The sequence below is a fragment of the Agelaius tricolor genome, unplaced genomic scaffold (assembly GCF_023055355.1).
Source record: "Agelaius tricolor isolate 1412-34295 unplaced genomic scaffold, bAgeTri1.0.p SCAF_53, whole genome shotgun sequence".
In the NCBI taxonomy this organism is placed as follows: domain Eukaryota; kingdom Metazoa; phylum Chordata; class Aves; order Passeriformes; family Icteridae; genus Agelaius; species Agelaius tricolor.
The window spans coordinates 2,632,469-2,702,943 of record NW_027269313.1 but is presented as its reverse complement, the minus strand read 5'-3'; the positions used below and the strand labels follow the sequence as shown (position 1 = coordinate 2,702,943).

Sequence of the window (70,475 nt, the reverse complement as noted above, 5' to 3'; positions counted from 1 at the left end):
TTTTCAGAGTCAATGAAACTGACAAGGAGTGTCTGGAAATTAGGGATGCCAACCCAGATTTTATCTCCATTACTTTAAGAACACCTTAATAAGGCACTTTAGGAACTGAACACTAACATTCTCACTCTGCTCTATTTACTTTACATTTGAATACAGGCTGGTAGAAGGAGAGATCTGGCTTTAATTTCTCCCCAAGTTACCTGTTGCACTTTCAGGTTAGGAGTAGATGTAAAATTCAGCTAATCACTCTCTCTATCCATGAATATTCCACTAGTGAACTGACATGTAGAAACATCCTTTTTCTCTTGGTACCTTCCTAAGTGGTGCCCTAATGAACAGGAGACTTGCATAAATCTCACAGAAAATCACCCAAATTGATGAAATTAACACTCGATTCCATGATAAAAGCTTCTGAGAAAAGGCTTGAGAGGATCACTGAACAAAGTGAAACTTAGGAGAGAAACATGCATTTTAGCACTGATCAAGGGGAAAGGAAAAGAAATGCTGTAAAAATTCCAAGTGGAAGATAAGGAGAAAGACAGGCAGCACAGGAAGAACAAGGCCCTGTCAGATGACCTGTGGAAGGTAACTTTGTGCCCCAGCACTGTTAGAGGACATTCCCTGTCATTGGTGCAAGCAGCTGGAGACATAAATACTGATTGATTTGGGGGCCGCCATCTTGGTAAGTGCAGAGGTGGTTCAATAACGTGACATGAGGGAGTTCCCTCAGAGCAACTGGGATGCCTGAAGGAAGTGAACAGCTCACCACAGCCTGGTCCGCTTGGCTGCTTTTCCTTCTGACCCTCCTGGGGAGGCTCTGAGATTTCCTCTTCCCTGATGGAAGTGCAGCTGCTGCCAAGGGAAACGTCCCCAGACTGACTCAGTGTTCCCTTTGCTTGCCAGATGTCCCATCTGCTGTCGCTGTCCAGGAGAGCTGCTCTGCCCGGGAGGAGGAGACCGAGGGAGAGCCTGGGAACATCAGCAGCTGCAATCCCTCCTGATCTAGTGCTGTTTATGCATGTGTAGAGTTAGACTTGGACAGTTACAAGTATAGGGATATTTACATACACTGACTGATATTTGTATAGGGATATTATGAATGCGTATCTAGTTACATTTTTGGATGTATGTTATGTGTACATATATATATATGTGTGTGTGTGTAAATATATACAAAAACATAGATATATATGCAGTTATTTATATGTGTACCTATGTATCTAGTTATATTTATATGTCTGTGTTCACTTTACATCCCTGCTTTCTTACATTCACATATGTGTACAGTTGTACAGCTGTATAGTTCTACTGTTAAAGTTAGATGGATTTTTATATTGGTACAATGATATTTGTATTTATAGATAGGATTCCTATGTATTTATTTATATGGGTCTTGTTATATGTAATATGTAACACTTAATATATATTTATACTGTACATTGTTGTGGTTGTGTATTTACCTCTATTATATTGAACTGCGTATAGATTTGTATAGTTCTGAAATTGTATTCCTTTAATTCTAGGCCTAGGGTTATTTAGAGAGGGATATTGATATTTCTGTGTTTGTATATGGGTGTACAGTTGTAGTAGTACGTAATAAATTTGTTAAACTTCAATTGATATTTGCTTATAGTGTTTGTAGATGGTTTCAGTACATTAGTTTTTTAACTGCATTTGACATTTGTAAATATTTGCATTGCATGATAGTAACAATAAATTTCTTTTGTAACCTTAAATTGATATTTTTATGTTGGCAGCACAGGTGTAGCAATTTATAAAAAGTTTCATTTTTTAAACTTCCGTTGATTTTTGTGTATTTGTTCACTGTTGCAGCATTGCAGGGTGGTAGAAATGCTGCAGCCTTCTTTGAGGCATTTCCTTCAGGAGCTGCTAAGAGGAAGGCCACGAGAACAGCCATTTCCAGTCCATGTGTGCATGGACTCATGGACTCACAGATAGCTCAGCAGAGGAAAGACAGGAAGGGTTTTTGCATGAGATATTCCAGCGAGGGTTTTATTGCATCCCTCACGCCAGAGGGACGAGACAAAAGGACAAACCACGTCCTCTGCACAGCTTAAGTGTGGGGTCAGTGACCAATGACCTGAGGGCACAGGGGCGGGCAAAGGGCAGGGCCAAGGGCAACAACAACCTGTAAGGGGGATGAGGGATGAATAATTGGGGTGGGCAGTGTCAACTGGCCAGTGGGGGAGGCAATCTGATGTAGATTGGCAGTAGTGCTGCAGAGCGTCATGGGTTAAGTCTTCTCCATCAGCCTAGGTGGGGAAAACTCTATGATACAGAGTTTGAGGGGGGGGGAGTCAGAGGATTCCACAACTCCCCTGTTTTTCTTTACTATGAAGACTTCCCCAGTGGACCTCTGCAGAAACTTAACTAAACAGGGAAACAGGAGTAAAAACAATGATTACAACCCCAAGAGTTCCTCTAAGAAACGATGAAACCTATACTGTCAACCGCCATTGTCCAAAAAGTTCATTGATGTCATCTGAGTTCTTCTCAACTTTTAAGTTCTTTACTTGCTCCTTCAGCTCTGGATGTTTACGTGGATAGATGTTGAGTGCGAAGAAAAGTTGAAGCAGAACATCCTTTGAAAGTTGTGGCAGCTGTGTCCACGGGCAAGCAGTGAAAAATCTATTGCTGCTGGTTTTATAGTGTTACATGCTTGGTGCTATTAGCATTTGTTAGCAGCTCACTCAGTGCTTATGACATAGCATTGGTTTGCTTACTGAGCTAGCACTTTCAATTCTCTTAGCATTTTTTTTTTAAAGTTTTTTGCAGCAGTAACCCCAGGGACCAATACTGAGGCTGCTATTTTCTTTTTTCTACCTCAAAAATCAATTTTGTTTCTGCAGCCAGATTTAAATTGATGGACAAATCTGTTGAGCTTAATGTTTTTGGTCATGAATTATGGTAATGTTAGGTGCTAGCAGAGCAGGCTTCCCCAAGTCATGTGGGTCACTTCAGCCATGGGACCATTTATTTGCTGGTGGGGAGTAAGGTTTCCAAGAGGCTGCATGGGCGAGCAGGGCTCCCTCAGAGATAATTTCTTGGAAAACAACCTGTAAATAGAATACATCTGCAAGAAAAAATTAAATTGTAATAGGCTGCAAGATTTAGTAAAGACTGAGTATTTGCAAATTTCATGGATTTGTTACATCTAGAATACATAGAGAGACAAAATTCTATTTAGTTACACATCCTTTTCGTAAGGCTGTTAGAGGGTTTTAGCTCTCTGCTTCTCAATGGCTTTAAAGACTCCTTATTCTTAAGACAAATTCACTTGGATCTTCTAACTACCATTATAAAAAGGAGACAGTTGTGCAGTTAGAATATAACAGAATTTTGGAAACGGAAAGCATTCTTAAAAGCTCACAAGAAATAGCTATAAAAGAAGCTATGCCTTTTTTTAATTTTTTTTTTTTTATTTCATCAGATGACTTGCGTGTGTTTGAGCAGTTGAACATTGGTATATATCTTTGCATGAAATTCACACATATAGAACAAAGAGTCTTATTCATGTGCAGAACGGGGGGCGGCCGGTGGCGGGAGCGGCTCCACGCCATGGAGTGTGATGCGGAGGTGCAGGAGGGGCTGCGGCCCAGCAACGCCCGCTTCGTGGCCTCCATGAGCCGCATCCTGCAGGAGTATAATCATCCCTTTGAAGGTGACATTCTGGTTCCCCTGGATACTCTCACTTATGATACACCAGACAGACCAAAGTGATCGGAGCAAGTGTCAAGGAAGGATGTTCGAAAATGGAAGAAGAAAACATTTAAGCATGATAGATGAAGTCAAAGAAATACAGACATATCAAAGCAACAGAGCAGTGATTTCTTTTTTTAATCAGATGACTTGCATGTGTTTGAGCAATTGAACATTGGTATATGACTTTGCATGACATTCCCACATATAGAACAAAGAGTCTTCGACACTTCTGAAGTTGCTGCAGGTGACGTTTGGGTTCACCTAGAGGGTGGACAGGGGTGGTGAGCACTGCAAGATCCAGCTGCAGTCCCCATCCATGTTCCTTTCAGTGGTGGCTTTAGGGTGTCTGCAGCCTGGATCCAGAGCACCCTGGGGGGCTCCTGTGGCTCTCAGGGTGAGGATGCCCAGGAGCTGCAGTGGGGTCAGCAGTGGGGACCAAGGCTGGGGCTTGTGGCCTGGCAGGTGTGGCTCTAGGGGCTGTGACATGCCAGGGCACGGGTCACAGTGGGAGCTGTGAGCAGGGGTGTTGAGAGTTTTTGCAGGACAATGGACATATGCAACATATGCACAATCCAGCCTTCATAGAAACTGGGTAAGGTCACAATGCCCTTGAAAGACATGAAAGGAGAAGAACACACTCAGAAGCAGACAGTGCAGGATGCAAAGGCAGACAAGAAAACTGCAGTGAGACGCACGAAGAAGGAGGAGTAACCAAAATTAACTGAAATATTAAAATGCATGTGTAAAAAGGATTTAACCAATCATGTATTAGCTTGAGGTGTGAACAACAGAGAACAGTATAAATATAGTTTGCTTTTTGTAATAAATCAGCTTCAACTGATCATATTGATCATGGCATGATGTCCTGTTACTGATCCTCCGCACAGGGGCATGGCCAGCTTGGCAGCTGAGTGACATGGTTCTGCTGGCTGTGACATCACAGAGGACAGGTCACGCTGGCACCTGTGTCCAGGGGCAGCACCGGGCAGTTGCATTCTGGCAGCCAGTGAGTGCACACACAGGGGGACAGCTGAGCTGGATGGGGGCTGGGAAAGGTGCCCTGGGGGTTTAAAGCCAGAGGGAGAGTGGGGACCCTCAGGGCAGGGCACTGTCCCCAGGGCTGGGAGAAGTGGGGCTTGAGGCTCTCAGCATGGCAGGTGCCCAGAGAGGCTCTGGGGACATTCCAGGTGTTGGCAGCCCCTTGCTCCCTCCCAGCCAGACGTGCTGAGCTCCCTTTCTCCCACCAGGCCATGTCTCCAACACTGGCCTTCATCCTGGCCCTGTTATGCACCCCCAGTGGGTTGAAAGCGGACATGAAAATTGATAAGGATGTGGTCAGGCGGATGCGGGAGCGGGAGGAATTTCTGCATCAGGAGATGACTCGGCTCCTGCAGGAGGTGGATGACAACAACTCCATCATGGAAAGCCTGTTCCTTTCTGCATGGCAGCTGCTGTGGCTGCCTTGGCTCGCCAACGCTGGGCAGAAGGTGAATCCAGAAACTGAAAAGAGTGAAGCTGAATGGATGCAGGAGCGCGAGGAGTATCTGCTTCAGGAAATGACTCGGCTCCTGCAGGAGATTGATGGCAACAATTCCATCATGGAAAGCCTGTTCCTTTCTGCACAGCAGCTGCTGTGGCTGCCTTTGCTCACCGAGGCTGTTTTGCTCTCTCTGGCCTTCTGGCTGGTCAGGAGATGGAAGTGCAGCTCTGCTAGACACAGCGCGCAGGAGGGATCCAGCAGCAAGTGGAATATTGTCAGGGGGAAGTTCAGCAGCAAGGAGAAGGTCAGTGAGCATGAGAAGGACAAGGGTGAAGACTGGAGTGGCAGCATTTTGGCTGTGCCCAGCCCATCACCAATGGGCACATCCAGGATAGGGCTGGAGCGGGCTGTCAGCAACCTGTTCCCATTGGGAATGTCCCAGCTCATTGCTATGGGGTTACACTGGATGGTCCATAAAGATCACCCCTGAGCCCAGCTGTTCTGTGATTCTGAAGCAGGGCCTGCCCAGCACGAAGGTGCTGCAGGAGCTGGTGGACGAGCTCCTCGGTGTCTGCCGAGTGCTCTCCCGGAGGAGCTTCATGCCGGAGCTGCACCCAGCTGCTGGGACGGACACCAGCCCTGCAGCCTGCAGTGCCCAGGAGAACAGCAGCACCTACCGCCCGCTGGTCATCCTGCGGCCACCCCCCGGCCACTCCTTCAGCCTGGAGAGCACGAAGTGGCCGCCAGCCAGGCGCATCCGTGTGGCGCTGGAGTGCCTGTGCTCCGGGGAGCAGCTGCTGGGGCACACGTGCTTCCTGCACGCCTCTGGTGGCCAGCTGCCCACGGATCAGGAGTGGTACCTGATGGACACCCTCTGCACGGGCTCCTACTTGGATGCCAAGAAAGTCACCCGCTGGGTGCAAACGTTGGTGCTGTCGGCCTGGCTGCTCCTGCCGCAATCGCGCCACTGCCAGCTCACGGCGCTGCCCTGCGGCAAGTCCTGCAGCTTCCGGCTGAGCGGCGCCTCTGGCCTGCACTGCAGCATCGAGATGGCTCTGGCCGTGCAGCGAGGCAGCTCAGGTGCCTGCCTGGGCCTGGAGTAGGCAGCAGCCAGCTCTGCCAGCAGCACCGTGTGCGCCAGAGAGCTGCCACCTCTCAGACTCACTGCCACGATGGCACTGCTGCTGAGGTGACAGCATTGCCACCGAAAATGACTTGAGGAAGGTGAAGAGAACCATTCCTCATGGGACATTTTTTTGTTTTCTGTTAGGGTTCTTTAGTTCCTTATTATAAAATCTGAAAAATGTAGCCTGACTGTAATAATTGTAAAACCTCCCAAGGCAGAGCTGGGAAGGTTAACATGATTTCAAATACATAGAAATAGAAGTTTATGTTGAGAAAAATTATACATCCAAAGGAGTTTTCCTACACCACTTTTTTTCATTAAAAAAATAAAATGAAGTTCTTTTAACTCATATTTGGTCTCCCAACATGTCACTTGTGATGAGAATACAGACAAGTCATAAATTAGTAAATTGTCAATAGAAGCAACTATGGTGGCAATTCAAAATTTCATTGGCTCAGCCACAGCTCCATCTCAACTCTAGGAAGGTTTCTTTAAAAAAGAAAAGAGAAAATTTGGCCCACTACATACCCATTATTAAAAGGAAGGAAAAGCCCCTTGTATCTATGCCAAAGATGACAGGGCCTAAGTGAAAAATGATCATCACATCTCAATTTAAAACTGCTGGCAGCTGCCCCGCACCCAGACTGGTCTTCTGATCTTTAGCAGGGAGCTGGAGCCGTTCCTAGGAAAAGAAAACAATACAAACTTCCTGGGCAAAACCAAGCTGTGTAACTGCATCAACTTGGGATCTTTTGGGCTGGGTTCTAACTTGTATTGCATGAAGTGCTCGCTGCACTGCTCTTATTGCTTCCCCCAACTTAATAACTACTATGACACTACTTGCAAGCATAACTTAGCACCAACACCAAACCTCCTCTTTGTCTTCCTTCTGGATTAGAACAAAATAAATTTGAAGAGTAATAGTGCCTGAAAATTTGTTCCTCTACAGCTCCAAGTTGATCCATAACATTTCTAACTATGAGACAGCAAGAGACTATCAACTCTTCCAGAAGCTCTTGCGTGGTCATGGCTGAGGGAGCTTTTCCTGCAGCCCTGGAAATGGCTCCAGGGGCCCTTGGCCGAGGACGGGGATCAGGGCTCAGGGAAAAGAACCAATGGGCTCAAGGCAAAGGCTGAGAGGGCAGAGCTGCCACAGTGTGGCACAGAAAGAGCCTCATTTTTTTCCTTTTATTTTTTGCTGTGAGGGAATGGAACCAAAGAAATTGGTCTCAGCATGCCTTCTGGGACTGCAGAGATCCCCACACATCAAACCCCAGGTGAACCTTTACCCTTACTAATTAGACCAATCTTGCATTTCTCCCTCACTTACAAACTGTATGCAAACTCTGAGGCAAAGGCTTAGGGATGCCAGATGTGAGTAACGGCCTCCTTCTAGTGACTGCATCTCTGTGCACTTTGCAAACTCGCAGAATTATTCAAGAGAACTTAAAGAATGAAACAGAATTTGTTTCTCCTATCTCCTCCTGCAAAATCCCTGGTGTTTCTGGTCATTCAATGTCTTTTCTTTATGGTAAGTGCTGCTGGCCGAGGGTCTATATACAAATCACAAATGGGATGGGACCTGCTGTGGAACATGCCTTGAGCTGTTTTATTTTTCAGCATCAGTCTCATTCCATGGTTATGACAATGGGAAGATGCCAGCAGCTCACATCCCAGGCAGCAGACCAAGAATTTAATGTTACAACTTACGTTATAAGTTTTTTGACCAATCACACAAAGTAAAAGCATATTGACAGTAGTTCTATCCAACCACTACAAGCACACGTATCTTTGGTTAAAACAATGCCTGCTTATTCCGAATACAATACCTGCTTGTAAGCCTTAAAACACAATGCACAGAGCTCCATTATTAAGCTTCAAACTTCCGAATATCTTGCTAGATATACTTTTCTGAAGCTTAGGGACTTATTCTAGACAAGCATTAATACACACACCATTGTTCTATTTCTTCTTTCTTTTCTACTTATATAATTTTTCTGCTGACAAAACTGATGGCTACTGCTCAGCTTTAATCAAAGTTTTGCTGTTTCTGAGGCCTGCCTTTTGCAGCTTTCCCAAAACCCTCTGTTTTGAGGATTCCCACAGAGAGATACTCTGTTTTCCGACTGTTTCTGTTGCCTTGTTTTGTTTTTGTCGCCCTGAGTTTCCTGAGAGGAAGAAACCCCAGGGACAGAAAGCACCATTTCTAGAGCACTGGCAGGGCAAAAATCCCAGCAAGATGAAGCAACCAGAATAAATGGATGAGTGGGTTTCTGGGCCAGGTTTGCCTGTGATGGCAAGGTCGTGCACATGAAGATGCAGGTGCAGATTGTCCTGTGGCTCCTTATTCTGCATCTTTCTAGGAACTAGAGGAATCCTGATGGAGCCTGTGAAGCACTTGAGCTCTGAAAGTCATGCTTCACTGTTCTTTACTGTTTTGAGTTTTATTTGTGAGCAGCATCCATTTGTAACATCAGCCAAGCCTGCTTCATTCCTGGTGCCGCTCATCATTTCAGTGAAGAGGAGGAAGGAGACGTTAACACTGTGATAATGACATAAGGACCATTTACTCCATAACTAGCTTAGAGTAGGACTGTGGAGTAGGATTATAGAGTAGGATTGTAAATCAGTGAAGTTTCAGAAACTTCAACTCATCTGCAAGATTCCATTCTTTCTCACCCTGTGAATAAGCTCAGCATTTCCTTCTGAGTTGTCAGTGGTCTCTTAAAGGTGCAAAGTGACATTTATGGCTTCTTTGGTGTGCCTTGAAAGTGGGGAAGGATCTTCTTCATTCATACTCTCCAGACCACACTGCCTTTGGAATACAACCCACTGGCTGGTTTTGGCACATCTGTGATATGTCTAGTTAAGGCAGAAAGGGCAATGGCATTTGCAGGAAAAACAAAAGGAAGAATGGAGCAGCCCAAACATCCTGTGCGGATTCAGGCATTGAGATGTGATTCAAGAGCATTTGGGTTGCTGCCACTTGGATTTGTGTCCCTAAGTGCAATCTCTTTGGCAGAAGGAGAGCCTTGCTCAAGTGAGAAAGCAGAAAGATCAGAGAGGGTGCTCGGCAAGGTCTCCTGAGGTGCAGAGCTATCAGCGCCTGTGAGGTGAGAGCGGCCCCGGCCTTGGCCAGGCTGGAGCCCCAGCAGAGCCCAGGCAGAGGCGGGAGCAGGCTGAGCCCCGGCAGAGGCAGGCTGGAAGGAGGCCCTTGGAGCTGCAAGAGGCAGCAGCCGGGCCCTGGGTGCCTGTTCCTGGGAGCGGGCGAATCCTGCGCTCTCAGAGCCCAGGTGGCAGCTGGCTGCTGCCGAGGGGAAGCGCAGCCGTGCTGGGCACAGCCCGGCCTGGAGGCATTGGCCGTCTGGAGTGTGCCCAGGAGCAGAGAAAGGCCAAGGGCAGCCGAGGGCCGCTGGGCTGGCTGAGGATTCCTCCTCTTCTGCCGGCCGCCCTGCAACTCCTGGCCAAGGTCAGCAGTGTGTGCAGCACTCTGGGCACCGGGGCAGGGAGCCGGGCTGCTCGGCAGGCTGGAGCACAGGGCAGCCTCCTTCAGGCCCGGCACTTCTGCCAGGGCAAGCGAGGCCAGCGTGAGGCAGGGACAGCTTGGCAGGGCACGTCTGCAGGAGCCAGCGCCTCACGCAGCTCTGGGAGGAAGCACCTGCAATCCTGCAGTTCTGCACTGAGCCAGAGCAAAGGTGTGAGATGCAGAGTGTTTGGCAGAAATATTCAGGCCCATCAGGCCAGCCTGCTTTGTGCTGTCTGGCACACAGCAAGCTCTGTGCAATGCAGCTCTGAGCTGCTGGGAGAGAGGCAGTCGGGGATGTTCCTGAGGGTTTTGCTTGACTAGTGAACTAATTAGGAAGGGGGCAGAATGGTTGCAGTAGGCTATTTGAGTTTTCTTAATTAATTTCTGAAGGAAGGATGCAATGTGTCTTCACTCATCAAAAGCACTTGCAGGACTTCTTGGCAAAATGCTAGTGTTTGAATCCCAGAGTAGGAAGGAGAGGCGTTGGGAAAATGTTAAGGCGTAACAAATGGGGCTTAATCTTGTGAATTCCTTGAGCTTTAGCAGGCCGTGCTGAACCCCGTATTCCCCCATTGCAGTGCTTAATGTGTGCAAGTGGCTATCTTAACCTTGAGAATAATGCGAATGGTCCTTCTAAGAAGGTAGCTGGAATGCATTCAAGGGAAGAAAGTGTTTTTAGGATGCTCTTGACTAGTAAAGGAGAATTTGAGGAATGGATTTGAGGAATTTCTCAAACAACTGTGTCCAAGACCCTGCTGTTTTTGATCCATGTTTGAGCAGGTTGACAAGGAAATGAAGAAAATATCTTGTTCAATGTGTTGGAACTTGACCCTTTGTCCTGGCTGAGGGTAAATTTGGGAGTGAACCCCCGAAGGGGTTCCTCTAGAAAGCACATTCAATTGGCCCCTCTCGCAACCAGTTTGGGAGAAAATAGCTCCTTGGAGAAGAGTGGAAAAAACCTGTTTATGAAGCAATAAAACCTAAATATTATTAAACAATAAAACCTCTTGCCGCTCCAAAGGAGAGACAAACTCACAAAGTTCCATCCGAGGGCGTTGGCTCAGCTCACTCAGTCTCTTATCAGTCCCTGTGGTGCTGGAAATGCCGCAGCCCAGGCCCAGCACGGTGGGTCACAGGTGTGAGCTGCCAGTGCTCTTCTGGTGTTCAGTCTGGAGAAGGTCTAAACAGGTCCAAAGAAAAGGGGAAAGAAAACCCCACAGTCCAGAGAACTTGTTTGCCTCAGCTAGCTAAAACGAACTAAAAGCAAAGGAGAGCTCTGTCTTGCCGTCTCTCTATCCGCAGACATCACAGTCCAGGAGCAGGAATGTGGAGCAGTGAGTGCAGTTTCTGAAAAGAAACTCCGTGCTTCTTCTCTCCCCCCTTCAGTCTTGGAACAAGTCTGCAAAACTTATTATTCAGCAAAACCAGAACAGATGACTGGGGATACAAGCATGATATAGTCAAGCCAGGACACCCTTGAAAGAGAAACAATGTATTGGTCAATCAGTGGGCAGTCAAGCTTTGAAAGGGGAATAGTGTGTAATGGAGCCCTTGCTGTCAGGGAGTTGGTATCCTGAGCCATCATGGCCTCATCTCACATGCTGGCCATGTGTGGGCCGATGCTGTAACTGGGAAAATTCTACTCCTGAGCAGGAGATAGATATAGGGCCTGCTTCTGGGGTGGAGGGGTGAGAAGGATGAGATCCACAGCATTTTGATCCAGGGGATGTCCTGGAAGTGCACTGCCTACCTGCCCCTGGCACCGAGCACCATGCTCCACCTCCTTCTCCTGCTCAGCAGATTTTTGGGAATCCAGGGGTTGGTATGTATTATTTGCTTTGCAGTCCCTGTTGTGTCTTAGGTTCTTTTGTGCATGGGTCTCCTCCTGGACCTGTGACAATGACCACCAGGGACCTACAGGACACTCCTACTCTGATGTCAATAAATTCTGAGAAGTGATTGAAATGGGTCAGATAAAATTGGGGTAATGTTTAGCCTGTGAGTTTCCACAAAGTATTGAATGTGTCTTGATTCCATGGATGCAAAGTAGTAAGTGAGATTGCTGGGTGTGCATATGTAAGAGAAGTGATTCCCTATGCACTGAGTACTAAAATACAGTAATGCCTCCTTTCTAACCCTGAGCTGGCAGCAGGGATCGGGCCCTGCTTGGTCACTTTCATTTTGGCAACTTCTGTCAGCAGATAAGAAAGGTCAAAATGAAACATTTTCAGCTGTTTTACTCTCATTTGCCTTTTTGGGAGCTAAGGGTGGCCTGGGTATATGCAGAGCAGTGCAGCCCCAGAAACCCTTTGGTTTGCCCACAAGTTGTCATGCCTTGTTCCCAGGTGCGCCCAGATGTGGCAGGAGAAGGAGCCCACAGCGCAGTGGGCACCGTGCTCTGCCCAGCCGGGGCTCTCTGGCACAGAGCAGCAGCAGCAGCAGCAGCAGCGTTCAACCCGCTCCTGCCTTGGCTTCCCCTGGGACACAGAAGCCTCTGGAAATCAGCACCGCCAGTCGTGTTCCCAGCCTGGAGCAGCTCCTGCGGGCGGGCAGATGCTGCCAGTTGGACTGCTTCCAAAGGGGAATAAAGGCAGAGATGTACATGCACCAGAGCCCTGGGCATGTCCAATAAATGTGCAAATAGGTGGGGAGATTTTTTAGGAATGATTTCAGCTGTTATGCCAACAGTGGCTTCTCTCCTGGTTCTGTGCAATGCTGTGGGCCATTTTCTTGGTCTGGTTTCCTTTGCTTGGGTCCCATCTGAGTGCTTATTTGGGGTCCAGGCTGTAGGTGCTTTGTGCACTCTTGGAGTTACTCTTGGATCCCTTGAACAACAGGCTTTGGCCCATGACAGGAATTTGTGCTGCTTTGTGACAGAGGAGAACTTTGCAGGCTATTTTGTGTTTGCTGTAGGGAAGGTTGGTTATTGCTTTGGATAATTCACAGACAAACGTAGAACGTTTGCTTTGTGATGTCAGGGCATGGTTTCCACGTCGTTGTGGTGACATCAGAAGGTTGCCTTGGTGCAAGGAAGGCCTGAGTGTCAGAGCAGCCGTAGGTCTTGCTGAGAGCAGGCACATCCTTCTGGTTAAGGCATTTGTCAGGGTGTAGCTGTGCACTGACGAGAGCCTTTTTTTTTCTACTGTGTGAGCACGGCCTGCACACTCATAGAGCAGCACCACAGGGATGGAGGAAGTCACTGCTGCAATTTTCGCTGCTTATGCGGTTTATTATTCTGCATATTATCTGACTCAGCTGGCACGTAAGTAGAGTTTTTCCCTGGTGTAACCTAACCTGGCTTTTGTATGTCTTCCTGCTCTTTCTTAGTGACTGAGTTTCTGCTTTTGAAACAGAAAGAACATTAGAATGCCACTGGTTTGGTAAACATCCTTTCAAGTAGTTCAGCTAAAAAGGGGGTTTCTGTAGCCACAGGGGCAGCATTTGCAAGGCAACCTGCAGGGCTTCCGTTCCCTCCATGGGAGAGTCTGTGGCAGCAGAGTCTGTCATTTCCTCAGTTTGCTGGGACAAGCAAGACCTTTGAAAATGTAGACTGGGAGACCTTCTTGGAGGCCCTTCTAAAAACTCTGCAATTGTTCCCAGAATTCAGGGAAAGCTTCTTTCTTTCTAAATTTTCTCCTGAAAGGATTTGACTGTCTAACTTGATCTTTTACTGAGTGCTAAAAGAGTGATTCACTTTTTAAGGAAGTGCAAACTCCAAAGCAGTGAGTGTCTGCTCCAGTACCCTGGAGCTGCTGCTGTGCTGTTTCACAACAGAACTGCTACAGCTCAGGGGGATTTTGGGGAAGCTTTTCTGGGCAACTGATTTCAGCATGAGAATTAATGAGAATTAATGCATGCAACTGATTTTTTTTTAAAAGGTACCTGAGGGAGTGGATAAAAAAAGCTGCTTGATGTTTTTGGTAGAACAGGAGCACCAAGTGTTAAAGAACAATTTGCATTTCCTTGATCATGTTTGTATTCATTTACTGGCAAAACAGGCCAAAGTGTAGACACAACTACAATACTATCCTGATCTCTTGCTGGCTGTGTGAGTGAAACAAGTCTCCCGGAGGGAAGTTGTGAAACGGGAAATCTCTATTTGGGTTGACTTGTTCTGTGGGATTCAGCAGCCCAAGCAGTTTTCTGACAGCATCTTGTTCATTTCCCCTGCCCATTACAGGTCACCTGAAACGTGTATTCAGAGATGCTGGTCATGAGGTGAGTGAGAAAGGGAGATATCATGTTCATGGTCTTTAAGAATTGTACAGCAAGCTGTGAGCTTGGCCAGTGGTAGTAGAGTGTAGAGGACCAGCTAAATAGGCAAGAAAAAAATCCATTTTGATGACAGCAGCAGCAAAAACAAAGGAATCACTGCTACAATCCCGCTTTTCCATTTCAGAACTTTCAAGAACTAGGACCACTGTTTTACAAATAAACCATTGCTACCTGATAAAAGTCAGGGTGGAATATTTAAATGAGAGCAATTTGCAGTACTACTGAATCAGCAAATTGTAATTCAGTCAGGGCGACTTAGAATCTCATTGCTGTCAAAGTTCCTGATTTCTGCTAAAAATTTTGTGGTGGTAAATGTGAAAAGAAATGAGGTTCTGAATGATAGGTGACGGCCTGTGCCTCGTGCTTCTCTCTTGCCGCAGATGACAGAACCAACAGCCGTCTCTCCCCTGGCTCCCACTGCTCCTGGAGAAGAAGCCAAAGAGGAGCAAATTGAGGTGGATGAGCGCCAGACTCCATCAGTGGTCACACCAGAGCCTGGATATCCTGAGCCCGTAAGTGCCAGTTGTGTGCGGTGCTGTCTTTAGTGCAAGGCAGAGGTGCCAGTTTTGGAGCAGCCAGCGCTTCCTGTTGCTGGCCGAGGATGCTGAGTGCTGGAATCCTGCCAGGAGCTCGGGATTTCCTGCAGACTGCAACAGCAGCACTGGGCCTTTGAGCTGTCATGTTGAGGCCCCAAAGAGCTGGTGCCTCTGGGAGAGCATCTGGCTGCTTGGCTCAGGGGAGCTCTATCTCTGAGCTTCTGCAGTGCTCTGGCCAAGGGCAGACGTGGTAGTGCTGGAGGTCACAGGGCTTTGTCTGTTTTATTTCCCTTTTTGGAATGGTGTGTTTGGTTTGTGAAACTGGTCTGCACCTTTTTTGCGTAATTCTTTAGTTCTACAAAGTCTTTTGGTCCAGGTGACTTTTTGCTTTTGATGAGCATCCAAGGAGATGGTTATGTTGCCCACGAAGTTGTGAGGGGCCATTCTTGTCCTGTCGGGCCAAAGAAACAAAGTGAGTAGTTATGATGCCTCCTGGTGAGGCAAAAAGCAGAAGGGGCAAGCTTCTGTTGATGCATTTAGTGATGAAGTCTGCAGCTTTGGCAAGTGCCTTGCAGAATGGAGTGGGGGTGAAGCTGCAAGTCCTTCGCTGCTGTCATGTGTTGCTAAGACAAGGAAGGCTATCAAGAAATGGTGGGTGCTGTATTTGAAGTCAAATGTGCAACTTTCGGCTGGGAAGCTGCGCGGGTCCAAAAGACCCAGGGGTGCGGTAGAAGATCAGCTGAAGAAGAGCCAGCCTGGGACCAGGTGTCCAAGAAGGCCCAGGGCATGGTGGCCTGTGTCAGCAGCAGTGGGGCAGCAGGAGCAGGGCAGTGAGCGTGGCCCTGTGCTGGGCAGCGCTGCGGCCACAGCTGCAGTGCTGGGTGCACTTGTGGGCCCTGGGAAGCAGAAAGTCATGGAGGGGCTGGACGGTGTATAGAGAAGGTCACGTGTAGGATCGGCGGAAGAAATGCAGCACTCAATATGAGTGATCAGGAAGTCTCAGAGTTTATTGAGATAGTTCACACATATTTATATTGGTGTTAATGAAGCCTATACATATTGCAAAGCTGAGCTCAGTATTGGTTAATTAATGCTCATCGGGCAACCACACTCACCATATTTTCTTATGGTTATTTTGTTACTACTTCTACATTCTTGTGGTTATTCTGCTGAAACTATCTCCATATTTCTGGCAAAGGATCCTCTCCCCCATCCTGTTGTTGCAGCAAGGTCACATCAGTGATTGGACACTGACTGCTGACTCCTAGACTTGCTTTCTTCTATCTAAACTAGTGGTATCATGTCTACATGACCTTTCTCAGCTAGCCAACTGTCCACAAGGCTCTCCACATTTCCCCCATTTTTCTGTTGAACAAGCATGGTCTGATTAAATGCAGCAGCTATCATCTTTTGCACCATGTTCTGTAGGAATATGCAAAAGCATGGAAAAATTAATACTACTAACAAAGCTATAATTCCCACTATAATGCTGACCTTAACAATAGAGTGTAACCATGACCCCAGGCCTAATCATTTGAGCCATCCATCAATACCAAACCCCAATTCTACCTGTAGATTCCCAGTTAACCTCCGCAACTCAGAGAGTTGGGAATGAATGGACTGTGAATGATCAGAAAGATTCATGCAACACATGCCCTCAAATTCTTCACAACCATGGCCTTGTGCAAGTAAAAGAAAATCAATTGCAGGTCTATTTTGAAGTGTTGCATGGAGAACAGAATCAACATCAAGCAAAAGGCTAGAAAGTGCCAAAGAGGTGGCATTGGTTTGCTTAGCCAGCCAACATCCCAACTTATTTAAAATGGCATGAGCACCTGCTGCTGATACCCCTGGAGTCAAGAAAGATGCTGCAACTATGGCCCCTGGGAACCAGAATTTGACATCGACCCTGCAGTCTGCAGAAAATTCATGAGCCATTCGTTTATTTCGATGATGCCGGCGGCTCATGTTCAGTATCATGGACGTGTTGGGTATGAGTAGAGACAGCCGTCCAATTGTACACAGTCCCCCGTGCAGCATTGATGGGGTACCGGGCCAAGCACGGCCCCACATATCAGGAAGTATCCTGCTGGCAATTGAATAGGGTCATTTGATGAGATTGACACTTTCTTTGTGGTATAATTGCACCAGGCTGTTGCATTACGGTAGACAGCCATGCTGGAAGTTACAATATTGGAATGGTTCTTGGCTGGCAGCTGGCTTCTATGGTTGAAATTAAGACACGCATCTGCCATCACTGAGCCTAACAGCACCAATTCTTGGGTTTCCTGTGGTGCTATGGGAAAATAAGAACCTATTGATCCCAATTATCCACTTGCCCTAGCATTATTGACTCTACAGGTGGGTACATGTGAGGGGCATGGCCAGGTATCCGCTGGTAACCCAACCAAACAGGTTGTAAATGGATTGCCAGGAGAAGATAATAACAGGCAAATAGCCTCCTGGTTAGTTAAGTTTGCCAGGGTGACCTATATGTTAGTCTTGGGCTGAAGTGGGGCCCATGCTTGATGGTCCGCACTGTCCACAAAAAGAGCAAAGATTAGTAAAGTAATAGCATAAGATCTCCACATCACCTCGATCTTTCCACGCACCACTTTGAACCACCCAGACATTTTGGAAACAATCGTGTTTATCGCAAACCTTTAAGAATATCTCTTTTTTCCTCTTCTCTCCTTTCCCTTTGACCTGCCCAGATTTAACCTCTTTAGGTCTTTCAAACAATCATCCCACACTTGGTTGGGATCCTGACCTCCTAAAATAGGACCTATCACACTTGACTGTGACAGGGGAATACCCTTACCACATTTAGACTGTAAAATACACGACTGAGATTGCCCTAAAGCACATTTGACTAAGTGCTGGGTTTCCCACCTAAACCATGCAAGAATTTTCTTTTCTGGGGATTCATACAATTGTAACCCTTGGAGGCCAGGTAACCCTGTAAATGCCTCAAGTTCTCTTTGCCAGGAGTTTAACCGCCAATAGAAATCACAGCTTCTACACCACAATTCAGGTAATTGGGATTGATGCACCCACTTAGTTTCCAGACAACCCCCGCAAAAAAGCAGTATCTATGCAGCAAAATGTCTATTTTGACACTTAATACAAGCTAAAATCCTAGGCCCTCTAGATTCAAATGTAGAAAGCACCGAAAGCAAGCTTAATATATTATCAACAGATTTGCACTGATCGACCATTTGGTCAATGGCAAAATTACACTGTCCTTTCAGTTTAAGAAGTATTGGTCGAAGGATGATCAACAGCCTCGTCTCCACTCGCTGACGATCCTCTTCGCTCAGTTGATTGAGGTGTTCCATCTAACACAGCTGCTCGGGTCCATTTAGCAGGTACCCACAAAGATCCTGTAGGGGTAGAAACACAAAGACATCCGCGGCCCCAAAATAACACCTTAGCAGGACCTTGCCATTGTCCTGTTTTAGGATCTCTGTATCTTACCCATACATCTTGCTTCACACCATCTTTTTCTTGTACATAGTGGTGAATTACAGCAGGAACTTTACTTTCTCCAAAAACACACAAGTGATTCAAAACAAATAAACACTTTAACAATCTTTCTTGTGGCTCTCTGACATCTGTGTATTTACCCAGATATCTTTTCAAGGTACCATTTGCTCTTTCTACGATCGCTTGCCCTGTAGGAGAATTAGGGATGCCTGTCATGTGTTCTATCCCCCACATTTGCATGAACTGCTTTATTCTTTTGCTGCAGTAAGCAGGTCCGTTATCTGTCTTGATGCACTGTGGCACTCCCATTACTGCAAAACAACTACTGAGATGTCTCTCCACCTGCCCTGCTTTCTCACCAGTCTGTGCTGTGGCCCATATAAAATGACTATAAGTGTCTATAGTAACATGCACATACTTCATCCTTCCAAACTCAGCAGCATGTGTGACATCCATTTGCCAGGTCTCATTTGTGTTCAGCCCTCTTGGGTTAACTCCCAGACCTAACCCGCAGCCCCCATTATGATGACTACATATGGGACAGGCTTTAACTATTGCCTGTGCCTCCTCCATAGATATCTGAAATTCTCTATGCAGGCCTTTTGCATTTTGGTGAAACATGGAATGTGCCTCTCTGGCCATAGTCTGCCTGGGAATTGGAGTTGCTTGTGGGATTGAGACTAGCTTATCTGCTCGCGTGTTACCCTCTCCTAGACCAATATCCCACTTGTGACTTCTGATATGGATAACAGAGAAAGAATGCTTCCTCAACTTAATTGCCCTCTGCAACTGTATAAACAGTTCATGTAACCTCCTCTTTTGAACCTCTTTTATAGAAGCATCTTCTATTCGTTCACACACTCCTGCAACATACAAAGAATCTGTCACTATGTTGAGAGGCCCAGAGAAATGCATCATGGCCCATACAACAGCCAACAGCTCCATCGTTTGTAAAGTATCCAACTCGGAAGCCTGGAGAATCTGATGGTGCCATTGTCCCTTTTCCTGCAGGTCACTGCAGCAGTTCTGGATTTTCTTCCTGCATCCGTATAAACAGTTATAGCATCCAACAGGGGCTTCTGTGATCTTTGTGGGCATTGAATCCAACCCCATTGCCCTATCCAATTCAACGGTATATTGGGAATATCATCAGTGGCAATCACGCTACCAGCTCCCAACAGAGCCTCTTGTAATTCCATACTGTTTGTCAGGTACCAGGTCAATGTATCTTTCTTCATTGGTATCACACGTATCTGATCAGGTTCCTTTCCCGTGATCTGTAACACCCGTTCATGACCCTTTTTGAGCAAATCAGCCAAAATTTCAATTTTTTGAAGAAGGGTTTTGTGCTGTTGAAGTGGAGGAGATATCCATTCCAAAGCCCGTACCTCCCCCGTTTTTCTGTCTTGCTGAGTAAGTGCACCCAGTAAAAATTTAGTTCCACACCAAACTGTCAGCTGTATGGGGAGGTTAAGATCGCGTCTCCGAACACTGCCTTGTGTCACACAGTCCAGTATCTGTTGCAGTGTCTTAACCTGCTCAGAGGTTATATGAACAGGCTGTGCCAGATCAGATCCTTTCAGTAAAGGTCGAAGTTCATCTAATAGTTCATTAGGGATGCCTACAATAGGGCGCAGCCATTGCAGATCACCAATAACTTTTGAGCATCATGCAATGTATGTATTTTAATATTTAATTGCAATTTCTGGGGGGTAACAATTTGATCAGTAAGTATCCATCCTAGATATTTCCAAGGCGCAGATAATTGAATTTTTTCAGGAGCTACAGCCAATCCATGTAGTTTCAGGGCATCGTGTATTTTTTGAATTTGTTGACCTGTAAAAGGTTGTGGCTGCGCAAATAAAATATCATCCATATAATGATAAATGATTGTTTCAGGCCAGGCTTGTCGTAAAGGTTGTAAAGCATTGTCAACATACAGTTGACACAAGGTGGCGCGGTTGCGCATCCCCTGCGGAAGAGTAACCCATTCAAACCTCTGGTCTGGCTCTTCCCCGTTTAAAGCCGGTAAGGTAAAGGCAAACCTCGGAGTGTCTCGAGGGTGAAGAGCAATAGTAAAAAAGCAGTCCTTAAGATCTACAATCAAAAGTGGCCAGTCCCTTGGCAACATAGCCCGGTTAGGTAATCCTGGTTCCAAGGCTCCCATAAGCTCCATTTGTTCATTTACAGCCCACAAATCATGTATTAAGCGATACTTCCCCGACTTCTTTTTAATAATAAAGATAGGGGTATTCCATGGACTTGTTGACAACTGTAAATGACCTTGCTTATATTGTTCATGTACTAGTATATGAACTTGTTCCAGACTTTCCCTTTTTAACGGCCACTGCTTAACCCACACTGGAACATCCGTGGTCCAAGTTAATGGGATTGGAAAAGTCCACGCAAAGGCCATTAGCCTAAAGGGTGCTCATTTGTCAGCACTACTCCCATTTGAGCCAAAATGTCCCGACCAATGAGGCATTGTTCAGTAGGGGGCAAAGGTACAATTGATAAAACACTCCACAAAGTTTTTCCATCAATAGTTACAGATAACATGGGTGATTTTCTCACAAGTATTAGGCCTCCAACTCCGGTAATTGTCACTGTGGTTGGCTGTAATGGCCAGTTGTGGGGCCAAAAATCCGGACTAACAATGCTGGAGTCTGCTCCAGTATCTAATAATCCTTCCAAGGTTTGCCTTTCACCCCGATACTCCATTATTACAGTGCGCTTTGGTCGATCATTCAGGTTCATTGTTAATAAAGTAAGTCCTCCAGTGGAACCAAACCCTCGCTCCCCTCTTGACTGTGTTTGACGAGGGGGTAAAGTTTTAGCCATTTGTTCCAAAGGAATCAATTGAGCTATCCTTTGTCCTTTCTCGATTTGTATAGGTGGAAAAAGAGTATGCACCATAACACAAATTTCCCCTGTATAATCAGTGTCTATTACCCCAGGTAAAACAAATAATCCCATCTTGGTAGCCGAGGAACGACCCAGAAGTAAAGCTCCCATAGGTAATCCATCAATGATGATTGGTCCCATTATTCCAGTCGGAACCTTTTGCGGTTGGGTGGTCATCAAGGTTACTGCTGCTGCAGCTGCCACATCCAATCCAAGGCTCCCGGCGGTGGCTGGTTGAAGGGAAGCTGGGCTGAGGTGTTGACAGCAGCTATTTGTGTCTGGGCGCGGCTGCTGGTGGACACGCTGGCTTTCCCGTTTCCTGAGCGGCGTCGCCAGGCTCCAGTATTGTGGCTATCCAAGCGACAGTTTTGGCACCAGATGCTGACTGCTTGACAGGCCTGTCGCGTATGTCCCATGCCTCCACACCGGTAACATTTGAATCGGCCAGTAGATGGAGCCCGTGGAGTAATTGTTGCCGCTGCTTGTAGGGGGGCAAGAGCTGCTAACACCTGACTCTGTGAGGCTGCTGCCTGTTTTTTTAATGCTGTTCCTAATTCCTTAATAGCATCTACTACCATTGCTTGATTCCCTAAGGGCACATTTGCCAATCGTTCTAAAGCTTCTTCTATAGACCAATTAGCTCCTAGGGTATTTAATATGTTCTTTGTAGCCTGATTACTGTTCTGGAGTGCACATTGTTTTAACAAAGTACCTTTCATGAAATCAGGGACTCCTGCTCGCTCAATAGCATTGGCTACCTTATCTATAAAAGCTCCAAATGACTCATCTCTTCCTTGCTTTATTCCCATATAAGAAGGAATCCCCCCTGGCTCTTTTATCCTTCTATAGCCAACCGCACCAGACGCATAGCCTCCCGACACTTATCAGGACCGAGTAACGCTTGTGCTTCTGTTCGAAGAAAAGGCCCTAGACCCATTAGCTCCTCTAGGGTTATTCCGTGTAACGGGTCGCCTGGCTGCCGTATTATTGCTACTCATTCCTGACAGAGTGATTGCCAGTGTGTATTAAACAAGAGCTGCTGATGCTGAGTGAAGATAAGCATCGCTATTCCTCTGCAATCAGCTGGCAGCAAAACCTGAGTCCCCCAGATAGAATCAAGCATTTGTTTTGTGGGCTCACCAGTTACCCCAAATTGACTAACTGTGGACTGTAATTGCAACAACAACTTCCAGTCTAAAGCAGTTATTGTTGCTTGAAACCCGCCCCCTGCCACTGGTGTATATATCACCGGACAGCAACATCCATAGCTGCTTTTATAGCCTCCTCATCCCCCGTATCCATGATATCTTTTGCTACCGCTGCCCATGCCTCCCTTTGCCCCCGTGCAATGGCCCCCGCTAGGTCACTCTCTGACCCAGGGATCGGCGCATTACCAGGAGGAGGAGATGGAGGGTTTGACACAGGTGGTGCGGACAGTGCTGTTGTAGCACACGTGGGGGGTGAGCTGCTGCTTGAAGCAGGAGCCGATGTTGGTGGCAAAATGACTGTAGATGTGGCAGGGGGTAACAGACAATTAAACCAGCCCCCATAACCCTTATTCTTTTCATGCCCCACACTAGCTTGCTTTGCAGCCTTTTCTTTTGCCTGATATTGTAATAACTCATCATGCACAACTCGCCACAGCATTCCCAACTTTTTTGAAGTTTTATCATCATCTATGACTGCCTGCCACAGCTTGTCCCCAAATTTACGCCACTCTGTTAATTCACGTACTGTATGAGGATTTTGAAAAAGTTCCTGTTCATACCCATAAGCTAACAACCCAGGAAGCTCTTTCTGCAAATCTATGCCCTTAACCTGATGCTTTTGTAAAAAGCAAGTAAATAAATCATATGCTGCTTGCCTTTCTCCATCCATTTTAAAAACATCAATGCTGTTGCAGCCCCACAAGGTCTCGGAAGCACGTATCAGCCGGGCTCTCCGTTGAGGTCACCCAGGGTGCGGCACTTTCCCTTTTTCAGCAGTGCTTGTTTGCCATCCTTGCTGCGACACTCAATATGCGTGATCAGCAAGTCTCGGAGTTTATTGATAGTTCACACATATTTATATTGGTGTTAATGGAGCTTATACATATTGCAAAGCTGGGCTCATTATTGGTTAATTACTTACCAGTCAACCACGCCAGCTTCTATATTCTTATGTTATTTTGTTACTACTTCTACATTCTTATGGTTATTCTGCTGAAACTACCTCCATATTTCTGGCAAAGATCCTCTCCCCCATCCTGTTGTTGCAGCAAGGTCACATCAGTGATTGGACACTGACTACTGACTCCTAGACTTGCTCTCTTCTATCTAAACTAGTGGTATCATGTCTACGTGACCTTTCTCAGATAGCCAACTGTCCACAAAACTCTCCACAGGCACGGGAGCTGAGCAAGGGGTTGGAGCACAAGGCCAGTGAGGAGGTGCTGAGGGAGCTTTAGTCTGGACAATGGGAGGCTCTTGAAGGACCTTCAGGCAGACTTCCATCGATTCCTACACGACAGTGCTCGCCACATGGGCCGTTTCCCTACTAAACATGCCTTCACTGTGATTTAGACCCTCCAAGTGATTTAGACACTGGAGTGGGTGACATATCTACCTTGTGGCTTTTTGGCTTGTTAGCTTGTTTGCTTGTTGGTTTGCTAGGAGAGGTTTGCCCTGTTCATTTTCTCCTTTTCCAGCAAGCAAAGATGCTTCTTGTGCCTCGTTTCCTGCCCTTTTCCAGCACTGGATGAGGTTGTGATCTATTGTGAGTTTTCCATGGCGGCAGCAGCAGTAGCAAACGAGTTGGTGTCTCTTTCCTACTTTTCCAATTCAGAGGTTTCAAGAACTAAAGGTTCCGTTTTACAGAGACAGCGTTGCTTGCTGATAGCAGCCAGGGAGGAATATCAACCTTATATCCACCTAGAGTTCTGTTGAAGTGGCCCATTAAAATTTGGTCTGTGGGACTTTGAATCCCTATGTCGCTACGAAATGTTCTGATTTCTCCTTAGAAGATGTGGTGGTAGATCTGAAAAGAAATGAGGTTCTAAATGAGAGGTGACGGCCTGAGCCTCGCGCTTCTCTCTTGCCGCAGATGACAGAACCAACAGCCGTCTCTCCCCCGGCTCCCGCTGCTCCTGAAGAAGAAGCCAAAGAGGAGCAAATTGAGGTGGATGAGCGCCAGACTCCATCAATGGTCACACCAGAGGCTGAATATCCCGAGGCCGTAAGTGCCAGTTGTGTGCGGTGCTGTCTTTAGTGCAAGGCAGAAGTGCAAATATTGGAGCAGCCAGCGCTTCCTGTTGCTGGCCGAGGATGCTGGGTGCTGGAATCCTGACAGTACCTAAGGATTTCCTGCAGACTGCAGCATCAGTAGAACTTGGCCTTTGACCTGTGATGTTGAGGCCCCAAAGGGCTGGTGCTTCTGGGAGAGCATCTGGCTGCTTGGCTCAGGGGAGCTCTATCTCTGGGCTTCTGCAGTGCTCTGGCCAAGGGCACACGTGGTAGTGCTGGAGGTGACGGGGCTTTGTTTGTCTGTTTTATTTCCGTTTTTGGAAAGGTGTGTTTGGCTTGTGAGACTGCTCTGCAGTTATCTTCAGTTCTTCTTCAGTTCTACAAAGTTTTTTTTGCCCAGCTGTATTTTGGCTTTTGAGATGGTTATGTTGTCCATGAAGCTGTGGGGACCCGTTCTCTTTCCCTGTTGCCAAAGAAACAAAGCGAGTAGTTATGATGCCTCCTGGTGAGGCAAAAAAGCAGAAGGGGCAAGTTTCTGTTGATGCATTTAGTGATGAAGTCTGCAGCTTTGGCAAGAACCTTGGAGCCTGGATTGGGGTTGAAGCTGCCAGTCCTTGACTGCTGTCTTGTGTTGCTCAGAAGAGGAAGGCTATCAAGAAATGGTGGATGCTGTATTTGAAGTCAAATGGGCAACTCTGCGGCTGAGAAGCAGTGTGGGTCAAAAGACCCCACTGGGGGTGCGGTAGAAGATCAGCTGAAGAAGAGCCAGCCTGGGACCAGGTGTCCAAGAAGGCCCAGGGCATGGTGGCCTGTGTCAGCAGCAGTGGGGCAGCAGGAGCAGGGCAGTGAGCGTGGCCCTGTGCTGGGCAGCGCTGCGGCCACCGCTGCAGTGCTGGGTGCACTTGTGGGCCCCTGGGAAGCAGAAAGTCATGGAGGAGCTGCAGGGTGTGCACAGAAGGACAGGGGAGCTGGGCAAGGGGGTGCAGCACGAGGCCAGTGAGGAGGTGCTGAGAGAGCTTTAGTCTGGACAATGGGAGCTCTTGAAGGACCGTCCCTAAAGAGAATTCCATAAATCCTTACACGGCAGTGCTCACCACAAGGGCCGCTTCCCCACTAAACGTGCCCTCACTGCATCCAAGTGATTTAGACACTGGGGTGGGTCACACTTCCATCTTGTGGCTTTTTCGCTTGTTGGCTTGTTGGCTTGTTGGTTTTCTAGGAGAGGTTTGCCCTGTATGTTTTCTCTCCTTTTCCAGCAAGCAAAGGTGTTTTTGCACAATGTTTCCTTCCCCTTTCCGGCACTGGATGAGATTGTGATCCAGTTTGAGTTTTCCTTGTCTGCAGCAGCAGTGGCAAAGGCGTTGCCGTCGCTTTCCTTCTGTTCCATTTCAGAGCTTTCAAGAACTAAAGGTTCCGTTTTACAGAGACAGCGTTGCTTGCTGATAGCAGCCAGGGAGGAATATCAACCTTATATCCACCTAGAGTTCTGTTGAATTGGCTCGCTATACTTCGATGGGAGGGACTTAGAATCCCTATGTCGCTACGGAAGGCTCTGATTTCTCCTTAGAAGATGTGGTGGTAGATCTGAAGAGAAATGATCCTCTTAATGATAAGTGACGGCCTGTGCCTCGTGCTACTCTCTTGCCGCAGATGACAGAACCAACAGCCGTCTCTCCCCTGGCTCCCGCTGCTCCTGGAAGAGATGCCAAAGAGGAGCAAATTGAGGTGGATGAGCGCCAGACTCCATCAATGGTCACACCAGAGCCTGGATATCCTGAGCCTGTAAGTGCCAGTTGTGTGCGGTGCTGTCTTTAGTGCAAGGCAGAGGTGCCAGTTTTGGAGCAGCCAGCGCTTCCTGTTGCTGGCCGAGGATGCTGAGTGCTGGAATCCTGCCAGGAGCTCGGGATTTCCTGCAGACTGCAACAGCAGCACTGGGCCTTTGAGCTGTGATGTTGAGGCCCCAAAGGGCCGGTGCCTTTGTGAGAGCTTCTGGCTGCTTGGCTCAGGGGAGCTCTATCTCTGGGCTTCTGCAGTGCTCTGGCCAAGGGCACACGTGGTAGTGCTGGAGGTCACAGGGCTTTGTTTGTCTGTTTTATTTCCGTTTTTGGAAAGGTGTGTTTGGCTTGTGAGACTGCTCTGCAGTTTTCTTGAGTTCTTCTTCAGTTCTACAAAGTCTTTTGGTCCAGGTGACTTTTTGCTTTTGATGAGCATCCAAGGAGATGGTTATGTTGCCCACGAAGTTGTGAGGGGCCATTCTTGTCCTGTCGGGCCAAAGAAACAAAGTGAGTAGTTATGATGCCTCCTGGTGAGGCAAAAAGCAGAAGGGGCAAGCTTCTGTTGATGCATTTAGTGATGAAGTCTGCAGCTTTGGCAAGTGCCTTGCAGAATGGAGTGGGGGTGAAGCTGCCAGTCCTTCGCTGCTGTCATGTGTTGCTAAGACGAGGAAGGCTATCAAGAAATGGTGGGTGCTGTATTTGAAGTCAAATGGGCAACTCTGCGGCTGAGAAGCAGTGTGGGTCAAAAGACCCCACTGGGGGTGCGGTAGAAGATCAGCTGAAGAAGAGCCAGCCTGGGACCAGGTGTCCAAGAAGGCCCAGGGCATGGTGGCCTGTGTCAGCAGCAGTGGGGCAGCAGGAGCAGGGCAGTGAGCGTGGCCCTGTGCTGGGCAGCGCTGCGGCCACAGCTGCAGTGCTGGGTGCACTTGTGGGCCCTGGGAAGCAGAAAGTCATGGAGGGGCTGGACGGTGTATAGAGAAGGTCACGGGAGCTGAGCAAGGGGTTGGAGCACAAGGCCAGTGAGGAGGTGCTGAGGGAGCTTTAGTCTGGACAATGGGAGGCTCTTGAAGGACCTTCAGGCAGACTTCCATCGATTCCTACACGACAGTGCTCGCCACATGGGCCGTTTCCCTACTAAACATGCCTTCACTGTGATTTAGACCCTCCAAGTGATTTAGACACTGGAGTGGGTGACATATCTACCTTGTGGCTTTTTGGCTTGTTAGCTTGTTTGCTTGTTGGTTTGCTAGGAGAGGTTTGCCCTGTTCATTTTCTCCTTTTCCAGCAAGCAAAGATGCTTCTTGTGCCTCGTTTCCTGCCCTTTTCCAGCACTGGATGAGGTTGTGATCTATTGTGAGTTTTCCATGGCGGCAGCAGCAGTAGCAAACGAGTTGGTGTCTCTTTCCTACTTTTCCAATTCAGAGGTTTCAAGAACTAAAGGTTCCATTTTACAGAGACAGCGTTGCTTGCTGATAGCAGCCAGGGAGGAATATCAACCTTATATCCACCTAGAGTTCTGTTGAAGTGGCCCATTAAAATTTGGTCTGTGGGACTTTGAATCCCTATGTCGCTACGAAATGTTCTGATTTCTCCTTAGAAGATGTGGTGGTAGATCTGAAAAGAAATGAGGTTCTAAATGAGAGGTGACGGCCTGAGCCTCGCGCTTCTCTCTTGCCGCAGATGACAGAACCAACAGCCGTCTCTCCCCCGGCTCCCGCTGCTCCTGAAGAAGAAGCCAAAGAGGAGCAAATTGAGGTGGATGAGCGCCAGACTCCATCAATGGTCACACCAGAGGCTGAATATCCCGAGGCCGTAAGTGCCAGTTGTGTGCGGTGCTGTCTTTAGTGCAAGGCAGAAGTGCAAATATTGGAGCAGCCAGCGCTTCCTGTTGCTGGCCGAGGATGCTGGGTGCTGGAATCCTGACAGTACCTAAGGATTTCCTGCAGACTGCAGCATCAGTAGAACTTGGCCTTTGACCTGTGATGTTGAGGCCCCAAAGGGCTGGTGCTTCTGGGAGAGCATCTGGCTGCTTGGCTCAGGGGAGCTCTATCTCTGGGCTTCTGCAGTGCTCTGGCCAAGGGCACACGTGGTAGTGCTGGAGGTGACGGGGCTTTGTTTGTCTGTTTTATTTCCGTTTTTGGAAAGGTGTGTTTGGCTTGTGAGACTGCTCTGCAGTTATCTTCAGTTCTTCTTCAGTTCTACAAAGTTTTTTTTGCCCAGCTGTATTTTGGCTTTTGAGATGGTTATGTTGTCCATGAAGCTGTGGGGACCCGTTCTCTTTCCCTGTTGCCAAAGAAACAAAGCGAGTAGTTATGATGCCTCCTGGTGAGGCAAAAAAGCAGAAGGGGCAAGTTTCTGTTGATGCATTTAGTGATGAAGTCTGCAGCTTTGGCAAGAACCTTGGAGCCTGGATTGGGGTTGAAGCTGCCAGTCCTTGACTGCTGTCTTGTGTTGCTCAGAAGAGGAAGGCTATCAAGAAATGGTGGATGCTGTATTTGAAGTCAAATGGGCAACTCTGCGGCTGAGAAGCAGTGTGGGTCAAAAGACCCCACTGGGGGTGCGGTAGAAGATCAGCTGAAGAAGAGCCAGCCTGGGACCAGGTGTCCAAGAAGGCCCAGGGCATGGTGGCCTGTGTCAGCAGCAGTGGGGCAGCAGGAGCAGGGCAGTGAGCGTGGCCCTGTGCTGGGCAGCGCTGCGGCCACCGCTGCAGTGCTGGGTGCACTTGTGGGCCCCTGGGAAGCAGAAAGTCATGGAGGAGCTGCAGGGTGTGCACAGAAGGACAGGGGAGCTGGGCAAGGGGGTGCAGCACGAGGCCAGTGAGGAGGTGCTGAGGGAGCTTTAGTCTGGACAATGGGAGGCTCTTGAAGGACCTTCAGGCAGACTTCCATCGATTCCTACACGACAGTGCTCGCCACATGGGCCGTTTCCCTACTAAACATGCCTTCACTGTGATTTAGACCCTCCAAGTGATTTAGACACTGGAGTGGGTGACATATCTACCTTGTGGCTTTTTGGCTTGTTAGCTTGTTTGCTTGTTGGTTTGCTAGGAGAGGTTTGCCCTGTTCATTTTCTCCTTTTCCAGCAAGCAAAGATGCTTCTTGTGCCTCGTTTCCTGCCCTTTTCCAGCACTGGATGAGGTTGTGATCTATTGTGAGTTTTCCATGGCGGCAGCAGCAGTAGCAAACGAGTTGGTGTCTCTTTCCTACTTTTCCAATTCAGAGGTTTCAAGAACTAAAGGTTCCGTTTTACAGAGACAGCGTTGCTTGCTGATAGCAGCCAGGGAGGAATATCAACCTTATATCCACCTAGAGTTCTGTTGAAGTGGCCCATTAAAATTTGGTCTGTGGGACTTTGAATCCCTATGTCGCTACGAAATGTTCTGATTTCTCCTTAGAAGATGTGGTGGTAGATCTGAAAAGAAATGAGGTTCTAAATGAGAGGTGACGGCCTGAGCCTCGCGCTTCTCTCTTGCCGCAGATGACAGAACCAACAGCCGTCTCTCCCCCGGCTCCCGCTGCTCCTGAAGAAGAAGCCAAAGAGGAGCAAATTGAGGTGGATGAGCGCCAGACTCCATCAATGGTCACACCAGAGGCTGAATATCCCGAGGCCGTAAGTGCCAGTTGTGTGCGGTGCTGTCTTTAGTGCAAGGCAGAAGTGCAAATATTGGAGCAGCCAGCGCTTCCTGTTGCTGGCCGAGGATGCTGGGTGCTGGAATCCTGACAGTACCTAAGGATTTCCTGCAGACTGCAGCATCAGTAGAACTTGGCCTTTGACCTGTGATGTTGAGGCCCCAAAGGGCTGGTGCTTCTGGGAGAGCATCTGGCTGCTTGGCTCAGGGGAGCTCTATCTCTGGGCTTCTGCAGTGCTCTGGCCAAGGGCACACGTGGTAGTGCTGGAGGTGACGGGGCTTTGTTTGTCTGTTTTATTTCCGTTTTTGGAAAGGTGTGTTTGGCTTGTGAGACTGCTCTGCAGTTATCTTCAGTTCTTCTTCAGTTCTACAAAGTTTTTTTTGCCCAGCTGTATTTTGGCTTTTGAGATGGTTATGTTGTCCATGAAGCTGTGGGGACCCGTTCTCTTTCCCTGTTGCCAAAGAAACAAAGCGAGTAGTTATGATGCCTCCTGGTGAGGCAAAAAAGCAGAAGGGGCAAGTTTCTGTTGATGCATTTAGTGATGAAGTCTGCAGCTTTGGCAAGAACCTTGGAGCCTGGATTGGGGTTGAAGCTGCCAGTCCTTGACTGCTGTCTTGTGTTGCTCAGAAGAGGAAGGCTATCAAGAAATGGTGGATGCTGTATTTGAAGTCAAATGGGCAACTCTGCGGCTGAGAAGCAGTGTGGGTCAAAAGACCCCACTGGGGGTGCGGTAGAAGATCAGCTGAAGAAGAGCCAGCCTGGGACCAGGTGTCCAAGAAGGCCCAGGGCATGGTGGCCTGTGTCAGCAGCAGTGGGGCAGCAGGAGCAGGGCAGTGAGCGTGGCCCTGTGCTGGGCAGCGCTGCGGCCACCGCTGCAGTGCTGGGTGCACTTGTGGGCCCCTGGGAAGCAGAAAGTCATGGAGGGGCTGCAGGGTGTGCACAGAAGGACAGGGGAGCTGGGCAAGGGGGTGCAGCACGAGGCCAGTGAGGAGGTGCTGAGAGAGCTTTAGTCTGGACAATGGGAGCTCTTGAAGGACCGTCCCTAAAGAGAATTCCATAAATCCTTACACGGCAGTGCTCACCACAAGGGCCGCTTCCCCACTAAACGTGCCCTCACTGCATCCAAGTGATTTAGACACTGGGGTGGGTCACACTTCCATCTTGTGGCTTTTTCGCTTGTTGGCTTGTTGGCTTGTTGGCTTGTTGGTTTTCTAGGAGAGGTTTGCCCTGTATGTTTTCTCTCCTTTTCCAGCAAGCAAAGATGTTTTTGCACAATGTTTCCTTCCCCTTTCCGGCACTGGATGAGATTGTGATCCAGTTTGAGTTTTCCTTGTCGGCAGCAGCAGTGGCAAAGGCGTTGCCGTCGCTTTCCTTCTGTTCCATTTCAGAGCTTTCAAGAACTAAAGGTTCCGTTTTACAGAGACAGCGTTGCTTGCTGATAGCAGCCAGGGAGGAATATCAACCTTATATCCACCTAGAGTTCTGTTGAATTGGCTCGCTATACTTCGATGGGAGGGACTTAGAATCCCTATGTCGCTACGGAAGGCTCTGATTTCTCCTTAGAAGATGTGGTGGTAGATCTGAAGAGAAATGATCCTCTTAATGATAAGTGATGGCCTGTGCCTCGTGCTACTCTCTTGCCGCAGATGACAGAACCAACAGCCGTCTCTCCCCTGGCTCCCGCTGCTCCTGGAAGAGATGCCAAAGAGGAGCAAATTGAGGTGGATGAGCGCCAGACTCCATCAATGGTCACACCAGAGCCTGGATATCCTGAGCCTGTAAGTGCCAGTTGTGTGCGGTGCTGTCTTTAGTGCAAGGCAGAGGTGCCAGTTTTGGAGCAGCCAGCGCTTCCTGTTGCTGGCCGAGGATGCTGAGTGCTGGAATCCTGCCAGGAGCTCGGGATTTCCTGCAGACTGCAACAGCAGCACTGGGCCTTTGAGCTGTGATGTTGAGGCCCCAAAGGGCCGGTGCCTTTGTGAGAGCTTCTGGCTGCTTGGCTCAGGGGAGCTCTATCTCTGGGCTTCTGCAGTGCTCTGGCCAAGGGCACACGTGGTAGTGCTGGAGGTCACAGGGCTTTGTTTGTCTGTTTTATTTCCGTTTTTGGAAAGGTGTGTTTGGCTTGTGAGACTGCTCTGCAGTTTTCTTGAGTTCTTCTTCAGTTCTACAAAGTCTTTTGGTCCAGGTGACTTTTTGCTTTTGATGAGCATCCAAGGAGATGGTTATGTTGCCCACGAAGTTGTGAGGGGCCATTCTTGTCCTGTCGGGCCAAAGAAACAAAGTGAGTAGTTATGATGCCTCCTGGTGAGGCAAAAAGCAGAAGGGGCAAGCTTCTGTTGATGCATTTAGTGATGAAGTCTGCAGCTTTGGCAAGTGCCTTGCAGAATGGAGTGGGGGTGAAGCTGCCAGTCCTTCGCTGCTGTCATGTGTTGCTAAGACGAGGAAGGCTATCAAGAAATGGTGGGTGCTGTATTTGAAGTCAAATGGGCAACTCTGCGGCTGAGAAGCAGTGTGGGTCAAAAGACCCCACTGGGGGTGCGGTAGAAGATCAGCTGAAGAAGAGCCAGCCTGGGACCAGGTGTCCAAGAAGGCCCAGGGCATGGTGGCCTGTGTCAGCAGCAGTGGGGCAGCAGGAGCAGGGCAGTGAGCGTGGCCCTGTGCTGGGCAGCGCTGCGGCCACAGCTGCAGTGCTGGGTGCACTTGTGGGCCCTGGGAAGCAGAAAGTCATGGAGGGGCTGGACGGTGTATAGAGAAGGTCACGGGAGCTGAGCAAGGGGTTGGAGCACAAGGCCAGTGAGGAGGTGCTGAGGGAGCTTTAGTCTGGACAATGGGAGGCTCTTGAAGGACCTTCAGGCAGACTTCCATCGATTCCTACACGACAGTGCTCGCCACATGGGCCGTTTCCCTACTAAACATGCCTTCACTGTGATTTAGACCCTCCAAGTGATTTAGACACTGGAGTGGGTGACATATCTACCTTGTGGCTTTTTGGCTTGTTAGCTTGTTTGCTTGTTGGTTTGCTAGGAGAGGTTTGCCCTGTTCATTTTCTCCTTTTCCAGCAAGCAAAGATGCTTCTTGTGCCTCGTTTCCTGCCCTTTTCCAGCACTGGATGAGGTTGTGATCTATTGTGAGTTTTCCATGGCGGCAGCAGCAGTAGCAAACGAGTTGGTGTCTCTTTCCTACTTTTCCAATTCAGAGGTTTCAAGAACTAAAGGTTCCGTTTTACAGAGACAGCGTTGCTTGCTGATAGCAGCCAGGGAGGAATATCAACCTTATATCCACCTAGAGTTCTGTTGAAGTGGCCCATTAAAATTTGGTCTGTGGGACTTTGAATCCCTATGTCGCTACGAAATGTTCTGATTTCTCCTTAGAAGATGTGGTGGTAGATCTGAAAAGAAATGAGGTTCTAAATGAGAGGTGACGGCCTGAGCCTCGCGCTTCTCTCTTGCCGCAGATGACAGAACCAACAGCCGTCTCTCCCCCGGCTCCCGCTGCTCCTGAAGAAGAAGCCAAAGAGGAGCAAATTGAGGTGGATGAGCGCCAGACTCCATCAATGGTCACACCAGAGGCTGAATATCCCGAGGCCGTAAGTGCCAGTTGTGTGCGGTGCTGTCTTTAGTGCAAGGCAGAAGTGCAAATATTGGAGCAGCCAGCGCTTCCTGTTGCTGGCCGAGGATGCTGGGTGCTGGAATCCTGACAGTACCTAAGGATTTCCTGCAGACTGCAGCATCAGTAGAACTTGGCCTTTGACCTGTGATGTTGAGGCCCCAAAGGGCTGGTGCTTCTGGGAGAGCATCTGGCTGCTTGGCTCAGGGGAGCTCTATCTCTGGGCTTCTGCAGTGCTCTGGCCAAGGGCACACGTGGTAGTGCTGGAGGTGACGGGGCTTTGTTTGTCTGTTTTATTTCCGTTTTTGGAAAGGTGTGTTTGGCTTGTGAGACTGCTCTGCAGTTATCTTCAGTTCTTCTTCAGTTCTACAAAGTTTTTTTTGCCCAGCTGTATTTTGGCTTTTGAGATGGTTATGTTGTCCATGAAGCTGTGGGGACCCGTTCTCTTTCCCTGTTGCCAAAGAAACAAAGCGAGTAGTTATGATGCCTCCTGGTGAGGCAAAAAAGCAGAAGGGGCAAGTTTCTGTTGATGCATTTAGTGATGAAGTCTGCAGCTTTGGCAAGAACCTTGGAGCCTGGATTGGGGTTGAAGCTGCCAGTCCTTGACTGCTGTCTTGTGTTGCTCAGAAGAGGAAGGCTATCAAGAAATGGTGGATGCTGTATTTGAAGTCAAATGGGCAACTCTGCGGCTGAGAAGCAGTGTGGGTCAAAAGACCCCACTGGGGGTGCGGTAGAAGATCAGCTGAAGAAGAGCCAGCCTGGGACCAGGTGTCCAAGAAGGCCCAGGGCATGGTGGCCTGTGTCAGCAGCAGTGGGGCAGCAGGAGCAGGGCAGTGAGCGTGGCCCTGTGCTGGGCAGCGCTGCGGCCACCGCTGCAGTGCTGGGTGCACTTGTGGGCCCCTGGGAAGCAGAAAGTCATGGAGGAGCTGCAGGGTGTGCACAGAAGGACAGGGGAGCTGGGCAAGGGGGTGCAGCACGAGGCCAGTGAGGAGGTGCTGAGGGAGCTTTAGTCTGGACAATGGGAGGCTCTTGAAGGACCTTCAGGCAGACTTCCATCGATTCCTACACGACAGTGCTCGCCACATGGGCCGTTTCCCTACTAAACATGCCTTCACTGTGATTTAGACCCTCCAAGTGATTTAGACACTGGAGTGGGTGACATATCTACCTTGTGGCTTTTTGGCTTGTTAGCTTGTTTGCTTGTTGGTTTGCTAGGAGAGGTTTGCCCTGTTCATTTTCTCCTTTTCCAGCAAGCAAAGATGCTTCTTGTGCCTCGTTTCCTGCCCTTTTCCAGCACTGGATGAGGTTGTGATCTATTGTGAGTTTTCCATGGCGGCAGCAGCAGTAGCAAACGAGTTGGTGTCTCTTTCCTACTTTTCCAATTCAGAGGTTTCAAGAACTAAAGGTTCCGTTTTACAGAGACAGCGTTGCTTGCTGATAGCAGCCAGGGAGGAATATCAACCTTATATCCACCTAGAGTTCTGTTGAAGTGGCCCATTAAAATTTGGTCTGTGGGACTTTGAATCCCTATGTCGCTACGAAATGTTCTGATTTCTCCTTAGAAGATGTGGTGGTAGATCTGAAAAGAAATGAGGTTCTAAATGAGAGGTGACGGCCTGAGCCTCGCGCTTCTCTCTTGCCGCAGATGACAGAACCAACAGCCGTCTCTCCCCCGGCTCCCGCTGCTCCTGAAGAAGAAGCCAAAGAGGAGCAAATTGAGGTGGATGAGCGCCAGACTCCATCAATGGTCACACCAGAGGCTGAATATCCCGAGGCCGTAAGTGCCAGTTGTGTGCGGTGCTGTCTTTAGTGCAAGGCAGAAGTGCAAATATTGGAGCAGCCAGCGCTTCCTGTTGCTGGCCGAGGATGCTGGGTGCTGGAATCCTGACAGTACCTAAGGATTTCCTGCAGACTGCAGCATCAGTAGAACTTGGCCTTTGACCTGTGATGTTGAGGCCCCAAAGGGCTGGTGCTTCTGGGAGAGCATCTGGCTGCTTGGCTCAGGGGAGCTCTATCTCTGGGCTTCTGCAGTGCTCTGGCCAAGGGCACACGTGGTAGTGCTGGAGGTGACGGGGCTTTGTTTGTCTGTTTTATTTCCGTTTTTGGAAAGGTGTGTTTGGCTTGTGAGACTGCTCTGCAGTTATCTTCAGTTCTTCTTCAGTTCTACAAAGTTTTTTTTGCCCAGCTGTATTTTGGCTTTTGAGATGGTTATGTTGTCCATGAAGCTGTGGGGACCCGTTCTCTTTCCCTGTTGCCAAAGAAACAAAGCGAGTAGTTATGATGCCTCCTGGTGAGGCAAAAAAGCAGAAGGGGCAAGTTTCTGTTGATGCATTTAGTGATGAAGTCTGCAGCTTTGGCAAGAACCTTGGAGCCTGGATTGGGGTTGAAGCTGCCAGTCCTTGACTGCTGTCTTGTGTTGCTCAGAAGAGGAAGGCTATCAAGAAATGGTGGATGCTGTATTTGAAGTCAAATGGGCAACTCTGCGGCTGAGAAGCAGTGTGGGTCAAAAGACCCCACTGGGGGTGCGGTAGAAGATCAGCTGAAGAAGAGCCAGCCTGGGACCAGGTGTCCAAGAAGGCCCAGGGCATGGTGGCCTGTGTCAGCAGCAGTGGGGCAGCAGGAGCAGGGCAGTGAGCGTGGCCCTGTGCTGGGCAGCGCTGCGGCCACCGCTGCAGTGCTGGGTGCACTTGTGGGCCCCTGGGAAGCAGAAAGTCATGGAGGGGCTGCAGGGTGTGCACAGAAGGACAGGGGAGCTGGGCAAGGGGGTGCAGCACGAGGCCAGTGAGGAGGTGCTGAGAGAGCTTTAGTCTGGACAATGGGAGCTCTTGAAGGACCGTCCCTAAAGAGAATTCCATAAATCCTTACACGGCAGTGCTCACCACAAGGGCCGCTTCCCCACTAAACGTGCCCTCACTGCATCCAAGTGATTTAGACACTGGGGTGGGTCACACTTCCATCTTGTGGCTTTTTCGCTTGTTGGCTTGTTGGCTTGTTGGTTTTCTAGGAGAGGTTTGCCCTGTATGTTTTCTCTCCTTTTCCAGCAAGCAAAGATGTTTTTGCACAATGTTTCCTTCCCCTTTCCGGCACTGGATGAGATTGTGATCCAGTTTGAGTTTTCCTTGTCTGCAGCAGCAGTGGCAAAGGCGTTGCCGTCGCTTTCCTTCTGTTCCATTTCAGAGCTTTCAAGAACTAAAGGTTCCGTTTTACAGAGACAGCGTTGCTTGCTGATAGCAGCCAGGGAGGAATATCAACCTTATATCCACCTAGAGTTCTGTTGAATTGGCTCGCTATACTTCGATGGGAGGGACTTAGAATCCCTATGTCGCTACGGAAGGCTCTGATTTCTCCTTAGAAGATGTGGTGGTAGATCTGAAGAGAAATGATCCTCTTAATGATAAGTGACGGCCTGTGCCTCGTGCTACTCTCTTGCCGCAGATGACAGAACCAACAGCCGTCTCTCCCCTGGCTCCCGCTGCTCCTGGAAGAGATGCCAAAGAGGAGCAAATTGAGGTGGATGAGCGCCAGACTCCATCAATGGTCACACCAGAGGCTGAATATCCCGAGGCCGTAAGTGCCAGTTGTGTGCGGTGCTGTCTTTAGTGCAAGGCAGAAGTGCAAATATTGGAGCAGCCAGCGCTTCCTGTTGCTGGCCGAGGATGCTGGGTGCTGGAATCCTGACAGTACCTAAGGATTTCCTGCAGACTGCAGCATCAGTAGAACTTGGCCTTTGACCTGTGATGTTGAGGCCCCAAAGGGCTGGTGCTTCTGGGAGAGCATCTGGCTGCTTGGCTCAGGGGAGCTCTATCTCTGGGCTTCTGCAGTGCTCTGGCCAAGGGCACACGTGGTAGTGCTGGAGGTGACGGGGCTTTGTTTGTCTGTTTTATTTCCGTTTTTGGAAAGGTGTGTTTGGCTTGTGAGACTGCTCTGCAGTTTTCTTGAGTTCTTCTTCAGTTCTACAAAGTCTTTTGGTCCAGGTGACTTTTTGCTTTTGATGAGCATCCAAGGAGATGGTTATGTTGCCCACGAAGTTGTGAGGGGCCATTCTTGTCCTGTCGGGCCAAAGAAACAAAGTGAGTAGTTATGATGCCTCCTGGTGAGGCAAAAAGCAGAAGGGGCAAGCTTCTGTTGATGCATTTAGTGATGAAGTCTGCAGCTTTGGCAAGTGCCTTGCAGAATGGAGTGGGGGTGAAGCTGCCAGTCCTTCGCTGCTGTCATGTGTTGCTAAGACGAGGAAGGCTATCAAGAAATGGTGGGTGCTGTATTTGAAGTCAAATGGGCAACTCTGCGGCTGAGAAGCAGTGTGGGTCAAAAGACCCCACTGGGGGTGCGGTAGAAGATCAGCTGAAGAAGAGCCAGCCTGGGACCAGGTGTCCAAGAAGGCCCAGGGCATGGTGGCCTGTGTCAGCAGCAGTGGGGCAGCAGGAGCAGGGCAGTGAGCGTGGCCCTGTGCTGGGCAGCGCTGCGGCCACAGCTGCAGTGCTGGGTGCACTTGTGGGCCCTGGGAAGCAGAAAGTCATGGAGGGGCTGGACGGTGAATAGAGAAGGTCACGGGAGCTGAGCAAGGGGTTGGAGCACAAGGCCAGTGAGGAGGTGCTGAGGGAGCTTTAGTCTGGACAATGGGAGGCTCTTGAAGGACCTTCAGGCAGACTTCCATCGATTCCTACACGACAGTGCTCGCCACATGGGCCGTTTCCCTACTAAACATGCCTTCACTGTGATTTAGACCCTCCAAGTGATTTAGACACTGGAGTGGGTGACATATCTACCTTGTGGCTTTTTGGCTTGTTAGCTTGTTTGCTTGTTGGTTTGCTAGGAGAGGTTTGCCCTGTTCATTTTCTCCTTTTCCAGCAAGCAAAGATGCTTCTTGTGCCTCGTTTCCTGCCCTTTTCCAGCACTGGATGAGGTTGTGATCTATTGTGAGTTTTCCATGGCGGCAGCAGCAGTAGCAAACGAGTTGGTGTCTCTTTCCTACTTTTCCAATTCAGAGGTTTCAAGAACTAAAGGTTCCGTTTTACAGAGACAGCGTTGCTTGCTGATAGCAGCCAGGGAGGAATATCAACCTTATATCCACCTAGAGTTCTGTTGAAGTGGCCCATTAAAATTTGGTCTGTGGGACTTTGAATCCCTATGTCGCTACGAAATGTTCTGATTTCTCCTTAGAAGATGTGGTGGTAGATCTGAAAAGAAATGAGGTTCTAAATGAGAGGTGACGGCCTGAGCCTCGCGCTTCTCTCTTGCCGCAGATGACAGAACCAACAGCCGTCTCTCCCCCGGCTCCCGCTGCTCCTGAAGAAGAAGCCAAAGAGGAGCAAATTGAGGTGGATGAGCGCCAGACTCCATCAATGGTCACACCAGAGGCTGAATATCCCGAGGCTGTAAGTGCCAGTTGTGTGCGGTGCTGTCTTTAGTGCAAGGCAGAAGTGCAAATATTGGAGCAGCCAGCGCTTCCTGTTGCTGGCCGAGGATGCTGGGTGCTGGAATCCTGACAGTACCTAAGGATTTCCTGCAGACTGCAGCATCAGTAGAACTTGGCTTTTGACCTGTGATGTTGAGGCCCCAAAGGGCTGGTGCCTTTGTGAGAGCTTCTGGCTGCTTGGCTCAGGGGAGCTCTATCTCTGGGCTTCTGCAGCGCCATAGCTGTGGGCTCACGTAGTAGCGCTTGACGTCATGGGGCTTTGTCTCTTTTATTTCCCTTTTTGGAGTTGTGTGTTTGGTTTGTGAAACTCGTCTGCACCATTTTTTCGTAATTCTTTAGTTCTAAAAAGTCTTTTGGGCCAGGTGACTTTTTGGTTTTTGTAAGGTGCATGATGTTTATTGTGTTCATTTTCATCTGTCTTTCCTGCCCTTTTCCAGTACCATAAGAAATTCTGTTAAAATTTTTTTTGCATGTTTTCAGTTTTTGAAGTTGCCATATATTTGGATTAGAACACATAGTTTGGGGCATGCATCTTGGTGCAGAAGGAATTTTTCTTGTTCCAGGCTAGTTAATTACACCTTGCACTTCTCATGGAAATGAACAGTAGCTCCGTCTTTTTGCAGCCCAGGGAATCCGTTTTTGCTGTGTTTAGGATTTGTGAAGGAAATCAATGCCCTTGCATTCCAGCTGGTGCTTAGAGATCAGAGGAGCTAGGAGGGGCTGGGATGTATTTCTGATTACAGCTTATTTTGCACCATGTGTGTGGTGAAGTCCAAGAGCAGAACTTGTCCGAGCGCAGATGCACAAAGAGTGCAGTTCCCAGTGCAATGCTCTGGGTCTGATCCCTTTCCATAAGGACCTACACACTCCAGATTCCCCAAGAGTGTGGTTTATTGAGCAACAGGAAAGCAATCTCAGGATTGCTGCTGATCAGGGCACTGCTACTGAGTGTTGATGTGTGTAGCAACAGAAAGGGCAGTAAAAAGAGATTATCGTGGTGAGATCCATCTGTCTGTCTGTCTGTCTGCCTGTCTATCTATCTATCCATCCTATGTAACATTTGCATAATTGAATATTCCTGACTCTGGTCCAAGGCAGTTGGAGGTGCAAAGCTCACCTAAAGCATCCCTTTCAGGAGAGGATTAGAGACATGTTCCGTCAACTAATTCAGAGCAGGCATAGATGTCTCCCCCTTCAGATATTGTGGTTTTTCCCCTCAGAGCTGTTTTTCTCCTCCAGCCTCTTCTTCCCTAAAGCCCCCAGTTAATTCTTTAATTTTCTGCCTGTCCTAGAGTGGTGAAGTATTCCATGTTTAGGTGGTGAAGAGAGCATGAACTCTAGAAATGTCTCTCACAAGGAGTGAGCTCACCCAGGAAGCCACCTGCAGAGCCAGGATGGAGCTGTGGGACAGGGCAGGGTGTCAGTCACTACTGAAAGACAAACAGGACATGGCAGAAGCAGAGGGAGGCCCTCAGCAGACCCTTGAGAAATGCCACACCTTCCCTGTCAGCTGCCTGAGAGGCTGTTGGAGCTTCAGTCCCAGATGGACCCTGATTGTAGGGCCAGGGTCACTTTGGAATCTGTGCCTCCCCTCAAACAGAGAATGACCCAGCAGACCCGCAGCACAGTGCTTTGGGAACGTGTGAGCCCAGCAGTCTTTGAGTCTTGGCCCACAAAGGTCGTGTGGGAAGTTGGAACCCATCTTCTCTGGCTTTCTGTGCAGGTCCTTCTAGAGAAAGAGCAGGAGCAGATTGCTTCAACAGAGATGCCATGGCAGATTCAGGGAGAGCTGTTCCCAGGCCGAGAGCAGGAAGAGCAGCTCAGGCAGCAGGTGGAAGAGCCACAGGAGAATGGCCAGGTAAGCCTGACTGGCCAGGGGACAGAGGGAAGGGCAGGAAGAGGGGCATAAAACCAGAGCTCTTGGGACTGAGGAGGCCAGGAGTCCCACAGGCACTGGAAGCACAGAGCCTTGGAATTTGTAGAGATCAGCACTGGGACAGGAGGATTACCTTGGAAGCAGATGTGGATAGGAAAGCAGAAAGAAGTGGCTGAATAGATGTGATTTTGAGGCTGCAAGAGGAAAAAGCTGGGTCTGATGGCAGCTCCCAGTCACTTGCTCTGCATTTGTGTGTACAGAAGATGAAATCAGAACCACAAGCAGAGCTGCCCGAAGCTCAGAGTGCCATCATGGCAGTGAAGAGGAGGAACAAGGAAGACTTGAGAAGTATTCAAGAGGAGAAACTCGATCAGCAGAGGGGCGATCAACAAAACCAGGTGAGTGAAAGAGTGGCAGGCACTCCACTCATGAAACATCCTCTCGCTTGTTTTCTAGAGAAGTTGAAGGAACAGCTGAACGCAGAGCTTCAGACAGCTCACACTAGGATGATGGCAAGGCGGAAGAGGCTGGAGGATGAAATGAAAATCATCAGAGAGAAACTTAATCCCCTCCCTCAGGCTCTAGAAAAGCAAGTGAGTGAAAGAGGGATGCAGTCACTGCAGTCACCAAGCTGGTGGTTTCTGCCTTTCTTGCCTTTCCACTCAGAGCAGCAGGGAGTGGGGTGATGCCTCTTAGTGCCATCCTGCTGTAGTGTGTATCACAGTCACTCTGAAGGACATTTCCTGGTGTGCTGAATTGCCTCTGCTGCCATGAATTGTTGGACTTGTCCTTTGGCCTTTTGGCCAGCTGTCAGTCAAATTGATTCCTGCTGGCCTGTTCCTGCTCTCCTTTTTTCTTGAGATGTTTTTACAGGGGAACATGGAGACCCAGATGGAGGATTGAAACAAGCTGTCTGTATCCCTTGTCAATCTGTTCTTTGCCTTTCCTCACAGTTGATGACTCCTGGCTGACAGGGACAAGCTGGAGTCTCTGACTGCTTTGTTCTGTTTGATTTGAGGTGCAAGTGTTGGCATCTCACCGGGCAGCCTGCGAAGACTTCCAGCGAATGTCTGGCAATGAAGAGCCCCAAGTTAGGAGTGAGGCACAGGTACCATCCCCACCAGAAGTGCTACAGGTTGAGCATGACCTGAAGATGGTGCAGGAAAAGAGAACACAGTGGGAGGAGGCAGAACACTTGAACAAGGAGCTGCAAGTGTGTCTGCAGCCCTTGGAGGGGGAAAGGAATCCTTGAGAGGAGGTAGAATGGTCATTGTGGCAGTCATCCTTTGGAAAATCCATGAAAATGGAACATGAATCTGGCCATAAACTCAAGTAAAACTTGCCTTTGGTTTTGATCCATCCAGTTTGAGAAGTGGACATCAGAAAAAAGCCATTAAAGAGCCCTGCATGTGGCTGACAGCACCTTTCTAAGGGCCTGCATTTCAAAAAGGGATCTCAGGGTAATCTCTGCCAGCCACCTTTCTGACATCAACTCATTTCTTGTCCCAGATCTACACAAGCTCTGTCACCAAACCTGCTGCAGCAGCAGCAGCATCATCTAAAGGAGCCTTTTCTCCCCGATCTGAGAAGTGGAGCCGGGGCAGTTTGTTCACCTCCCGCGCTGACCCAGCTGCTGCTCAGCAACAGGAGATCGAGGGTGACTCCCTGGAGCTGCTGAGTACGTCTGCTCTATTTCTTGTCTGAGGGACAGTGCATTGTGTGCAGGTGTCAGCATAGCTGTACCAAATGTTTCTCCTGAGTTTGGTGTCATGGGGACATTTAGGAGCCCCACAGGAACTGCTATAGAAAATCAGTCTCTGTGCTGGCCACCTGTGCTGCAGAGCTGTCTGCCTGGTTGTTGTTGTTGTTACCCAGCTGACCACAAAGGGTTCAGAGCTCCAGACACTGGGGCTGCCTTTTGTATTTCCTGGAAGCTGGGATCTCTGCTTTAATGTCAGCATCTTGCATTTTGTTTCCCTCAGGAAAAATAGTAAACAAGGAAAATCCCAGGATGAAATACACCAAACTGGAAGATATTGGCAGCGGGTGAGTCCAACTGCAGTTACTTCTACATAACCATGGGCCAGATGTTTTTCTGGTGGAATGTCTATCCAGCGTGAAGTCAGGCCAGCTGCAAACAGACATCTATCCCCATGTTCACACACTGGGGATAGACTGTCCCATCTCTCAGTGCTGCTCAGAATTTGTGTGTGTGCTCAGAAGGCATTGTCAGAGACACCTTCATGCTGCCAAGGTCTTGCCTGCAGCAAGGAACAGAATCTGGAAAATCTCATCTCTCAAGTGTGAGACACTTCTGTGTTAATTTCCTTAGCATTTTTGTATATTTCTAAATCATACTGCCACACTAATAAAGAGGAAAGAAACTTGCTTGCCTGAAAGAGCAACCTGCTCCCTGATAGCTGTGAGATAATAGTTCTCAGGAACATTTCTTTCCAAGAGTTTGCTGAAGGAAATACTCTGTGGTCAGGATAAAAACTGAACAGTTTAGAAACTGAAACCCGAGGTGAAAGAAGCATCTCTATTTTTGAGCTAAGGCAGTAAACCCAAGCACTTCAGGAACAGGCCCAGTGTCCAAGCACTTGAGAGGAAAATGCACCATCTGCCTTTTGGCAGAGCTCTCCTGCATCTCTGCACTCACAGCAGAGATCTCTTGTGTGGGCTGGCTTTCACTGCAAGATCTAAATGGCTTCTACTTTCTTTGCTGCATTTTTGTTTCTAGGACTTTTGGAGACGTGTGCAGAGCACTTGACAATGCCACAGGGAGAGAGGTAAATGTCAACAGGCCCTGCAAACTCTGCTGCTCTTGAGGGGCTTTCCCCTCTGGTGTGAGCTGTGGCTGGAGCTTTGGGCAGAGCTGTCCTGAAAAGGCACAAGAAGCACAGACTGCTGCCAGCCTGCAAAATACATTTGGGACTTTGTCCTCCTCAGCTGCCGGAAGGAAGGCACGGAGGGCAGCGGTTCCTTTCAGAGAAGGACGCGCTCGCTCGCTCTCCATTGCTAAAACAAAGGTGGTGCCTTCGAGCACCTCACTGCTCTTTGGGGCTACAGCTTCAGAGTCCTGAATTCTCATTTCTGGCTGCCAGCAAATACATCTGAAAGTTCCTGGTAGTTCCTTAGCCACCTGCAGTGCTGCACTTGGGAACTGCATGTAGGGAGAGATCTGCAAGGTGTCCCTAAAAGCCCTAAGCCCTGCCCATAGGCCAAGATGTATCCACAGAGTATTAAGGCATGGATTACTTCTTCTGAATCCCATCCAAAGCAGCAGAGATTGTGATCAGAGGTTTGTGGGTGATAGCTGAGACACCACTCTTACCAAGTGGTCAAGGCAAAATGTCAGTGGCCCCACGTGTGCTGTAACTGGTCCCCAAGGGAGCAGAGAAATGGGCTGTTGGAATGTCAGTTCCTCATGACTGCAGTGCCTCATCACAAGGCAGTTTGGCACAGCTCAGCTGTGTCATTGCAAAATCACTTGCTCCATGTGCATTGTGGTCTCATGCCACCAACTTCTCAAGTTACTGATTTTCAATGTCATTTTAGGTGGCCATAAAGAAAATAAATCTAAAAGGACTGAGGAAGAAGAAATTAAAAGTCAATGAACTCATGGTCATGAAAATTAATAGGAATCCCAACCTGATCAACTATTTAGACAGGTGAGTTGTTGTGAATGTTTCTTTACATATAGCAAACATGCCAGATAAAATCCCACTTTGGTCAGTGGCAGAAAATAGAGCTGTAATTATTGGCTAATTATTATTGCTCTGCTCATCTCTAATGGATGGGAAGAGAGTGCATCTTGTCTGCATAAGTCTTCTCTGGCATACATAGTTTGAAAATTACTCAAAAACCTGGACCAGTCATATCTTACTAAATCAATAGCCTGTAAGTTCACAGCCACCACTTTTTTTTTGTGGCTTTATTTTTTTCAAGTGTCTTTTTATGTCCAGATAAACTAACATAAATGTCCCCTCTTTTCCATTGCTTTGCATGCCAGGAAGACTAGGTGCTTATTTCCAGAAACACACAGTGTGACAGGTTTTTTATCTCTTACTAAACTGCATTTTGTTATTTGCTGGCCATTTATGCCTTTCTTCTTGAGACTGCACAGATTGCAAACAATGCATAGATGAGAGGGAATGTCTATTCCTTTTATTCTGGCCTTGTCACAAAGGCACCTGTAAACAAGAATCAACCAAGAACACAACCTAGCTATGCATGTTCATCTCCACATCCTTGTTTCCTTCTTTCAGCTACCTTCTGGGCGAGGAACTCTGGCTAGTTATAGAGTACATGGATGGAGGCACTCTGAGCGATGTCATCAGCAAGACTTGCCTGTCTGAAGACCACATTGCAGCCATCAGCCGGGAGGTCAGCAATCCCATCTGTGTTTCCGAGGGCTTGGGCAGGATTGTCTCGGAAACAGGGGCTCAGACCATGAGAGGTTTCCTGTGCCAGGCTTTGTTTCTGTGTTGCTGGTATGCTATGGGCAAGTAAAAGCACCTCAAGTGAAATGCCTGCCAGTGCCCCTGCACTCACTGTACTCAGTGCCAGTACTCTTATCTCCTGCTGTTGTATTCTCACTCTGCCTCATGTATTTATTTGTATTTGCTGTTCTCCATTTTGCCTCTCTAAACATTTGCCTGGGGCCTGTCTTCACTGCATTCCTTGCCTGTGAAAGCAAAGGTGCTGGTGGCAGGATTTGAAACAAGCAGCAAAGAAAAAAGAGAGACTCATTTCTCACAGTCCTCAGCTGAAAAGGATAGTAGTGCAGCCAAAATGCTCTTTGCTTCAGGAAGGTGACTGATGTGATACTTCCAAGTCTGTGCTGAGGCCAGCAATAAAACCTTTGTCATGCAGCCTCCCACCCAAAAGTGATCCACTTCACACCAAAGGGAGGGACTTTTTCTTTCTTGGCAAGACCCTCATTTGTCTTCTGCATGGAGATAGCATGTCCACTGCAGCAGGAGTCATCCTGGCTGGTTTGCAGGGGGCAGTCTACAAGAGCAGGTGCTGTTGCTCTTTCAAAAGCTGACATGCCTTTCCTCAGAAAGGTCCCGCTCTGCAAGTGTTGGAGCAGCAAGCTCTTCCTCTCGGTGGCAGTGTGTTCTGCCATTACTCCCCATTCCCCTGGGGAAAGAGAATCTTTTAGAGTCTTTGTTCCCTTCTTGTGTGATACTTATTTTTGCCCTCCTCTTTCTGTTTTCTCTCTCAGTGCCTGCGAGGACTGGATTTTCTCCACTCAAACCATGTGATCTACCGAGATGTGAAGAGCTGCAACATCCTTCTCAGAACCAATGGTTCTGTCAAGCTGGGTCAGTATATTCTTGATCAGGTGCAGCATTCCAGGGATGTGGGCTGTAGACTGCTTTGAGTGACTGCCAGCTCCCCAGAAATGGTGCTGGTGGCAGTGCAGGGACCCCTACTGTAAGCTGAGGGCACAGTTGCAATGCGAACAGAGGTATGAGAAGGAACTACAAGAAGTCAAGATTGCCCTTGGTCTGTGTGTGTCCCTTACAGAGGGAGGGAGCCACAATCTAAAGTTTCAGGGGAATAAAGTCCACTGCTGTGAGCAGCATTAAAAAAAATGGGTTTTTTTGGAAGTGGCCAATTCCATACTACCTCCTACCATACTACATACTACTACTACCTACTAAAGCCCCATGGAAACTGAGTGTGGACAGTTCTTCGGGAGATCCAAGAGCACATTCTTAGACTGAGAGTGGGGAATTCTTTTGCTTGATATCCTAACTGGAGCTGGCTTTCATGGTTTGTTGTTTTCTCCACAGCTGACTTTGGCCTCTTTGTTCAGCTCACCCCTGAGCAGAGCAGACGGAGCTCCGTGGCCGGCACTTCTGGGTGGCTGGCGCCTGAAGTGGTGACAGGTCAACCATATGGCCCCAAAGTGGACATATGGTCTTTTGGAATCGTGGGCATTGAAATGGTGGAACGAGAAGTTCCTTGCAGGAATGCAACTCCTGTTTCGGTAAGGAGCAAATACTCACTGATCCCACTGTCTTTCTCATCTGTCCCATGTTCTGTGTGCCATTGGACAAAATCCCATTGCCATCTGCTGGCACCACTTCCACCAAGGTCCCCTTCTAAAAATGTCCCTGCAGCACATCAGCATCCGCTGTAGATTTGGTTGCATCAGAAAGGGAAGAGGCAGTTCAGAAACCTAACCAGTTCCGAAAGTTGCCATTTTGGCCTCCAGCCAGGCCTGACATTGCTTTTGGAACCCTGTTGGAGCTCTGGCTCTGAAGGACAAGAATTTTTCAGTGGAACAGTTGGATGTGTGATAAATATCCTTCAAAATGGAGGTTGAGTCTTCCCAGTTTCAGTTTTATAGAAAAAGAAAAAGCAAAAAGAAACAACCAGCAAAGCAATGCCCAAGCAGTTCTGCTTGCTTTTTTGATTTTGAACCACAGCACATCAATTTTCCTCCATACTGTAGCATCTTTTCCAAATCCTGTGGGTCTTTGAAACTTTCAGGCTTTCGAGTAATCTGTACATTGTTCAGTCATGTGTGTGGGAGGCCTGGATAAGTTTAGGATGTGTTTTTCTCCAACTGCAGTTAGAATTGTACACCAAACCCTTGGCTATTTCTTGGTACTTTAACAAGTTGATGAGCTTAGCCAGGTGCCTGGGCTGGGATCCAACGTGGGCAGTTGACACCGGTGCTGTGTTTCTTTACCACAGGAGCATGGTCATCCCTGGCCTGCACAGTTCTAATGACAGGGAGGGCTCCAGCTCCCCACCATGTCCAGTGGCTGAGCACAGCTGCAGAGGGATAGGATAAAACCCCCTTTGTGACCTCTGGTGGTGTGGGAAAAGGAAAGAAAGCTGTCCTAATTATTTATACTCAAGTGAAATGTGTTTGTTGTTTTAGGCTTGGAAATTTTCCTTTGGGTTGAAGAGGATAATAACAAAGTCTCTTTGGTCACTATCTATTTCAGTGCCACCAGCACAGAGCTGTTAGTATTGTGATGGGCACTTTTATGGAGACCAGGCCACAGCCTGGGGTCATGGAGATCCTGCCAAACCGCCCTTTTCTTACCCGACACTTTCTGCGATTGAGTATCCAAATGAGCAGAGGGTGACCATAGGCATGGCACTTCTTCTGATTTGACCATGAAAAGGTTTCCTTTTGCCACATAAAGAAGCAAAAACGTGCAGCTGAGAGACAGAGCTAGAAGTGGTTCCTGTGCACCCAAGCAGGCATTTTCATCTCAATATATTTGTGCATGCCTCTTAATGTGTCTGTGTTGAATATGAGATCCTAAATGTTTGCTTTCCTTTCCTGAGGACTAGCTGGTGGATTTCCTTTCTTTCCTTCCACTTACCACTGGAAGAGTTTTCTAGAAGAGGAAAAGAAGCTCAATGAGATTTGTTTTATGGCAGTTGTGCTTCAGGGACCAATAAGCACTGCAGAGATGCCTTTCATGTACTAATCCTTGGAAACTGTAGAGTTAGTATAGCAAAGTCCCTCTTCCAAAAAGCCTCTCAAGCTGGTGTGAATCCTTAGGGAAGGGAACGTACTTTGCTGATGTAGCTCCTACTAACTAGGTCAGTCAATGAAATCAGCTGCCAAGGCAAGATCTGCTGAATGTTGGAAAAGCTGTGGCTGCATCGGAGTTTGGGTTTTTGGTTGGTAAAGGAAAGTCATCTCTGGGTCTCTGCCAGGGCAGAAACTGCCACTGCAGAATGGAGCTTAACCAATGGGATGTGGGAGAGCAGTTACAGCTGGGAAAGAAGCAGGTAGAGCCTGGTGTTTCCTTTTTATCCAGGCTCAACTCCGGACAGCCAGGGGAGAGAGACCACGGCTGCGGCAGCCACACCGATTCTCGTCTTGCCTGTGTGACTTCCTGAGCTGCTGCCTGCAGACAGACGTGACGTGTCGCTGGTCTGCCAGGGAGCTCCTGAAGGTAAAATGTGAAGGGGCTGCAGGTGAAACAGGCTCTGAGGGATGGGCTCCTTCTCCACTCAAGTCCAAGGCATCAGATGAGCCCCCTTACTCCACACCTCCGCTCTTGCTGCTCTTCAAATGAAAACGGTGAGGAATCCTAGACTGGGCTGGGCTGGCAGGATCCTGTAAAGGTCCTCTGGTGCAAGTGTCCTGCAATGAGCAGGGACATCTTTAAAGAGATCAGGTTGCTCAGAGCCCTTTGCCACCTGACCTGCAACGGGGCACCTACAAGCTCATGGGACAGCCTGTGACAGTATTGCACTATGCTCTGAGTAAAAAAGTTCTTCCTTAGACCTACTCTGACTTGATCCCCATTTTGATTAAAAATATTCATCACATTCTATTGTAACTGGACCTGTTAAAAAAGATGTCCCCCGCTTTCTTCAAAGCCACTCTGAAGTCTTGGGAAGTGGCAACAAAGTCTCCCTGGGGCCTGTTCTTCACAAAACTGAATAACTCCACCTCCCTCCACATTTCCTGAGAGGAGAGCTGCTCTGTTTTCTGTTTCTGTCACCCTCTTTTGTAATTTGGTGGGGTCTTGAGTTTTATCTAATGGCAAAAGAATTGAAGCAGAGCAATGCAGGCTACAGAGACATGAAATGGTGGTGGTGGAACCCAAGGAAGCCAGTCCCAGCTGAGCAGTCAGAGATTTGGCTGTGGGCTGGAGGGGCTGTGGGGGGCTCACTGGGAGCCTCTGAGGGGCCCTGGTTTGTGCCCCCCAGCCCACCCTTAGAGGTTTCTGGCACACAAACAGGGACAGCTGGGAGGGACTTGTCCCAGCCCCATCTGCTGCCTGGCATGCCCAAGCAGACGGGAACTGTGCCAGGGTTACTGCCAGGTTGTGTGGCAGAGAGGGAACTGCAGGGCCCAGTGCCACTGGGCTGGCCCTGCTGGGAAGGAAGGTGCCATGCAGCACACGAGGGGCAGGGCATGGAAAGGCAGACACTGCTTTCTGTCCCTGTGGAAATTTGCACAGTGCCTGTCTTGCAAAGGCAGGGACCTATGTGAGCCATTGGAGTTTCCTGCAAGGGAGAAACGCCAGGGACAGAAAGCACCATTTCTAGAGCACTGGCAGGGCAAAAATCCCAGCAGGATGAAGACATCACAATAAATGGATGAGTGGGATTCTGAGTCAGGTTTGCCTGTGATGGCAAGGTCATGCATATGATGATTGGGGAGCAGATTGTCCCATTGCTCCTCTTTCTGGGTCTTTTTAGGACCCAGAGGAATCCTGATTGACTCTCTGAAGCACTGAGCTTGGAAAGTCATGGTTCAATGTTCTTTGTTGTTTTGGTTTTTTCTTTCCTGTGGACAGCATCCATTTGTAACTTCAGCCAAGCCAGTGTCCAGCCTGGCACCACTCATCAACTCAATCAAGATGAAGAAAAAGAAGGAGGAGTGGAGAAGAAGAATGTAATAATCAAGATGTTATCTCCATAACCAACTTAGAGTAGGATTGTAGAGTAGGACTCCAGAGTAGGATTGTTCAGTAGTTTTGCTTTATAGAGTAGGTTTATAGTATAGGTTTATAGAGTAGGATTTATAGTATAGGTTTATAGAGTAGGATTATTATTAAATAAAGTTTCTGAAACATCAACTCATTTGGAAGATTCCCCTCCTTCGGACCCCTTCAGACAGCTTGGCATTTTCTTCTGAATTACCAGTTGTTTTTTACTGGTGCTAAGTCACACTTATGGCTTCTTTGGTATGGTTTGTAAGTGGAGAAGGTTCTTCTTCATTCATCCTCTCCAGACCACACTGCCTTTGGAATATGACCCACTGGCTGGTTTTGGAACAGCTGTGATATTTCTAGTTGAGGCAGAAAAGGTAATGGCATTTGCAGGAAAAACCAAAGGAGGGGAGAGGCAGCCAAGACATCCTGTGTTGATTCAGGCCTTCAGTCATGACTCAAGAGCATTTGAGCTGCTGCCACTTGGATTTGTATCCCTAAGTGCAATCTCTTTGGCAGAAGGAGAGCCTTGCTCAAGTGAGAAAGCAGAAAGATCAGAGAGAGTGCTCAGCAAGGTCTCCTGAGGTGCAGAGCTGTCAGCGCCTGTGAGGTGAGAGCGGCCCCGGCCTTGGCCGGGCTGGAGCCCCAGCAGAGCCCCGGCAGAGGCGGGAGCAGGCTGAGCCCCGGCAGAGGCAGGCTGGAAGGAGGCCCTTGGAGCTGCAAGAGGCAGCAGCTGGGCCCTGGGTGCCTGTTCCTGGGAGCGGGCGAATCCTGCGCTCTCAGAGCCCAGGTGGCAGCTGGCTGCTGCTGAGGGGAAGCGCAGCCGTGCTGGGCACAGCCCGGCCTGGAGGCATTGGCTGTCTGGAGTGTGCCCAGGAGCAGAGAAAGGCCAAGGGCAGCCGAGGGCCGCTGGGCTGGCTGAGGATTCCTCCTCTTCTGCCGGCTGCCCTGCAACTCCTGGCCAAGGTCAGCAGTGTGTGCAGCACTCTGGGCACCGGGGCAGGGAGCTGGGCTGCTCAGCAGGCTGGAGCACAGGGCAGCCTCCTTCAGGCCCAGCACTTCTGCCAGGGGAAGCGAGGCCAGCGTGAGGCAGGGACAGCTTGGCAGGGCACATCTGCAGGAGCCAGTGCCTCACGCAGCTCTGGGAGGAAGCACCTGCAATCCTGCAGTTCTGCACTGAGCCAGAGCAAAGGTGTGAGATGCAGAGTGTTTGGCAGAAATATTCAGGCCCAGCAGGCCAGCCTGCTTTGTGCTGTCTGGCACACAGCAAGCGCTGCGCAATGCAGCTCTGAGCTGCTGGGAGAGAGGGAATCAGGGATGTTCCTGAGGGTTTTGCTTGAGTAGTGAACTGATTAGGAAGGGGACAAAAGGGTTGCAGTAAGCAATTTTTGTTTTCTTAATTAATTTCTGAAGGAAGGATGCAATGTGTCTTCACTCATCAAAAGCACTTTCAGGACTTCTTGGCAAAAATCTTGTGTTTGTTTCCCAGAGTAGGAAGGAGAGGCGTTGGGAAAATGTTAAGGCGTAACAAATGGGGCTTAATCTTGTGAATTCCTTGAGCTTTGACAGGCAGCGCTTAATGTGTCCAAGTGGCCTTCCCCCATTGCAGTGCTTAATGTGTGCAAGTGGCTATCTTAACCTTGAGAACAAAGAGAATGGTCCTTCTAAGAAGGTAGCTGGAATGCATTCAAGGGAAGAAAGTGTTTTTAGGATGCTCTTGACTAGTGAAGGAGAATGTGAGGAATGGAGTGTTTCTCAAGCAACTGTGTCCAAGACCCTGCCGTATTTGATCCATTTTTGACCAGGTTGACAAGGCACTGAAGAAAAATATCTTGTTTAATGAATGGGAACTTGACCCTTTGTCCTGGTTGAGGGAAAATTTGGGAGAGAACCCCCATAGGAGTTCCTCTAGAAAGCACATTCAATCAGCCCCTCTCGCAACCAGTTTGGGAAAAATACCTCCTTGGAGAAAAGTGGAAAAACCTGTTTATTAAGCAATAAAACCTAAACAATATTAAACAATGAAACCTCTTGCCGCTCCAAAAGAGAGACAAACTCACAAAGTCTCCTCCGTGGGCTGTGGCTCAGCTCACTCAGTCTCTTATCAGTCCCTGTGGTGCTGGAAATGCCGCAGCCCAGGCCCAGCACGGTGGGTCACAGGTGTGAGCTGCCAGTGCTCTTCTGGTGTTCAGTCTGGAGAAGGTCTAAACAGGTCCAAAGAAAAGGGGAAAGAAAACCCCACAGTCCAGAGAACTTGTTTGCCTCAGCTAGCTAAAACGAACTAAAAGCAAAGGAGAGCTCTGTCTTGCCTTCTCTCTATCCGCAGACATCACAGTCCAGGAGCAGGAATGTGGAGCAGTGAGTGCAGTTTCTGAAAAGAAACTCCGTGCTTCTTCTCTCCCCCCTTCAGTCTTGGAACAAGTCTGCAAAACTTATTATTCAGCAAAACCAGAACAGATGACTGGGGATACAAGCATGATATAGTCAAGCCAGGACACCCTTGAAAGAGAAACAATGTATTGGTCAATCGGTGGGCAGTCAAGCTTTGAAAGGGGAACAGTGCGCAATGGAGCCCTTGCTGTCAGGGAGTTGGTATCCTGAGCCATCATGGCCTCATCTCACACGCTGACCATGTGTGGGCTGATGCTGTAACTGGGAAAATTCCACTCCTGAGCAGGAGATATAGGGCCTGGTTCTGGGGTGGTGGGGTGAGAAGGATGAGATGCACAGCGCTTTGATCCACCATTGAACCGAGGCCAGCGTGAGGCAGGGACAGCTTGGCAGGGCACATCTGCAGGAGCCAGCGCCTCACACAGCTCTGGGAGGAAGCACCTGCAATCCTGCAGTTCTGCACTGAGTCAGAGCAAAGGTGTGAGATGTAGGGTATTTTTCAGGAATATTCAAGGCCACCAGGCCAGCCTGCTTTGTGCTCTCTGGCACACAGCAAGTGCTGTGCAATGCAGCTCTGAGCTGCTGGGAGAGAGGGAATCAGGGATGTGCCTGGGGGTTTTGCTTGAGTAGGGATTTGGAAGGGAGCAGAATAATTTCAGTAGGCAATCTATGTTTTATTAATTAATTTCAGCAAGAAAGTTGTAATGTGTCTTCATTCATCAATAATAGCACTTGCAGGACTTTATGACAAAATGTTTGTGTTTGATTCCCAGAATAGGAAGGAGAGGCACTGGGAAAATATTTAAGTGTAACAAATGGGACTTAGTCTTGTGAACTCCTTGAGCTTTAGCAGGCAGCGCTTAGTCCTGTATTCCCCCATTGCAGTGTTTAATGTGTGCAAGTGGCTATCTTAACCTTGAGCATGGAGAGAGTGTTCCTTCTAAGAAGGTAGCTGTCATGCATTCAAGGGAAAGAAAATGTTTATAGGATGCTCTTGATCAGCAAAGGAGAATTTGAGGAGTGGGATATTTTGCAAACAACTGTGGCAGGGACTGGAGTTGTGTCTGAGGCCCTGTCATATTTGATCCATGTTTGAGCAGGTCAACAAGAAATGAAGAAAAGTCTATTGTTCAATGAGTAGGAACTTAACCTTTGAAAGAGAAACAGTGTATTGGTCAATCCGTGGGTATTGGAATTAATTACCAGTATAGCCAGAAGGGACGTGCCTGGGCTTGTCCGGCTCTCTCTGCTTGACTAAAAGGCGCAACTGTGGTGTTTTCACCTCAGAGACACCTTTGGCTAAGCTGGATGCTGCAGCTGGGTGCTAGAGACAAGTCCAGACATGCAGGAGCTCAGGTTTTGCTTGGCAGAGAAGCTCTAAGGCGAGGATGAAGGAAAGGAGTCGGGTTCTGCTAGAGGTTTTCAATCCAGAGCTTTATTCCTGGCCCACAGGCCTCTGAATGCAGTAACAGCTCTAACAGAACCTGTCAAACCGCGTGGTTGCTGTTCCTTTTAACCCCGGGGAGAGGGGGAGGAAAGGGGTAGGGTTCCCACCAACCAGGTGCAGGGGGAGAAGTCTCAGGGGTCAAATGACACCAGGATGGCCCAATGTCCTCCAGGTGTGTAAGGTATCTTTTGAACTCTACCAATCACTCAACGACCTTCTGGAATGCCATTGGGACTCAGGACTGACAGACAGCACTCAGCAGGGGTCAGGGTGGGGGAAAGGAGAGGTGATTGACACACCTGGGGAAGAAATCTACAGGGAGAAACCTGAGGTATCTGAGGCAACCCATGACATCACACCGCAACATCTCCCCCTTGTTTTGTTTAAAATGAGGAGGACTGGGTTTTGGGGGCAAAATTCTTGCCAAACCACGCTTGGTAAATTGGTTCCTCCTCTTCAGGAGGGTCAGTGTTTTCTTCTGCAGCTTCCATGTCATCTACTGGAGCACTAAGGGCTTCCAAATGGTGGACTTCAGGAGGGGAACATAACTTGTGAACCATGCGCTTGATTAGTCCAAAAACAATGGTAATGACTACAATAACAATAACTAGAATAAACAATACTAAAAATACAGTTTTCAGAGTAGATCCCACCCAGCCTGAGAGTCCCCAGCCCTTGAACAGTCCTATCAGCCAGTCGTCTGTTTCTCTCTTGATGTCATAATTTCAGGGTGGTCCATACGTTTGCTTTGGGCTGATGGACTATCCAGGAGATCGCTGGTGCAATGATCGAGAAGAGCAGACTCGGTCTCATGGTGTCTCGAGACTGCACACAAACAGTGGGATCTAAACTGGTACAAGGAACTTAAGACAAACATATATTGCAAACTATTCCAGATAGGAGGCTTAAATAAAATTTCTTCCAGGGAACATGCGCGGCGTTTCCTTTTCCAGGCAGCATTGGCAACCTGGGGCGCTTCTGTAGACTTCTCTGAGACCTTGGGGACGTAGGGCCTTACCCATTTGGAAGGGACCCACTTTGAACCAGAGGGGGTGGACACGCAGGTGTATCCAAGTCCCCATGTAACTAATTTATAAGGTCCCACTGTCTTCCAAGTCTCAGGGTCCTTTACTAAGACTGAAGGCTTTTCTTTCACTGACATCTGTCTGCTCCCCACAAAGTGGTGTATGATGGGCAGATTCAGGCTGTCAAAAGAACAGTTCAGAAATTGATTGTGAACAGTGCCCTGGGCAATCGGATGTGGGGAGGTTCTACTTTCAGGACCTGATGTTGCTGATCCAGGACTCTTTTGATATCATGGTGAGTCCTTTCTACTACGGCTTCACCTGTAGGGGAGTAGGGGATGCCTGTTTTGTGCTCTGCTCCCCATTGCTGCAGGAAACTCCTGAATTCCTTGGATTTGTAAGTGGGCCCATTATCAGTTTTTAACTCTTTGGGGATGCCCATGAAAGGAAAAGCCTGTACGAGGTGCTTTATGGCATCGGAAGATGATTCTCTTGTGTGGGCAGAAGCATAGACCGCTCCAGAAAAGGTATCTACACTAACATGAACGTATTTCTGCCATCCAAATGACTGTATGTGTGTTACATCTGTTTACCACAGTTCACAACTGTTCAACCCCCTGGGGTTTGCTCCCGCACTCATTGTAGGGAGTGCATGTTGTTGGCAATTTGGGCATGTGTCCACAATTGCTTTGGCCTGTTCTTGAGTGATGTGAAACTGACGAACCAGGCCAGGTGCATGTTGGTGGAAAAGCTTGGGTCCTAGCTTTCTGGATTAGTTCTGCTACCAGCTCTTAGGGCTTTGTCATTCTCTTGGACCTTTTGTGACTGAGGAAAACCCACTCTATGATCAAGAGAGGGTCCTTCTGGTCCTGGCCCTTTTTAGGTGTTTCCATTGCCTTAGGTGTTTGTTTTTTCTCCCACTGGAAAATGATTCCATGGAAGTGTGGCAGCTTATCTGAGATGATAAATTTAAATGGCAGGTCAGGCCGACATTGGTTGGCCTGTCTTGTGGACATTGCAGTCTGAACTTTTTCTAGATCTTTCTGTGCCTCTGGGGTAATAGCCATAGGAGAACTCCGGTCCTCTCCCACTTTCAATAAATTGAAAAGAAGGGCAAGGTCTTCGTTGGTCAGACATAGCCAGGGCCTTACCGAATTCAAAGACCCACACAACTTGTGGACATCTGCAAGGGTCTTGATCTTTGTTTTGATTACAATTTTTGAGGAACAATGGTCCTATTTCCAATTTCTAAGGAACTGGAATATTCCCAAATACTTCCAAGGTGGCATCTTTTGAATTTTCCTTTCCTGGAACTCAAACCTTGCAACAATCAATGCATTGATTGTTAGGTCAAGCACATGTGTGAGTAGATCATCAGTGGGGGCACACACAAGGATATCATCCATATAACGATAGATGATGGCCTTTTCTGCAGCTGCATGCACTGGGGAAAGCAGGGAAGAGACAGACCACTGGCAGATCGATGGCGAGACTTTAAGGCCGTGAGGGAGAACTGTCCAATGGTACCTTTTCATAGGGTGGAGACCGAGAATGCGAGATGCGGTGCATCGTCAGGGTGGAGGGGAATATTGAAAAAACAATCTTTTCTATCAATAACAGCTAATTTCCAATCCTGGGGAAGCATCGCTGGGGATGGCATACCAGGTTGGAGAGAGCCCATATCTTCAATGACATTATTAATTTGTTGGAGGTCGTGGAGGAGACTCCATCTCTTTTTGTCAGCTTTATGGATGACAAACACTGGAGAGTTCCACAGAGACGTGGTCTCCACAATGTGACCCTTTTTCAGTTGCTCTTCCACTAGCTCCTCGAGCACCTTCAGTTTTTGTTTACTGAGCGGCCACTGCTCTACCCGAACTGGTGTGTCTGTCTTCCAATTCAGTTTTTGGGCAAGGCGCTGTTGTTCAATGACCTCTGTACAAAAATCCTGTGGAGAGTCTGGAATATCAATTGTGACACCCCAGTGGGCCATTAAACTTCTCCCTAACAAAGGTTCCAAATAATCTAACAGAAATGGACAAATGTTTGCCATCTGTCCGTTTGGTCCCTCGATTTGGATGATGCTTTTGGATTGTCTTGCCAATTGCAGACCTCCTACACCTTGAACATGACTAGCAACATTTTGCAAAGGCCAATGTGCAGGCCAGTCTTCTACTGGGATCACCGTGCAGTCTGCACCCGTGTCTACAAGCATCTCAATGCGTTTTGACTCTCCACCTCCACTGACATTACACCATAATTTGGGTTTGTCTCTCCCAATAACTTGGACCCGGGCGACTGTGGGCCCTTGTTTTTCGGTGCCTTCAGGCAGAAACGGCACAGGGATAGCTTGTGCAACAATTTGTCCTTTGGGAAGAAACAGGGGGGGGTGGAAACAGTGCAGGCCAAGAACAAATTGCTCAGGATCTGATGCTGTCATTCCTGGAGCAATTTCAATCTCATGTGGTGTGTATTTGGTGTCCCCAATGATGATGTACTTACAGCAAATACGGTGCCAAGTACCCTTCTGATCTGGGTTGTCAGAGACAAAATGCCAGTCAGTGTCCTTCAGGTGGAGTGGTTCTGTCAGCTGCAACCTGAAAGGCTCAGTAACAGAAGTTGTGGTTAACATAGGTTCACCTAAGTCATAGCTAAGGTTATTTGGTTTCACTTTCAGCGGTGGACCAGCAGATTTGGTCCTTGAAGCATCTGCTTCACTCAGAGACATAGGGATGTTACCGCACGCTTGGTTTGTTTTGCTTCTCTCATTCCCTTGGCCTGCTCTTTTTGTGTCTGCCTGCCTGGCAGGCCGGTGCTCCCCTTGTAGTTTTTTTGTTGTTGTTGACTCCCAGAGAGCGCTTGTAGTTCTCCTCCCTTGCTATTTCTAAATTCATCAAACTGCTATTTCAGGGGGCACTGGTTACTCCAGTGCCCAAGGTTATGGCAAAGCAGGCATGGCTTTGTGGGGTCAAGCATTGCTGGTCTTTGCTGCTGCCCAGGGTACTGCTGTGCTGAGGGAATGGGCGCAGGGCTGCCAACGGCGATTCTCTGTGGTGGTCTTGGCAGCAGCTTTGGTCTGGTGTCTTCAGCAACACTCATCAGAGGCTGTTGCAGTGTGATTTCCTGTTTCACCTATCCCAACCCCCTCAGGTGTGCCAACCTTTCCCCTCCCCCTTTTGCCCTCCTGCCTAAGAGCTGTCCATCAATCTTAACATTCCAGCAGGGTGTCGTGTGGTTGTCAGATGCTCCTCTGGTCTGGGTTCATTGGCCTGTCCTAGCGTCTATCTCCCTTGACCCTTCCCCTCCTCCCACCTGGTTGGCCCTTACCTGTCCCTTCCCTTCCCCCTGTCCCCGGGGCTTAAAAGGACACGAGACCATGTGGCCGGGAGTTCTATTGTGTGAGCAGTTACCACATTCAGAGGTCTACCATGCTGAAATAAAACTCTGGATTAAGACTCTATGATAGAACCCGCTCCTTTTCTCTTCACTGTCGCCTGAACCTTTTCCACCAAATGTAAACTGAGTTCCTACTTTGCCTGGATTTGTTCCCAGTGCCCAGCTGCAGCATCCAGCCGGCCAAAGGTATCTCTGCGGTGAAAACACCACAGCTGCAGCCTTTGGTCCAGCAGCAAGAGCTAGACAAAGCCAGGCACCCCACACCCAGAAACATCGGGTTCAATATTCAATATATTGGCGCCCAACGTCGGGCTGCTCGAACCTGCAGTCCCAGAAGGAATCTCAGAACCTTGGAAAAGCGATATGGCAGCTTTTGCTTCCACTGGAAGAGCTGTGATTGCACAGCTCTCCAGAAAGACTTTGGGACTGAACCCACAAGAAGCCTTGAGGAACGCATTGCGCCTTTGGAAAAACAGCTCCTTTCTGATGAGCGAATTTTCCAGGGCAGAATAGGGGAGCCCCTCCTGCCCAAGGGGTCCTATTCAGTGAAGAGACCAGCCTGCCTGACTTTGCCAGCAACAGCTTTGATTTTGGTGAGTATTTCTGCTCTTTGGGGGGGTAGAAGCTCAAAATCCGCCTCTGCCGTGAGACGTGTCCTTTTTTGCTCTTGAATCAAGACTGCACAGCCCTGTGGAGCTAAGGTGATTCATTCCCTGTGTAAAGCTTTAACTCTGCGGCGTGGTCTTGCTGCTTTTAGAATTCGCACTGGCTCGGAGGAGCGGGACAGCTCTGCCTGCTCCTCCCCCCGGTTCGGCAGCGCAGTGTGCTCTCTCCCTCTCTCTCGGTGCGGGGGGGGGAGCTCTCTCAGCTCTCAGTGCAGGGGCGGGGGTACTCTCTCACGCGGCGCCGGGCGGCCCTGGTTTCGGCCCTGGTCTTTTTAGAAATTGGTAGCTGATTTTGGTTTCGTATTTGATCAGCGGGACTGTGTTCTGTGCCATTTACATCTGAAAATGGGCTCAAAATTAAGTACAGCACAAAAAGGAGTGTATTATCATATTATTGGAATTTTAGTTAATGCAAACGTAAAGTTCTCTAAAGGAAAATTGAAACAGTTTGTAAGGTGGCTTTTTCTACACTTGCCACAGACTTCTCCTGAGGAAGTCCACAATATTAAATTTTGGGATAAAGTAGGTCATGAATTGATAACCTTGGGACAGTCTGGGAATACATCCTCAGCTAAATTTGTGTTCTGGAGCTTACAAATTCGGACCGCTTTGCTCAAACAAAGGGAATTGGAGAAAAAGCCAAATGTTAAGCCATGTACCTCTGCTCTCCCTGTTTTCCCCCCTTCCAGCCCTAAACTTCCTACCCCAAAACTTGGTATTTTAAAGAGAGCAAACCCTGCTCATGCACTGGGAAGTCGACTCCAGTGCAGGTTAAAATGCCTGAGTCCCCTTGTCCACAAGGCCCTGGCCAGGTCTCATGAAAAACTTCCCAAAACCCTGTTTCCCCCACTCTAAATCCCAGAGCACAAGTTAGCTTTTTGGAGAGCAGTGATCCCCAAAATGACCCCCAGTCCCTAGGGGCTACCCAAGATGGAGGATGCCACCTGGCACCTTCCCAAACCTGGTCACCTTCTTCCCAAGATTCCCCTAAGTATCCCAAAATTCCTTCCCCATCCCCCTCTCCTCCTGTTCCTTGTGACACCTTCCCTCCCCATCCCCTACCCACTGTACCCTCAGCTCCGCCCCTCTACTCCTCCCAGGGGGCGTCTGCCGATGTGACATCACCAGGTGTCCCCCACCCCCTGTTCCCACGGTAACCCCGCCTTCTGCCTTCCCCCTGTCCCCGCCCCCTGTTCCTATTGCATCCCCGCCCCCTCCCCGGGTTCCCTCGGTAGGGGCACGCCCACTGCATGTCCACAAACCTGTATCTGTGCTCCCAATAATTCCAATGCAAGGGATACAGGGCAAGAAGCTGCACACCCAATAGGGGGTCCCACTTTGTCACCTGCCCCTGTTTCGTATCAGCCTGCAGCACAAGGGGGAGCTGCCCAAACTGCTAATTGGAGCTCTTTTGGACGTCAATTGATTAAAGAGATCTGTAAATCTCACAAGGAGTATGGCCCACACAGTCCATACTTCCGTGGCCTTTTAAATTCTGAATTGAGCAGGACTGTAGTGGTCCCGCATGATTTAAAACAGCTTTTCTCATGCCTCATGACCTCTACAGAATTGAAATTATGGGAAGTAGCATGGAAACAACTGTTAAAAGAGGCTCTCCCAGGCTTGCATGCTGATCCAAACACAGTGAAAGATGCTAATGGCATGCCGATTACCATTAAGCATCTCTCTGGTGAAGGACAGTGGTCTGCACCCTCAATCCAAGCTAATGTAATACCTCTAGAAGCACTGGAGAAGGTAAAAGAAGCTGCTGCAAAAGCATTCTTTTCCCTCCAACCTGAGGGGCCTTTTGAGCCCTACAGTAAGATTAAGCTGCTACCATCAGAGCCTTTTCTGAAATTTGTAGAAAGGTTAACTAGTGCCATTGAAATCCAAGTTAAAAAAGAGAATGCAAGGGAAGAGGTTTTAGAGGAAATGGCATTTACAAATGTAAATGAACAGTGTCGAGCGGCAATTTTGAGCCTTCCTCTAGAACCTCCCCCTACACTAAAAGATATGCTTCTAGTTTGTAACAGGAAAGTGCCTCTGATGAGTGTGGCTGAAGACACCAGACCAAAGCTGCTGCCAAGACCACCACAGAGAATCGCCGTTGCCAGCCCTGCGCCCATTCCCTCAGCACAGCAGTACCCTGGGCAGCAGCGACGACCACCAATGGTTGATCCCACGAAGCCATGCCTGATTTGCCATAACCTTGGGCACTGGAGTAACCAGTGCCCCCTGAAATAGCAGTTTGATGAATTTAGAAATAGCAAGGGAGGAGAACTACAAGCGCTCTCTGGGGGTCAATAACAACAAAAAAACTACAAGGGGAGCACCGGCCTGCCAGGCATGCAGACATAAAAAGAGCAGGCCAAGGGAATAAGGGAACCAAAACAAACCAAGCGCGCAGTAATGTTACTATTTCTGTAAGTGAAGCAGATGCTTCAAAGACCATGTCTGCTGGTCCACTGTTGAAAATGAAACAAAATAACCTTAGCTATGATTTAGGTGAACCTATGTTAACCATGTCTTCTGTTACTGAGCCTTTCAGGTTGCAGCTGACAGAACCACTCCACCTGAAGGACACTGACTGGCATTTTGTCTCTGACAACCCAGATCAGAAGGGTACTTGGCACCGTATTTGCTGTAAGTACATCATCATTGGGGACACCAAATACACACCACATGAAATTGAAATTGCTCCAGGAATGACAGCATCAGATCCTGAGCAATTTGTTCTTGGCCTGCACTGTTTCCACCCCCCCCTGTTTCTTCCCAAAGGACAAATTGTTGCACAAGCTATCCCTGTGCCGTTTCTGCCTGAAGGCACCGAAAAACAAGGGCACACAGTCGCCCGGGTCCAAGTTATTGGGAGAGACAAACCCAAATTATGGTGTAATGTCAGTGGAGGTGGAGAGTCAAAACGCATTGAGATGCTTGTAGACACGGGTGCAGACTGCACGGTGATCCCAGTAGAAGACTGGCCTGCACATTGGCCTTTGCAAAATGTTGCTAGTCATGTTCAAGGTGTAGGAGGTCTGCAATTGGCAAGACAATCCAAAAGCATAATCCAAATCGAGGGTCCAAACGGACAGATGGCAAACATTTGTCCATTTCTGTTAGATTATTTGGAACCTTTGTTAGGGAGAAGTTTAATGGCCCACTGGGGTGTCACAATTGATATTCCAGACTCTCCACAGGATTTTTGTACAGAGGTCATTGAACAACAGCGCCTTGCCCAAAAACTGAATTGGAAGACAGACACACCAGTTCGGGTAGAGCAGTGGCCGCTCAGTAAACAAAAACTGAAGGTGCTCAAGGAGCTAGTGGAAGAGCAACTGAAAAAGGGTCACATTGTGGAGACCACGTCTCTGTGGAACTCTCCAGTGTTTGTCATCCATAAAGCTGACAAAAAGAGATGGAGTCTCCTCCACGACCTCCAACAAATTAATAATGTCATTGAAGATATGGGCTCTCTCCAACCTGGTATGCCATCCCCAGCGATGCTTCCCCAGGATTGGAAATTAGCTGTTATTGATAGAAAAGATTGTTTTTTCAATATTCCCCTCCACCCTGACGATGCACCGCATCTCGCATTCTCGGTCTCCACCCTATGAAAAGGTACCATTGGACAGTTCTCCCTCACGGCCTTAAGGTCTCGCCAGCGATCTGCCAGTGGTCTGTCTCTTCCCTGCTTTCCCCAGTGCATGCAGCTGCAGAAAAGGCCATCATCTATCGTTATATGGATGATATCCTTGTGTGTGCCCCCAATGATGATCTACTCACACATGCTCTTGACCTAACGATTGATGCATTGATTGTTGCAGGGTTCAAGCTCCAGGAAAGGAAAATTTAAAAGATGCACCTTGGAAATATTTGGGCCTAGAAATTGGAAATAGGACCATTGTTCCTCAAAAACTAGAAATCAATCCAAGGATCAAGACCCTTGCGGATGTCCACAAGTTGTGTGGGTCTTTGAATTCGGTAAGGCCCTGGCTTGGTCTGACCAACTAAGACCTTGCCCCTCTTTTCAAAACCCAGGTTCTCCTAGGTCTATTACCCCCGAGGCAAAGAAAGCTCGAGAAAAGGTTCAGATTGCAATGTCCACAAGACAGGCCAACCAATGTCGGCCTGACCTGCCATTCAAATTTATCATCTTAGGTAAGTTGCCACACCTCCATGGAATCATTTTCCAGTGGGAGGAAAAACAAACACCTAAGGCAAAGGGCACACCTAAAAAGGACCAGGACAAGAGGGACCCTCTCTTGATCATAAAATGGGTTTTTCCTCAGTCACCAAAGGTCCAAGAGAATGACAAAGCCTCAAGAGCTGGTAGCAGAACTGATCTGGAAAGCAAGGACCCGGATCAGGGAGTTAGCAGGATGTGACTTTGAGTGCATTCACATTCCAATTGAGTTAAAATCAGGTCAAAATTCTATGCAAATATTAGAACAATTGTTTCGAGAAAATGAAGTGTTGCAGTTTGCTCTGGATTCCTACTCAGGACAAATTTCTGTCCACTGGCCTGCCCACAAAATTTTCCAACAAGATGTTCAATTTATTCTGAAATTAGGAAGTGCTCTGAGTAGGAGACCTTTAAAAAAGGCTCTGACTGTCTTTACAGATGCGTCCGGGAGGTCCCACAAGTCTGTTATGACTTGGAAGGATCCTCAAACCCAGCAGTGGGAGACAGACATTGCTGAGGTGCAAGGCTCACCTCAGGTTGCTGAATTGGCTGCTGTTGTTAGGGCTTTTGAAAGGTTCTCAGAACCATTCAATCTTATTACGGATTCTGCATATGTGGCAGGAGTAGTGTCCAGGGCAGATCAAGCCATACTGCAAGAAGTGTCTAACATTGCACTTTTCGAAGTGCTCTCAAAACTTGTAAAGTTAGTCACTCACGGGGAGCAACCATTTAATGTGATGCACGTCAGGTCACACACCGACTTGCCAGGGTTTATCGCTGAAGGCAACAGAAGGGCAGATGCTCTTGCTGCACCTGCAGTGATGGCCACTCTTCCAAATGTTTTTGAACAGGCAAAAATCAACCACCAGCTTTTCCACCAAAATGCACCTGGCCTGGTTCGTCAGTTTCACATCACTCGAGAACAGGCCAAAGTTATTGTGGACACATGCCCAAATTGCCAACAACATGCACTCCCTACAGTGAGTACGGGAGCAAACCCCAGGGGGTTGAACAGTTGTGAACTGTGGCAAACAGACGTAACACACATACAGTCTTTTGGACGGCAGAAATACATTCATGTTAGTGTAGATACCTTTTCTGGAGCGGTCTATGCTTCTGCCCACACAGGAGAGTCATCTATCGATGCCATTAAGCACCTCGTACAGGCTTTTTCTTTCATGGGCATCCCCAAGGAGCTGAAAACTGATAATGGGCCTGCCTACAAATCCAAGGAATTCAGGAGCTTCCTGCAGCAATGGGGAGTAGAGCACAAAACTGGCATCCCCTACTCCCCTACAGGTGAAGCCATTGTAGAAAGGACTCACCATGATATTAAAAGAGTCCTGGACCATCAACAACAGATTCTGAAGGTGGAACCTCCCCACATCTGGTTGTCCAGGGCGTTGTTCACAATCAATTTTCTGAATTGTTCCTTTGACGGCCTGAATCCGCCCATCATACGCCACTTTGGGGGGAGCAGTCATACGATGATGAAAGAAAAGCCTCCGGTTTTAGTAAAGGACCCTGAGACCTGGAAGACGGTGGGACCTTAAAAATTGGTTACTTGGGGACGTGGATACGCCTGTGTGTCCACCCCCTCTGGGTTAAAGTGAGTTCCTTCCAAATGGGTAAGGCCCTACGTCCCCAAGGTCTCAGAGAAATTGACAGAAGCGCCCCAGGTTGCCAATGCTGCCTGGAGAAGGAAACGCCGCATGCATTCTCTGGAGGCAATTCCATTTAAGCCTCCTATCTGGAATAGTTTGTAATATGTTTGTCTTAAGTTCCTTGTACCAGTTTAGGTCCCATGGTTCGTGTGTAGCCTCAAGACACCATGAGACCAAGCCTGCTCCTCGTCCTACTCGTGATCATCCCGCCCGCGATCTCCTGCATAGTCCTCAGCCCAAAGCACGTATGGACTACCTTGGCAAAAGCCCTCGGACATCAAGAGAGAAACTGACGACTGGCTGAGTGAACTGTTCAAAGGCTGGGGACTCTCGGGCTGGTTGGGATCTATTCTGAAAACTGTGGTTTTAGTATTGTTTATATTAGTTATCGCTCTAGTTGTTAGCATTGTTTTTGGACTAGTTGACCGCATGGTTCTCAAGTTGATTTCAAGCTCATCTCCCCCTCCTGAAGTTTACCATTTGGAAGCCCTTAGTGCTCCAATGAATGACATGGAACCTTCAATGGAAAGCACTGAACCTCCTGTAGAGGAGGAATCGATTTACCAACCATGGTTTGGCAAGCATTCTGCACCACAAACCCAGTCCTCTTCTTTTTAAACAAAACTAGGGGGAGATGTTGCAGTGTGATTTCCTGTTTCACCTATCCCAACCCCCTCAGGTGTGCCAACCTTTCCCCCTCCCCCTTTTGCCCTTCTGCCTAAGAACTGTCCATCAATCTTAACATTCCAGCAGGGCGTCGTGTGGTTGTCAGATGCTCCTCTGGTCTGGGTTCATTGGCCTGTCCTAGTGTCTATCTCCCTTGACCCTTCCCCTCCTCCCACCTGGCTGGCCCTCACCTGTCCCTTCCCCTCGCCCTGTCCCCAGGGCTTAAAAGGACTTGAGACCATGAGGCCAGGAGTTCTATTGTGTGAGCTTTTACCACATTCAGAGGTCTACCATGCTGAAATAAAACTCTGGATTAAGACCCTATGATAGAACCCGCTCCTTTTCTCTTCACCATCGCCTGAACCTTTTCCACCAAAGGTCAACTGCATTCCTACTTTGCCTGGATTTGTTCCCAGTGCCCAGCTGCAGCACCCAGCTGGCCAAATGTATCTCTGTGGTGAAAACACCACAGCTGCAGCCTTTGGTCTAGCAGTGAGAGCTAGACGAAGCCAGGCACACCATACCCGGAAACATTGGGGTTAATATTCAATAAGAGGCACTTTCCTGTTACAAACTAGAAGCATATCTTTTAGCATAGGGGGATGTCTTGGCTCAGGGCAGTTTGGAAAAGAACTTCTAAAGGGCTCTTCTAGGAAAGCAGATTCAATCAGCTTCTCTCCCCAACTGGTCCGGGAGAAAATATCTCTTTAGAGAAAAGTGGAAAAAACCTGTTTATTAAACAATAAAACTTAAACAATATTAATTAATAAAACTCCTTGCTGCTCCAAAAGAGATGACAAACTCAGAAAGCCCCCTCCCTAGGTTGCAGCTCAGCTCACTCAGTCTCTTATCAGTTTTTCCGGTGCTGGAAATGCCGCGGCCCAGGCCCGGCCCGGTGGGCCACAGGTGCGAGCTGCCAGAGCTCTTCTGGTGTTCAGTCCAGAGCAGGTTTGAACAGGTCTAAAGAAAAGGGAAAAAGGAAAAAACATCTACAGTCCAGGGAACTTCTTTGCCTCAGCTAGCTAAACTAAGAGCAAAGGAGAGCTCTGTCTCACTGTCTGTCTATCTACAGACAACACAGTCTAGGAGCAGGAATGTGCAGGAATGAGTGCCATGTCTGAAAATAAACTGTGCGCTTTTTCTCTCCTCTCTTCATTCTCTGGAACAAGTTTTAAAGGTGCAAAACTTATTATTCAGCATAAACAGAACAAGACCATTGGGGATAAAAGCATCATGTAGTCAAGCCAGGACATTCCACCCCTTATCCTTATATCATCAGCTTACTACTAAAACTAGTGTATATATTCTAACTTTACAAACACATACATGATACTTCTAATATACAGCTATACACAGACAATGGTAGTAACATTCAGCAAACAGTGATATTTACACATAGGTCTCGACTAACAATCAGATCTCTCTGAGGTACACATCGTGTTCTTCTATCTCTTTGCATTATCTTCTATGTGCAACCTGGTCTCTGAGCAAAAACAACTTCACGAATGGGTTTGTCTGTACTCGAGGCAGAATTGATCTACACAGTCTTCTCTAACAAACTTCTGACATGTACTACTGGGACTTTGTCTCTATCTACTTTATGTAAAGGCTCAGATTGGGCAGGGCCTACTCAGTAGAGCTTCGGGTGTTAACTAACTAGGTGGCTTTTGCTAGATGCTGCTCCCAGTTTTTGAAAGATCTCCTACTTAATGCTTTCAAGGTTGTTTTTAACAGTCTGTTGTACCTCTCTACTTTGCCTGCAGCTGGTGCATGGTAGGGGATATGGTACACTCAATGAATGCTATATTCTTTAGCCCAGGTGTTGATAAGACTGTTCTTGAAATGAGTCCCGTTGTCTGACTCAATCTTCTCAGGGGTACTGTGTCTCTACAGGACTTGCTTTTCAAGGCCCAGGATGGTGTTACAGGCCGTAGCATGAGGCACAGGGTAGGTTTTTAACTATTTTGTGGTGGTTTCTACTATAATCAGCATATAGCACTTGTTTTGGTGTGTCTGGGGCAGTGGGATGTAGTCAATCTGCTAGGCCTCTTCATACTTGTACTTGGACCACTGCCCACCATACTATAGGGGCTTTACTTGCTTGGCCTGCTTGATGGCAGCATATGTCTCACAGTCATGGATAACTTGAGAAATACTGTCATGGTTAAATCCACCCCTCGGTCTCGTGCTCACTTATAGGTGGCATCTCTACTCTGATGGCCTGAGGCGTCATGGGCCCATCGAGCTAGGAATAACTCTCTCTAGTGTTCTCAGTCTAGGTCTATCTTGAACACTTCTATCTTTGCAGCCTGGTCTACCTGCTCATTGTGTTTTGGTGCTCTTCATTGGCTCTCCTCTTGGGGATATGGGCATCTACATGGCGGACTTTCACAGGTAGCTTCTTTACTCTGGTAGCAATGGCTTTCCACTCATCAGCAGCCTAAACTGGTTTTCTTCTACGCTGCTAGTTAGTCTCTTTCTACCTCTCCTGCTATCTCTACAGAGCATTGGCTACTATCTATGAATCAGTGTAGAGGTAGAGCTTTGGCTACTTCTCTCTCTGAGCAATGTCCAGGGCCAGTTGAACAGCTTTGAGTTCAGCAAGTTGGCTTGATTCACCTTCTCTTTCAGTGGCCTCTGCAACTTGTCGTGTGGGGCTCTATACGGCTGCTTTCTATTTTTGTTTCATTCCCACAATGTGGCAAGAAAGAACCATCAGTAAAAAGAGCGTATCGTGTTTCTTCCTCTGGCAGTTGGTTGTATGGTGGAGCTTCTTCAGCACGTGTCACTTCTTGTTCCTCTTCATCAGCAAGACCAAAGTTTTCACCTTCTGGACAGTTTGTAATTATTTCCAGAATTTCAGGGTGATTCAGTTTTCCAATACGGGCGCACTGTGTGATAAGAGCAATCTATTTGCTCTATGTAGCACTGCTGGCATGGTGTGTAGAGGGAATCTTTGCTTTGAACACCTACTCTATTGGAATATTATCCCGATATTACCAGGTGGAATGTGCCTGGGCTCGTCTGACCCTTGCTGCTGAGCCAAAGGCGGCAGCTGTGGTATTTCACCTCAGAGACCCCTTTGGCTGGCTGGAAGTTGAAGTTAGGCACTCGGAACAAGTCCAGGCATGGTAGAAACTCAGTTTACCTCTGGTGGAAAGGCTCCAGGCTACGTGAAGAGGAAAGGGAGACGGATTCTGCAGGGGGTTTAATCCAGAGTTTATTCCAAAGTCACATATGTCTGAATCTTGTAACAGCTCCACAGAAACCTGACCGCATGGTCTCCATGTCTTTTAAGCTTGGGGGCAGGGGGAGGGAAGGGACAGGTGAGCCACCAACCAGGTGGGAGGGGGGGAAGGCTCAGGGGACAATGACACTTGGAGGAGCCAATGACCCCAGGGCTGAGGGGCATCTTTTGAACTTTTGCCAATCACAGGACGCCCCTGCTGGAATGATAAGATTGACTGACAGCACTTAGCAAGGAGGCAAGGGGGAGGGGAAGGGAGAAGGTATTGCCACACCTGGGAAACTACTGGGTTAGCTGAAACAGGAAATGGCATCACACTGCAACATACTCCAGTACTGGTAGTCGGGGTGCCAGAAGGAGTTGTGCTTCAGTGTCTATTACCTCTGAGGCAGCTTGGACTCTTTCATAGGCTGCTAAAATTTCTTTCTCTGTTGGAATATAGTTGGCTTCAGACTTTCTGTAGCTTCAACTCTAAAATCTTAGTGGTCGACTCCGAGTCTCCTCAGGCACTTTCTGTCAAAGGCTCCAGGACAAACCATGGTTCTCGGCTGCAGAGTAGAGCACATTCTTCACTTCTGGTCTCATCTGGACTGGGCCAAGGGCTACTGCATGAGCGATCTCTTGCTTGATCTGGATGAAGGCTTGTTGCTGCTCAGGGCCCCAGTGGAAAGTGTTCTTCTTACAGGTGACTAGGTAGAGAGGGCACACAATCTGCCTGTACTCAGGAATATGCAGCTTCCAAAAACTTATGCCGCTTAGGAAAGCTTGTGTTTCCTTTTTGCTGGATGGTGGAGACATTGCTGTGATCTTGTTGATGACATCGGTGGGAATCTGATGTCATCCATCTTGCCACTTCACTCTCAGAAACTGGATCTCTTGAGAAGGTCTCTTGACTTTGCTCTTCTTGATGGGGAACCTGGCTTTCAGGAGAATCTGGAGGATTTTGTCTCCTTTCTCAAACACTTCTGCTGCCATCTTCTCTCACACAATGATGTCATCAATATATTGCAGATGTTCTGGAGCCTCATCCTTTTCTAGTGCACTCTGGATCAGTCCATGGCAGATGGTTAGGACTGTGCTTCCATTCTTGGGGCAGTCGGTTCCAGGTGTACTGCACGCTTCTCCAGGTGAAAGCAAACTGAGGCTTGCATTCTGCTGCCAGAGGAATGGAGAAAAATGCATTAGCAATGTCAATAGTGGCATACTACTTTGCTGCCTTGGACTCCAGCTCATACTGCAGTTCCAGCATGTCCAGCATGGCGGTGCTCAGTGGTGGAGTCACTTCATTCAATGCACAGTAGTCTACTGCCAATCTCTATTCTCCTTCAGATTTACACACAGGCCAAATGGGGCTGTTGAAGGGTGAGTGGGTTTTGCTGATCACCCCTTGGCTCTCTAGCTTACGGGTCATTCTGTGGATGGGGATCACGGCATCTCGATTTGTTCGGTACTGTCGGCGGTGCACTGTCAAGGTGGCAGTTGGCACTCGTTGCTCTTCTGCTTTCAGGAGTCTTACTGCAGATGGATTTTCTGACAGTCCCAGCAAGCTGTTCAACTGCTTGATGCCTTTTGTTTCTACAGTAGCTATTCTAAATGCCCATCTGAGTCTCTTTGGGTCTTTGAAATACTTACTTCAGAGGAAGTTTATGCCTAAAATGCATGGGGCCTCTGGGCCAGTCACAATAGGGTGTTTCTTCTACTCATTTTTAGTCAGGCTCATCTCAGCTTCTACTAAAGTAAAATCTTGTGATCTCCCTGTCACACCAGCAATAAAAACAGACTCT

The 70,475-nt window shown here is 48.4% G+C and overlaps 1 protein-coding gene across 1 annotated transcript; it reads left to right on the top strand.

The window, feature by feature from the left end:
• Nucleotides 1–40,839: 40,839 nt before the first annotated feature.
• LOC139604587 (serine/threonine-protein kinase PAK 3-like) lies at nucleotides 40,840–50,034 on the top strand. The gene is made up of 11 exons (XM_071455716.1): nucleotides 40,840–41,169; nucleotides 41,595–41,684; nucleotides 42,086–42,254; nucleotides 42,559–42,622; nucleotides 43,317–43,365; nucleotides 44,135–44,247; nucleotides 44,845–44,962; nucleotides 45,807–45,906; nucleotides 46,381–46,577; nucleotides 48,379–48,516; nucleotides 49,873–50,034. The coding sequence occupies exons 1-11, from the start codon at nucleotides 40,840–40,842 to the stop codon at nucleotides 49,972–49,974; spliced, it is 1,470 nt and encodes a 489-aa protein (XP_071311817.1). The 3' UTR covers nucleotides 49,975–50,034.
• The last annotated feature ends 20,441 nt before the right edge of the window (nucleotides 50,035–70,475 follow it).

Excerpts from the sequence above, each read along its gene's own strand:
- LOC139604587 (XM_071455716.1), top strand. The coding sequence starts at position 40,840 with ATGAAATCAGAACCACAAGCAGAGCTGCCCGAAGCTCAGAGTGCCATC. Across the intron at positions 41,170-41,594 it reads CTCAGGCTCTAGAAAAGCAA|GTGCAAGTGTTGGCATCTCA; the intron begins GTGAGTGAAAGA and ends GTTTGATTTGAG. Across the intron at positions 43,366-44,134 it reads ACAATGCCACAGGGAGAGAG|GTGGCCATAAAGAAAATAAA; the intron begins GTAAATGTCAAC and ends ATGTCATTTTAG.